Source organism: Melospiza georgiana, chromosome 1, assembly GCF_028018845.1.
Source record: "Melospiza georgiana isolate bMelGeo1 chromosome 1, bMelGeo1.pri, whole genome shotgun sequence".
Classification (NCBI taxonomy): domain Eukaryota; kingdom Metazoa; phylum Chordata; class Aves; order Passeriformes; family Passerellidae; genus Melospiza; species Melospiza georgiana.
Genome location: NC_080430.1, coordinates 141,277,074 through 141,349,162, shown reverse-complemented (window position 1 = coordinate 141,349,162; position 72,089 = coordinate 141,277,074). Strand labels below are relative to the sequence as shown.

At 39.9% G+C, this 72,089-nt stretch overlaps 1 protein-coding gene across 1 annotated transcript; it reads right to left on the bottom strand.

The window, feature by feature from the left end:
• Positions 1-40,423: 40,423 nt before the first annotated feature.
• KCNV1 (potassium voltage-gated channel modifier subfamily V member 1) lies at positions 40,424-51,910 on the bottom strand. The gene is made up of 3 exons (XM_058024512.1): positions 51,082-51,910; positions 48,834-49,360; positions 40,424-41,289 (listed from the first exon to the last, which is right to left on the bottom strand). Exons 1-3 carry the CDS (start codon positions 51,561-51,563, stop codon positions 40,778-40,780), a joined length of 1,521 nt encoding a protein of 506 aa, XP_057880495.1. The 5' UTR covers positions 51,564-51,910; the 3' UTR covers positions 40,424-40,777.
• Between the last annotated feature and the right edge of the window lie 20,179 nt (positions 51,911-72,089).

Here is a 72,089-nt window from a genome sequence, read left to right as displayed (position 1 = left end):
TCACAATTTCACTCCTAGTTCTTTGGAAAAATAACCAGGCAGTTGTTGATTAAGAATTGAATCACATAACGCAATTTTTTCTGCATTTGTAATCTCTCAGTGAGTATAAATCAGGTGGGGTTTTTTGCAAGACAGATGGATAGCAAGACAGATGGATATGATGTCTCTATGGGCTTCACAAAGTAATGCTGTTATAAATATCTTCATATATAAATATCCAGTAGCATAAAAGAGATGGTAGAATTATTGTCACTGATGGAGAATTTAAGGTAGACCAGTATGTATGCAAATGCATACATGTGCACATATGTATACACACAACAGAGTAGATTACATGTATGATACAAGTCAAAATTTCAGATAGCAATTTGTTGTTAATCAGAAATCCTTTGGCAAAGAATTACTAGACCAGAGAAGCTGTGGATTCCCCCTCCCTGGCAGCTTTCGAGGCCAGACTGGATGGGGCTTTGAGCAACCTGGTTTACTAAAAGATGTCCCTATCCATGGTGGGGGGGTTGAACTTGATCATTAAGATCCCTTTCCGCCCAAGACATTTTATGATGCTATGAACCCTACGTTAATAAATGCTTGATGAAGAAATAATGTATTCTTCTCAGCAACAGGATATGTACATTTATTAAATTATGAGCCTCTTCAGAAGTTAATTAGAGATGCAAGTTACTGAAAGCTGATTTTGTTGCAATAGCTAATAATTGTCATAATTTAATGGGCAATTAAAACACATTAATTTACATTTTGAAGGCGCAGAAATAGTTTTTTTTCCTTCTGAATAAGGTTTGTAAATATGGTTTTTAAAATAAATTTCCTTAATGAAACAACAAAATGAATATTCATAGGAGTGCATACTAACTATTAAATATTACTGCAACAAGTAATTGAAATAGCTGTAACTCTGGAAAGACTTATGTTTATGATTAAAGTTAACTTTTATTTTTAAGCCTATTTTTAGATCAAAGATTACAAGGTAAAGATGCAAAAGTTAGAGAAATGTACACTTTTGAATTGCACTTGAAGTTTCATGCCTGTGAAATATTAAGTATGAGCTTTGATTCATATTCACAGAGACATTTGAGAGAGAGATGAAACTTTGAGATTAGTTGTTCCCTTGTCTCTGACTTAAGTCAGCTGCAAAATGGCATGGCCTAGGGAAGCCAGGCTGTTCAGTCTGTTTCAGAAGAGGATGATGCTCTCAGATATGGCATGAAGGCTCTTGGTATGTTGCCTAAAGTTGGTGCTCAGGGACCATTTCAGCTCATCAATTCCTTCAGCGTGCACCCTTCACTGCTGCTGCTTCTGTCCAGAGGCAGCTGTGGGGTGGAACTAGCAGCTTCTCAAAAAGAAAATACCCAGATTGCAGAGCCTGACTGCTGCACATCTCAGGACACAGAACTGCAGGTGATTCAGGGCAGTCACAATGGCTTCCAGAGCTAACTCAGAGGCTTGCTGCTTTCCTTGCAGGCATGTTTTAGTGGTCACCTACATATTCATGCTTCACCTGAACTCCCATTGCTTATCATAGATTCCCAGGTTCATTCATTGCCTTTCCATACTTAGAGAGCCCTCTGGTATTCTGTCACTGTGAAAGCAGTGTTCCAGTTTAGTCCAATTACAAATCAGTTTTCCAATAAGTTTAGGAGCATCAACCTGAAGAAAAGTTCCATCCATGGTGAAGCAGCTAGGATTATAGCAGCCCCAAGCTTCATTGCAATTTGTAATCTCTAATATAAATTATAGAGACTTTCATCATGTACTGAGTCAACCAAGAAAATCTTGTGATTTAAAAATTGGCTGTCCCCTTACTGTCACACAGAAAAAATAGATTTGTGTAATCCTATTACAGGGCTACTCCTATATGGTTCCAGTGTGCTTCTCTGGACTCCTCAATCACAAAGTTAGGTTTGTCTCTTCAACAGCAAATTAGGTATTACTGGGTGCAAGTTCTTTCCCTTATCTCTGAAGGAAAAGGGAAACTGAAAAGAGGTGATTTTTTTTTCTTATTTTTGTGTTTATCAACACTTCTTTTTATTCAAGTATGATTTAGGGACATCCATTATTTTATGACTATAGCTGGTGGAGCACTTTATAAGCAAAATCCTTCAGAGTTGTCATTAGCTAAAGAATCCTTTAATCAGAAATCCAAAGCCTGCTTTGATATAGAGAGTCTGCTCCTCTTGCAGAAAATTTGTCTGTTAATACCATTTCTGTTACTCTTTTAGCAAAGTGCTGAAGGTCAAAAGCAGCATAAAATAGAAAGCATTTTGTAAAAAGTATGGATGCTTTAATAATGAATTGTTAGATGTGACCTGCTCTGGTATGAGGTTGTGAAGCCCTGAAATACCAATTCTGAAAGAAGCACCTTCCCAACATATTCCTTTTGGAGTCCAACCTAAAACACCACAAATCAGCACCTTTCTGACCTGAATTTCCATTTTCAGCAGCAGGAAGTTTCAGAACCAGGAGGTTTCAGAACACTGTTATTTGAGATAATGTACATACCACAGCCTGAAAAGAATTTGATTGATTGCTTTTAATAATATTTGATTACTTTTCAGTTATAAGATATGGCACACCAATACACAATATATTTTTGGCATCAGAGAGATTAAATAGGGGGGAATAAAGGGGTTGTGTCTTCTGTACATGTAAAGGTGGCTTTAAGCTTCAGCAGGGTAAACTAATGAGAAGGAGTAGCATTCCTTTAAAGCAGCTATGTAAAGCCAAAGGGTAGGATGCAGAATGTACAGAATAGCATAAAAATATTTACAATTCTTAAAGTTCTGCTGGAAAAATATTTAAAAAGAAGTCCTCTTTGAATCTATATTTTGGATATTTCTTTTGATGGGACATAATTCACAAGTCTCAGCTAATACTGAGGCTTCAGGCTCTTGTATGCAGATATATGTAGCTTTATTTCCTCAAGAAAGTAATTAGTGATTTGGGGAGCTCTCTGGCCAGAGGGAAGGGGAGGGGACGGGAGGGGAGGAGAGGGGAGGAGAGGAGAGGAGAGGAGAGGAGAGGAGAGGAGAGGAGAGGAGAGGAGAGGAGAGGAGAGGAGAGGAGAGGAGAGGAGAGGAGAGGAGAGGAGAGGAGAGGAGAGGAGAGGAGAGGAGAGGAGAGGAGAGGAGAGGAGAGGAGAGGAGAGGAGAGGAGAGGAGAGGAGAGGAGAGGAGAGCCTTGCTACCAATTTTCTTCTGTCAAAATTACAAGCAAAATGGAAGGAAGCCAAATAGGGTACAGAAAATCTGCAACGTTTTCCTGCTGTCTTTACAGTCTACATCTTTTAATTGCTTTACCATCATCATGAAGAGTCATCATTACTGGGTTACAACTGCTATGCCTCGCATCCATATCTAGTCCAGCGATGTATTATTAAAAAAAAAAAAAAAAAAAAAAAAAAGTGAAAGCACAACTGGATCTATATTTTGTTTACATGTTCCTCAGGATGAGAGATGCAAATCTGAGTCTGAAAGGGGATTTATACTTCATGAGTGCTTATAAATTATAGAGTTTCTTTTCATGTAAAGCCAGGAGAACCTTCTTCTAGAGTTTTCAAGGGAATGGAAACCCCAGACTTTAGACCATCTTTAGGAGAATCAATCTCACCCCAACCTTCAGTCTTCTCTCACTTTGAAAGACGGAGCTTGCCTAATTTGGTAAGCCAGCTTGGGAACGGTGATTCAGAATCCCAGTTTAGGCACTTTGATTCAGTGAATGCAGAGGATTGGGCAACTAAAATGAAGTGCATGGCCCTCGGAGTCTGTGAGGGAGAGGACATGGGCATCTTCTGCAGTTCTCATTGCTGTGGATGAAGGTAGAGGAACTCATGGCCCAAGGCTGCTCTCTAGACTGAGGGGTGTGGGGGAAGGGAAAGCAAAGTCACCACTGGGAAATAAGCAGGTGACTGTGTCTTGTCTGTGACTGTGGAGAGCCTGGTTCAAGCATGGCTTAAAGAAAGAGGCCATGAAGGTATACAGCTGATGGGAAAGTAAAAGGCAGCTGTAAAGCAGCAGTTCCCAGGCTTGATTTTGTAAATAACTAGGTTCTCAGGCACCTTTTCTATAAACAGCAGGATTCTCAGACAGTCTTCTCATAACAGTCCTTGGCTGCTCTGGGAACACATATGAAGGTTTTGAGAACTTTTCATATCACAGTGAGAACACTAATTTTGGTTTCAATAAACAACCACGGGTATTGTAAACAAAAGGAGGTGTTAGAGTTTTCTCTGTAACCTATCGTGAGCTCGGATTTTGCAATATGCATGAAGTTAATTAACACTATTATAAAAAGTGACTGATTTGATCAATAAATCGGAGTCGATGCTGATCAACAACAAGATGGGTCGTCTCCCTTCGCTTTCAACATGTGACACCATCTGTTCAACCTGTAATGACAACCACTGAAGAGGAACAGACATGAATGAGTGTCTGGAGAATACCTGAGCCCACGACATCCTTCCCTGCTCTGTCTCTGCTCCAGGACATCTCCCTTCCAGCCCCTGGGCTCTTTCTCAGCCTGTCAAAATACAAAACTGACAAACACTTCTGGCAACTCCAAATCAATTCTGGTTTCCATAGCCAATCAAAAAAAAAAAAAAAAAAGAAAAATAAGAAAGAAAGACAAATACTGTTGTGATGTTGTCTGCTTTTCCTCACAAAGTAGGAGTGTCCTCACACAGTTTGGAAGTTGGACTCCTCTTGGCTTCCAAGGGATCTTCCTGTCCAAGGTAACAACTTCATCATCCAGACAAAGAAGAAATTGGGGGCTGTGGAGCAGGGTATTGTGCACATTTAGCCTTTTGGAAGCTGTTGGGAAGAAGGCTAGTTCTGGAGCTGGTGATACATACCTTCCCTTTGGGAAGAGGAATGGGCCTGTCTAGAATTTCACTTTCTGCTATGCTTTTTTCTTTCATTCTCACACTGTTTCATGCAATTGCATCAGTAGTCTCTGAGGCAAGGCCACGAAAGAAGGGTACTCTTCTGACCTTGATTTTTAAGAAGAAATTTTTTTTGTTCATCTTAATTCCTTCAAGGTGTTAAGGGCAGGGCAGAATCAAGTTTTTTGGTAGCTCCAATAAAATATCTTTGTCCTTGGCTAAAACTCATCTTTCTGTTCTTTTAATATGTACAAGGAAATCCTAAATCTAATACAAGAAGCAAATCATTGTCTACATGGATAGTCAATGCATGCATCTCTACTTTTTATAATATCCTTGTTCCTATACTGGCTGATGATTTATTAACTATATCAGAGTTATTAAAAATTGAAAGGCTTTGATATGGCTTTTAGCTGGTAGAAATTATACATCATCTATTTCAGATCCTCAGCCATGCTACAAAATTGGTCCGCTATAAGGCCCAGAATTAAATTAAAATGAGGTGTAAATAGTGAATGTTGCCAGGTGACCTTCTGAAATATTTAACACAGCCTGACTTAAAGTTTATTGCTTTAAAGCTGAAATGTGTGTAATTTCACCGAGGCAGCATAGTGTTGAGCTAAAAACCAGGTAACTTTTCAAAAGTAGCCCTGATTTTGCACATAAATTTTGAGTGTGTCAGTTCCCCTCAAGGGGCTGTGTGAATCTTACTGTTTCTTCTTGGCCTGCCCAAGTTAGGTGCTCTGAGGTTTACTTTTGATCTGAGTGTTTCTAATAACTCTACTGTAAGAACTGGCTGGAAACACCACATTCGCTTTTAAATATATCAGATTTTCATGAATTTTAAGGAGAGATTTCTCTGGTTCCCCATCTTTTCTTAGTTTTTCTTACTGATATTTTGTCCCCTGCCTTCCAGTGAAGCCAAAACTTTCTTGCACTAGTTCTAGGGACTCCTATGGAAGGAGAGCTGTAGTGAAACCTTCTCCAGCAACCTTTGGCATTCTTTTTATTACACTAATGTGCATGAAGCTTTTTCATAAAAAAAAGCCCTTATATTGAAAACAAAAATACTACGAAAATTATTTGTACCTTCATTCCAATACATTTATGTGGCCCGAGTGGTGTAAAAATTCTATCAGGTAACTAAGGGTTAGGTATCTATAAAATATGAATATCTATACAAAAGTATAGATATACATACACAAAATTTTCTGGGGTTTCATGAGATTTTTGTTAGCCCTCACCCTAACATCTCTTTCCCTTTTCCCATGCTGCTGCCTGATTTCTGTCAGCAGAGCTGCCAGGGCTGGCAGAGGGATCTGGCTGGAAAAGAGGGATTTTTCAGCCCTGGTTGGGATCTGACTGCCAGGGGACAGTAGAGCACTAGAGCAGCCTGTGATGAGCAGAGAGCAGCTGGTCAGAAAGGCTGACAGTGGGGAACATCTGTCAGGATCATTAGCTTATCAGAGTGACCCCGAGAAAAGTTCGAAAGTCTGTTTTCCCAGCCTGGCGCTTAAAGAAGGAGTCAGGGCTCTTCATTTCTTGGTCTCAAGATTGTTTATTTTATCTTATCAATAAAAAATTTTCTCCTGTCCAGCCAAGGTCTGCTCACCAAGACAGTCAGAGGCACTCTGCCTGCCCACAGGGCGGTATTATATCTTCATACTATAAACTATGTATATAATGTTTACAATTACTTTCCAACACCTATCATCTATGTTAGACAGTGAGCTTCTACTCTAAACCAATCTGTAAGTGCCAACATCACAGCAGAAGATGGAGGCCAAGAAGAAGAAGAAGGAGAAATGCTGGACATGCCCAGATCCCTCCATCTTGCCTCCTGACCCCCCATACCAAAACCCCTAAAATCTACTTTTCCACCCTGTGATAACTTCACTAATATTCTACTTAAACTGTCATGGCTTGCAGATCATTACAACCTTCATACAAGGTTGGTAATTTGCTCCATGGGTCATAATCAAAACCACAGGAATTCTGGGCTCTGTGCCAGGGTCTCTGAGCCCCCTGGCAGGGGTCTTGGCTGCTCAGGACAGCCAGAGGCATGTTCTGGGTCCTGACACATGTGAAACCAGAAGTTCAGCCCTAATCACTGTGTCAGGGTGATGCTTCTTCTCTCTGATTTATAGCCTGGAAAGGCTCTGCTGATCTTAAAGACTGGCATGTATTTAGTGGTTTTTTGATCACAGGTTGCTATTTGAATCTATTTTATGTACCTGAATAATTTTAAATTTTTTTTATTAATTGTCTTTCATTACAGATCTTTTATTTAGTTTTAAGGAAATGTTTAAAAATGTCAGCACAGAGAAGAAAAAATAAAAAAGAAAGAATGGTTAAAGGCTTTGAGCTACTAAATATTTAAATAGGATTTCACTAAAAAAAAAGGTCACGTTTCCATTTTGGTAAAAAGTGCCTGAAAATAAAAGCCAGGTGGTGTGCTGAGAAAGATATTCATACTGAATTTTACTTCTTTCTTTATGACTGAAACACAAATATATCTATAGGTAAGCCAAGTATGAAAAATTGTTATTTTAATGAGAAAGTGAGATAATTTATATGGGAAGACACATGAATCACCGACTGGATCCATCTGGTGGACTCACTGTCATTCCTTCCAAGTATGATAAAGATGTTAAATGTATATGTCCTATTGAATCAATATGAGTAACCAGCTTCATCCTAATACACAAATAAAATATATTAATATTCTTAGATTTACTAAGATCAGAAGCAGGTTTTGCCTATTGGACTGAAGCATCTTTCATATGCAACTATAATGTGAAATCAAACAAACATTAATAAAACTGAAATTTTCAGCAATTTTGAAAATGGGGCCATATTTTCATAAAGATGCCTCATCTCTGATCTCATGTTTACTGCCATGTTCAGTCCATCATAAAAAGGACTCTTTGTTTATAGTTATTAATATGAGGATCCATGAAGTCCCCTATTTTCTTGGGATTCTTCTCTTTTACATATTCACGCTGGTTTAAAAGCAGCTTCATCCAGGCTGGAAAACTGCTAAAGTCAATGGACTTTCTTCATTGCCAGAATTTCCCTGCTCTGTTATTAACAATAAACAGTAGCCACATAAGTTTTCATGGATGTGGAGGACTCTGTCAAAGCAGATTTCAGAGCACACAGATGCAGCTGCAATATGCCCTTGCTAGGGCCAGGTCATCCTTGTGTAAGCACAGGAAAGGGCTGCTGCCAGCACAGATCCATCATTGCAAAGAGCCCCAGAGCTGCAGAGAGCCCAGCTCTGTCCCCTGCTGCTGAGACAGTCTTTAGCTTGAGCCATGCCCTTGACCACTGTGTCTTCTCCTTGCTCAGCTTGTCAAGGCCTGGTATGCCTGGCTCCTCTGCTTTATCCCTGCTGTTCCCTGCACTGAGCTCTGAACCTCTGCTTGGCCATGCTCTGCCTTGTCCCCACAGACTTCACCAGGCTGTTCTGGGCTCCCTGTTTCTGGTGGCCCTAAACTCATGTCCTTCTCATACTCCTGGTGTACAGGACAACAGATGGTTTTCAGTGTCCTAATCAAAACATGGAATTCCTATAGTCAGTAAAATATTTTCAGTAAAATAATTTCCTATATTCACTAAAATACATTTTATCCAACACTGGCCTGGTGCCTAAGTGAAGCTACTGAAGCTAAAAGCAAGCTAAACTTTAGGAGAATGGAAAAGGCACCAGGTAATCAGAGCAGTCTGTTACTGGCTCACACTTGTTCAGATCACCCTGAGACAGAGATGCTGCAGTTATTGCAGAGAGTTCCCACATGCAGAAGCTGGGCATTCTTTGCCAGCCTATAAAGATCCTAATACAAATATTCATATCTGCCCTCCCTTGGGTGTCTCTTGCAGAGTAAGCACTACTGATGGCTTTGTACCCGCACAGGAGTATCTCCAACAGATACCAATCTTTTATCAATTACCTCACTGGAATGTTTTCACATGAATCCTGCAGTGTGAAATACCATTCCCTGTAATTGTGCACTAAGGAGAAACTATTGTTCATCTGTCTTTCCTGAAGCCAGCAGGAGAGCAGTGCTCATTTCAGTGGGATTATGTCAGCTGACCCTGCTGAAAACCTGGTGGGGTGATTATTTCATGTGGCCAGAATAAGCTGGATGTGTAACTGCAGTATTAGAAAGATGTGAAGATGCATACTAATAGTTTAAATGTTTGAAAAGATGATCCCTGAGGATCCTTCAAAGCTGGTATTCTATAATATTATTGGTATTTTATAATAGTGGTAAATTTATCAGTCTTCATATCCCCATATTAATTATAAGGAAATTAATAACTTTTGTGTTTTGCATGTGAAAGGCCTTCTGTGTTAAGGATGATTTATTTTTTCTCTTCAATGCTCCTGGGATTCCTGAACAGCTGTCAGCTGTACCAGAGCAGAAGAACATGCCTATTAACACACTGCCAAGCAGAAGTTGCATCATACACTGCTGCATCTGTTAATTGCATTAGTCAGTATTTACAATTCAAATAATATAAGCATTCAAAATAGTGTTGTTAATATGTGGCAAAATTTTATTTCTTCATTTTTCATTTCAAAATATAAATTTGGTCTAGTTCAATGACTGTAATGTTACCTAAATGGAAAGCACCTACAATACCAATTTAGTTTTATGATTTATTTAAGAAAATAATACCAGTCAAATACAATGCTAATGATACTCTTAAGCAGTTCTTACAGAACAGATGGAATACAGTCATGGGTTAGAGTACTATTTGAATAAACAGCTGCTTATGGCCCAGGTTTACCCTTGTGATCTGTCATTTCTTTTTCGATGAGGCTGGCTATCACAAATGGACTGAAACCTGGTGAAGCTGTAACATATAATATATAACAATGTTATTTATGCTGTTATTTAATCAGTACAGATGCCTGTATATCCATGACAGATGCAGTGATGCCACATGACTACTTTATACTTTTTCTTCACAAACCACATGAATAGAGAAATATTTCTCTAGACTTTGTCCTTAACCTTCATCATTGATGAAGTAAGAGAAAAAACACTGTCCTTCAGTGGACTAGTTGGTGCTTGAAGCTTCAAACTTTGGCTAAATTTGAAGAATGCAATCTTGAAAGTGGCCACATTTCTAAAAGATCGTGGGCAATACATAAAGACATCCTGCTTGCATCCTGCAGCTTAATGTGTTTCCTCTAGTGATTGAATTCTCTTGATGATCAAAAAGTCTGTCTTGGGAGATGGCCAGACTGTGGTTAGTTTTTGTGCTGTGAAACTTAGTTGTTTTATTATTAATAAAACAAGTTATGCTATATGAGAAGAAAAGGATCAATTAAATATTTTCAATTAAACTCTTGGGTTCAAAGATTCTATGCTACTATTAAGCTAAATTGAAGCTTTATACAATCGCAGAACAGTCCAGGTTAGAAGTGAAGTTCAAGGATTATCTGGTCCAACATTTTGAGGGAAAGGGAGCCTCGATGAGATTATCTAGCTTTGTGCCAGCTGCATTTTGAAATTGCATCCAAACAGCATTTCCATCCAGTTCAGTTTTTAAAACCATGGAAGAAGGTTAGTTCTCACTATTCTCACAACCTTATATTAATTTAAATGGAGTCAGGATCACCTCCTGAGAACCAGCACTCCATCATGAGGTGTTTAGCAAGTGGTAATGCCTTCTTTGGGAGGTGACGGAGTCAGTGGCTCTGGGAGTGTCCAAGAGGCATCTGAATGTAGCACTTGGGATTGGTTAAGGGGTGATTATGGTGTCCTGAGTTGATGGTGGGACTTGATGATTTTAAAGCTCTAGTCCAACCTCGATGATTTTGTGATTCTTTTAATTCAACTTTACCATTGGAGGTTCTGATTAATCATGTTTTCATTAAGGAATGTATATCTCGGCTGACAATCTTCTGAATGCCATTGCACACAAATGTAATTGTGATTTCTGAACAGCTCAAACTATAGAAATTGCTTAGGCTTACTCTTGAAAATTCCCTGTGGACAGCACACTAACAATTTATCACTTTGGTAGTTATCTTCCTGTGCACTTGAATAAGAAATTTGTGCTGCCAATTAGTCAGTTTAATAATGTTTGTCAAGATCTACTCATGAGCAATTGTGCAATAAAAACTCTTAATTAAGTTTTATAAAGTTTCAGTGTGAGAATTGGATGAAAATCCTTTTGTTATAGTTCAGAGTAGGGAGAGAACAGAGCAGGACCACAGCCTGACCTTTGTACATTGCAGATAAAGCTGTGCCACCAAGGAAGTACTCAAGAGGATTGTAAATAACAAAAGAGAAGACAGGCTTAGCCCAGAGAGTGGTTAAGAAATGAGGCATTCCCTCCTAAAAAAAGGAAGAAATTTGAGGAAGCCAGACCTCTCTGACTTTGAGCCTCATTAGTGGTTGTAGACATCAAAGATGCTCCACACCTAACTAAATCTGTACAGCTACAGGTGATGGGAGTTTTAACCAGTGCACCAATGGGAATTATACCATGTACTGTGTGATGTTTAATTAAACTTAATATTTCATTTTGCTGTGTAAAATGCTATGCTAGGTGTCTTCAGTTTTTTTTTTGGTTTTTTTTTTTTTTAAGTAACACTGAAAATGTTAAACTGTGTGAAAATATCTGTAATAATGTATGCAGAGGTGCTGTAGATTAAGGGAATTTTCCTTACCTGTTGTTAAACAGGAGAAACAGCACTTTTACCCAGGATTCGTCCAGTGGTTGTTGAGCCTCACCACAGAACATCAGAAATTGGTGAGGCAGAGGTGGAAATATCTTGCTGTTTCTTTCTCTGCTGTGTATGAAGTGGAGACAGATGTTAAAAACTATTTTAGAAGCTGTAGAGATCTGAAGGAGGACTGACTGCCTTACTATAATAGTTTCGCTACTCTCTGCTTCCAATGGTTGAAGTCACTACAGATAAATTAAGGAAATTTAATTTATTGCAGGAATACACAAAGATTTCTAAGGATTCGATATTTATTTGGTTTCAGAAACGGCATAATTTTCAGATTATGCTATCCCTTACACAGCCTGTGAGTGTTGTTTGGAAGATTCTGGAAAGAGGAGAAATATAATTTAAAAAGTTATCTGAAACATTACTGTTTAAATTATTATATTGTATCACCTGTGTGAGTACTGTTACTTTGGTTCCCCAAATTTGGACTTGACATTTCTTTCTCTCCAAATAAATTTCATGGGAAGACTTATAATTTTAGAGTCAAAATTTTATCCTTTCCTTTTTCAGAAAGGCTTAATGAAGGAGAAGCAGCAGTATATGGACATAAATGGAATTGAATCCATTTTAACATGTCTCTCAACTTATGCAATGGACAAAATATTTCCAGCAATCCAAAATTTCCATTATAAATTTCCAGTAACAGTGGAAGAAACATAGTGACCACAAAAATTTGAGGGAAAGAGAAGGGGTAGTGGCTGCTCATTTCCAGGTGGTCCTGAACTGAATACTTTGATTCCTTTTCACCCCTAGAAACAGCTGTCAAAAATTGAACCTTACCCTTATAGTTTGGGAATTAAATTCTCTCCAGAAACTCCAGGTGAGGCAAGAGACTCACTGTGCTGAGAAAAGTCTAATGTAAATATTAAACAGACAGCTGAGAAAGCATATTTAAACGTTTTCTAAAAGCTACTTGACCTTCAGTATCTACTCGATTTATTTTTTTTTTTTATAAAAATATCTAAATGAAGGTTTGAGAGGGTAAGGCCAATGGTACTAATGCTGTTTCTGTGTTCCAGTTTCAGGTAGGAAAAGCTGCTCTGTGAGCTGCAGAGCAAATGTTTAGATCTACTGACTACCTCATGTGTGGTTTACTCTCTGCAGTACTTAATTTTTAGAAGACAGGAGAATGACCATTAAGGTAACCAGTACCCCTTTTAGACACTTGGGTAGAACCCCATTCTTTCCCTAAAGCAACTGGTACCTGTAAAGAGATGTAGCCTAATCTGTAATTCACAAGGGAGGAAAGAATTGGTCTCTCTTATCACCACCATCAAAGTGCTCCAAAGAGGGAAACTCACCTGTTCCTTAGGGTGCCAGGTCTGAAACAGACTCCATCCTGCTAATGTGGCAGGCCTGGAAGCAGGGGCTTCCACCACCAGGCAGAGGAGAGACCCCAGCCCTGTGCAGGCTGGAGCTGGTGCTCAGCAAATCCTCCAGGAAGAAAGAAACTCCCCGCAAACCATCTTGTGAGAACACGGGGCATCAGAAAAATGCAGTTCGTCATTGCTTGCCTCTTCTTGGCAAGGGTTCTCTTGGTGGGTTTTGATTAAAAATCGAGTGAAACTCTGGTTTTGGTACTCCCCACATATATTTTAAATCGAGTTAATCTATTTTTGTGGCAACTGGAAACAACTCATTTTTAGAGCTATGGGATATGAAAGTATGTGAGTCATATTTCTACAGAAATTGCACAGTCCTGTGCAGTTGAATAACTATTATAAAGTCTATTATAATGTGTACGATAAACTATTACAAAATCTAGATGGAATAACTGTCTCCTGAGAATGAAATTTAATTAAGTACTTGGATACAATTTGAACTGGTGGATCTTAAAATGAAATTAAAACTAATTATGAAATACTCATAGAGTTTTGGATAAATTGAAAAGAGAAAATTTAATTGACAAAAAGTAAATCAAGGGAATGTCATGGGAACCCATATTGTTAAATAAAACCAAAGACAATTAGAATCTTCTGAACTAGAAGAGAATTGACATAACATCGACAATGTCATAATTACTGTAAAAACCATAAATGCCTGTAAAGTATTTCAGTAATTGAAACATCCAAGTTTTTTTGAAACTGAAGATATGCTGGGATGGCTTAAGCCAGGTTCTTTAAAGAAATATTGACCTAAATTTTTTTTGCACAGCATTTTTTGAGTTCTGACTTACAATGCCTTAAAGAAAGGGGTGTTCAGGAGGTTTTAGAGAGCTTTGAACCTGCACCATTTCAAAGTGGTGCACCTCAGAAGTGTGCCAAAGCAATTGCCACTCCTCACAGCGTTGATCTTCTATAAGAATTTTGTGTTTATCTGTCTCCTCAAAGTGGAAATATTTTAAAATTCATTCCAGGAACAATAGTGCTTCTCTCTTCAGCTATGCCAAAGCAAAGTGGGTTTGGGCTGCAATCCCAGATAGCCAAGACATTGTAGTGTAAAATGTACTACAGAGCAATGTGTGTCTTAGAGCTAACTCGAGAGGAAGAGTAGATTTCTTAGGATTTAGATGAAATTTCACACCTAAAGTAGTACAAGTAACAAAGGTTTAGTCAGAAAAATCAAACTCACCATTCAGACCATCTTGACACAAACACCAAATGCTTGGCTGTCCAAAAGTTGTCTAGATTAAATCACAGTAATAATTTGTGATTTGATTGTCTAAATATGGTGACCCATCATTAAGATGTTCCACGGTATCCTGTCTAACCTCCTGCAGTATTTGTTGCAAAAGCTCTTGAGTCTCATGTAACTGCTCCTGTCACATCTGCCAGTCCTGTACAGATATCCTAGAGCCACCTTGAACACACAAGAGCAACTCAAATGGCACCAGATCCTTCTTATCAGGCATATAATTCAACACCTGCAAGTCTACTGACACAGCAACATTTTCAAACCTAACACCAGGTGTGTGATATGTGTGCTTTGACCTCTTAATGTATTGACAAATCCCATACAGTCCTGGTGTAGCTCAGCTGGCTATGTGTAGGTGGCCATTGACATCTGAGGACCCACTGGGTACCCAAGATATTAATGAAAAGCTGCAGATATGACACAAGCTCTCTGAGAGGCCACCACATGGTGACAGATAGCAGAGAATGGTCTCAAGAGCCCAGGTGCATCAATGAGTCTTGGTGGTCTTGACTAGCCTCACCTGATACCTCCACCCTCACCATGGGTGCAGAAGCATCATCCAGTGCAGATGTGAAGCTTTGTTCTCTGCCTCAGCTAAACTGGAGTGCTGTTTTCCAGCCCTGCCATAGCTTAGCCCTGCCTGACCTTGCAGCTGAGTCCTGCCCTAGTGAGGTACACTGGACACAGTGTCTGCTCTCTGCAGCTACATCAGATCCTTTTAGCAGTAGGTCACAAATGGCCTAAAAGCCTTTTTCAGGGGAAGCAAAAATATGAATCCAAGGAAAATGTTTCTGTGATGGTTGCTGTAAAAGTGCCTTCTCCCCATCTCTTGGAGTTTTGTCTGTCTGTGTTCAAAGGCACCCCAGAGTCAGGGCAGCTCCATTATCAAGATGCAGACTTTTCAATACAATTCCATAATGAAAAATCTGTGTTGTGAGTTGTTCAAAAGAGTAGGTTGTTTCCAGCTGTCTCTGGAGCACTAGGGAATTTAAATGATAGCATTTTTTCCAGACCTTATATTTGACAATATCCTGTTTTCAATCTTCTCAGAAGGGAATACTAAGATCTGGTTAATTCTATCCAAAATCTTTAAAACACAGTCCATCACATGATACCTGAAATCTTTTTTTGGTATAGCTCAAGAGGACAGTGATACCCCAATACACTTCTGCATCACAGAAACATACCCTCAGGAGCGACACAGGAGACAGTGAATGCTCCTGTTTATTACAAGGAAGAGACAACTATAGACCATCTTACACCACTTTTTTTTCCTCTTTAAATAGTTCTGCAGCAGAGAAAAATGTGGAGGATTATTTACAAGACAGGCTGTTGCAGCCCATTGACTCAGACCCTGTGCTACTGGCAGCTTAGAAAAGATGTGCAGCCAGCACTGAATCATCTGGTTGTGATTCTCTCCATTTGTATCCTGTCCAGCATGTTTTTGAAGCATGTCTTCAGTACAGCTGGCAGCCTGACTTCCACTGGGTGCCCTTTCACAACCACAAAGCTTGTAGAGGAACAAGGCTTTAGGCTCCAAAACTCAGAAATCTGTAGTAAAATCTTCACTAAATAGCACTGCTTCTGTTCCTCAGAGCAAGCCTGGCCTGGCTGCTGAGTGTCCTTGCCCATTTTCTGAGATTCAGTAGCCCACTCTGTGCTCTTTTAATTTTAGGATGCGATTCCTAAATGCTCCCTTCTGGTGTCTCCTGGAAAAGGCTCCTTTTAGCCTGTCCATTTGGTTGTGCTTAGCTCCATTTTTTCCATCTCAGCAAGTATCCTGCCACGTAAAGGAGCACAGGTCTGGGAGCTGGGAACTGGGCATGGGTGAATAGGGACAATAGTTTTTCATGGACACCCTCACAGATGTTCATAATCTGGGTGATTCAGAGTCCTTCCTCCACAGCTGGGCCAGATGCCTGGTGCCATATGAGACTTTTTATCCAGGGGCATTGGCTAGCAGTTGGCTGTGCCTGGCTGCCTCACCAGTACTGCAAGGGCTTCCAGTTTGTGGGGGTGCATGTGGACAAATGGCAGGTCCTTCCACTCCAGTCTTCTTTACCTACTTTTAAGCATTATTCTCTATAGTAGAGAGAGTTCTGTCAGTCCTTGTTTAAATTTCCTTTTAACTTCTGCTGTATAAGAATGAGAGAATGAATGACCACAAGGCCCCAACCTGTTTTGATTCAGTATCAGTCACAATGCTTACCACTGGTGGTGCTGGTGTTTGTTAGAGTATGTGCTAAAGGCTCACCCCTTCCACACAGAGGGGCATGGGGGCAGTGGGGGAGTCCCAGTGTCCCAGTCAGGGATGTGAGTGCAGCCCCAGCCCCCCAGTGCTGTCCCAGGAGCATCAACCCCACAGGTCAGGTGAGACCCAGCATTGTGGCTCCCCAGAAATGGGGCTCTATGGGCCCTGCACAGACTGGTTGGGGGATTCCCTGCCCTGGAGGATGGAATTCATTAGGGGATGCTGGGAGGAGCAATCTGAGGTTGTGCAAGAGGATTTAAGGGGCCAGGGGCCTGTGAACAGCTTGCTGGTCAGCACATTTATCTGGCCATGCCATTAGCCCAGCCAGCTTGGTCTGTCCTGTCATGACATTAAACTCCAATATTCACTCCTTTCCTGGGCGTGTGCTCTCTGTTCTCTGTGCTGTGTGTGTTTGGGGTTTGAGTGCAGCACTCTGGGGTTCAGACCATGGGCCAGAGGCACTTATGTGTCTGTGGTGCCACAGCTGGGGAGATGAGAACATGGCTGTCTGTATCAGCACATGGCTGACAGCAAATACCAGGCTGCTGAGCTACATGATGCATTCCCTTTTGCCCATAACAAGGCTTTGAGAGGGAAACAGTGAGAAACAAATGAACCAGGAGGAAATGCATTAGGTTCCTCGAGTTTGGAGGAGTTTCAGAATTTCACTCAGAGCAGAGAGCAGAGGTAAGCCACTGCAGGGAAGCTGAGCAGAGCAGTCAGCCAGACTTTGTAAACAAAGCTTTCTCATTCATAACTTTTTTAATTGTTCTGATCAAGTTTAAGTCACTGAATCACAATTAAAAAATAAATTTAAAATATGGACAATGTAACAATTGACACCACCAATCCAGTTCTGGCGTAGAGCAGGTGTTGTTTGTACCCCTTCATTTCTTGTGTGTGCTGCCAAGAAAGCTGATTCAGGTTTCCCTTCAAGGAGGGAGGTCTGCCATTGCACATGCTTGAATCAATTTGCGGCTTAAATGCCCTTGGAACTTCTCCTGGGGACCTCCCTAAATCCCTTCAAAGTGGAACTGGTGATTTGAACCTGCAGATTCCCTTCCTGCAGATCTATCAGGTCTCACCTTCTCAAATTCCCCACTGAACACTCAGCTGCCTTCTCACCAGGTCCCAGCCTCCAGGTTCCAGCATGAAGCTCCTCGGGTATTGGGGAGAAAGTGGAGGAGACCCCGTGCAGAGGAAGGGTTTTGCTCTTCATAAAGGAGGAGCTTTGCCAGAGGGAACTTTCTTTAGCAATGACTGTGTCCTGCTCCTGTCCCTTCCCCTGGCAGGCCCACAGGCTTGGGGTGTCAGGCTGGGACCATCTCTGTCCCACATCTGGAGGTGACCTGGGTAACCTGGGTGGGGCAAACATCATCTGTTATAGTAGGAGTCCTAGTAAAATACATGTATTGTATAAGTGGCCTTGCCCCAATCCTAGTTGTTCTAAATGGGCTGCAACTGTGATGTTCTTAATTGGGTGGCAGCTGTGGCTAATGAAGATAACTGGGATAAAAGGGGGTGGGCTGGCTGGTCAGGGAGAGCCTTGGAGGAGCCCTGATGAAGAAGCAGGAGTGATACTGCTGTGAAGAGCTCTGTGTGAGAAAACCACCCTGAAGGCACGGGACTCTAGGAATATGATAACATATAAGAGAATAACCATTGGTGACCCCGATGTGATAGAAGATAGGGCAGCTGAGAGCTGTGGCAGCCTGCGTGCTGGGACTCTAGAAATATAATAACAACAATCTGTGACTGAACTTTTTTTGATTTTTCTTTGTTTGGACCCCATTTTTGTGGGCATCAACCTTATCAATCTGTTTAGAGCTCCAGAGAGTTTTGTATCTATTTTCTGTATTTCCCAGAAGTCCTGAGGCCTGTATTCTTGTGCTTGGCTAGCACCAGTGTGTGCTGTGATAGGTGTGTGGGACACCTGACAGACTGAAATGTGTCTGAAGACTGCAGCTGGCTCCCTCTTGCTTCATACTTCATTCTCAGTTTTCCTATGCAATGAGAGTGCCCTGAAAGTGAAAAACACTCAGCTCTTGATAAGGTGAGTTAGAGGCTGCAGTTAAAAAGGAACTTAAACTTAGCCCTTTAAAATTAGGTTTTAAGCTGAATGCTGATTTTCCACAAACTTGTACAATTGAGAAAACAGGTAGAGACATGGCCAGGTTGAGAGCTTCAGAGCTGTCTTTTACCTTCTTTGCCTAGCAAAATAATGATAAGATGCACATTAAGGTATAACTTATGAGACAATGGGTTGCATGCATTAAGGAAAGAAGCTCAAAGCTGCAGCTGTTTATTTATCTCTGACATTTAGGCAAACAAGTGCACATAATTCATAATAGAAAGAACACATTGCATTCTTATATGAAGAGTTCAATACACAGTTCTGATTTCCTTAAATGCTTTTTATCTATTTGTGGTTTTGACCTCAAGATCAGGTTAATTTTACTCTCCCTTATTTAAATTAAACTGTAAATAGAAGGATAAATTGAATTAAGTATCTCCTTTTCAAACTATCTTTGAACACTTGACGAATATTAATGATTGTGTGTTTTTATGGAAGATACTACAAAGAATTGCACATTTTAAGAACTCAATAGGATCTATTTTAAGAAAAGGAAAATAAACAGCAATGCCCCTCAAAACCCAAAGATTAACATACATCAGGGATACATTCAGATAAAAAGACATGAACTCTTTTCTCATAATTTAGGATATAGGAGTTTGTACCTCTTTTCCATGAACATAAGTAATTATTTCAGTATACTCACCTTTGGGATTATTCTTTTCTCTCTTAAATGGTTTCATCAGCAAATTTGATTATGTCTCCCATCTGGCATTTCTTACATAATGCTATGCCTTTGCTTTAGTGCACTCATTAAGGTAATCATAAATCAAAGTAATTTCTGAAAATAAGCCTTCATGCAACTACTATGTTCCTAAAACTTTATTACTTTATTACTGTTTGTATCGATGGCACTGAAACTGTCAAGACTAAAGGTTCTTCACTGCTTGTTTTTTTCCCTGTTTGTTAAAATGCCCTTGCAACTTTTTATTTCAGGCTTGTTGCTCAGGCTTGTTTAGGAAGAAAAAATAACAAGGTCTCCTAAATGGATTGAAAGGTACTGAAAATGCCCTACAATCCTTTTGAAAGCAAAAAAGGCTTTTAAAATCAAAGAAGTGACTGCATCCAGCTGTGAGATTTTCTACAGTCAGCACCTAGACTAGATAACTATGTCAATAGTTCGGAATTTCTTCAGTGGTTTTATCCAGTTCTATTCCTACAGTTTCATGAACAGCTTCGTCCTTCATCTCATCCAGGTTTCCAGTTGGTAGTTTATTATCTTAAATCTGAAAAATCTGAAATCATCCATATTAGCTTTTCCAGATGAAGTGTCCTGTAAAGGGATTGTGTGCTATATCAGCTGTTGGATAGATGACAAAGGGAAATGCAGAGAAAACAATTCTCTGGAAAAAAGACTCAGTTTTGTCTAATTGGTTTCAAATCTGCCTTTCAAAATATGATTTCACAATTTTCTTTATCAAATATTGCCATACTTTCAGATTTGAGACACCATCTTATTCTCTTCACTCTGTTTCAGTTGACTCATTTTTTTTCTTTCTGCCTTATTTTGCCTGTTTTCCTTTCTCCCATTCTAATTTTCCATATGTCTTTTGTTCTTTCCAGAACAGTAGCTCAATATGTACACTTTAATCTTCCTTATATTCCTCCTCTATTTCCCTTATCCCCTTTCATTGCAGCCACCACTGTTACCATGATCTTTTGCCTCATGTGCTAAATCCCCTAATTTTGGGACACTCCTAATACTGGTTTCTAATTCTTATCAAACACAATGAGTTGCTGTTCTGACCTCTCCCCTGTAACTGTATTAGGGAACTTCATGATTCTCCTTGCTCTAGCCTGGCTGGCAATCTTACTTCTTCTAAGGTAAGTCTTTTGAGACAATTATTCATTTTCTTTAATTTCCAAGTAATTTAGAGACACCTTCTCTGAATACTCAAGAAAGCCAACAAGTTTTTATTTTAGGGATAAAATTTGCCTCTAAAATCTGTGACATTAATAAAACCAGAGAGATATTATGCTAATGCTCCAAAGTCTACTTCAGAGATTTTTATTTGAGTCAACTTTTATTTTTGCTCTATGAATTCCTCAGCTGCAGCTTTGTGATTTGAGACCCATACTTCATGAAAAAACCCATTAATAAGAAATCCTCTAGCCTCTTAGTGAGATTAATTTTCCTTTGTACCTTTGAATGGTACATTAATGTCACAAAACACTGAAACAGCAATTCCTCCACTTGTAGAAATACCTCCTTTCAAAAAATTCATCCCTCTGCCAAATAAGCAACTAAGTCAAAGGCAATTACTGTTAGCCCTCAACAACAATATATTAATGGATGCCATCTTAAATGCATGTAGGAGAGTTTAATCATTGAAAGTTTAATCTTTTTAATGAGATTTGGGCATCAGAACCCATGAAGCTGAGAATATCCACAGACATAAGTCATTAATCACTCTGGAGACATCAAATTGAATATATATTGGACAAAAGAATGTTACCAAGAAATTTACACTGATGAAAGCTTTTGCACATAAGTTATTTACTTATGAGACAATGCTATCTCACTCATTTAGATGAGTAATTGTAAGCAGTTTCTCTGTGAAATGCTGTTATGGTTGATGTATTTCAAAGACAGAAAAGAATAATATATTTTAATATTTCTTCTTTGTGTGGTACTATCTCATTTTCCTGTACCTCTCATTAGCATTTCTATCTATTGAGTTTGATTTAATACTCTAATCTATGAAGTCCTATTAAAAACAGTCTACATCACAAGTATGTATTGACATAAAAAAGGGGGTTCTTGTTAGGTTATGTTGCTCATATTGCTAGAACAACTTTGGCTGTCAGAAGGAGACATTTCTTTGGCTAACTTTTGCCTCAGATTATATGGTCAAATGACCTTGTGACAATATTTATCAGCTTTTAATAATCCACTGTTTTATGAATGGAGGAAGAAAACAGACCACCACAAAGTGATGAAAGCTATATTCAAAAGGTTTTCTTTCAGTCAGCTTTTAATTTAGGACTTTTTCAGAGCAACTAGCAGCAATACTATGTTTAAAAGAACTACTTGCAATGCATAATTTCAATTGCTTCTTAATAAATTGAATGTATTTGAAGAAAGTCAAATTTGTTTCAGCATGCTGAAGATCAGGCCTATTCAGCATTTAGAGAAGTGAAATTTTCTTGAAGCTTCCAATTCAGCAGAGATGCTCCACAGGTCTGTCTGCATTCTTATTTAAGAGTGGTCACTGTACTCCCTTCAAGGCAAATTCTTAAATTAAGCAACTGTTTCAATCCTGCAAAATGTCAGGACCTCATATGTGTGGGCTAGGAGAGTTGGAATCCCTGGGAAAACTGCACAGAGAGTCACTATTCCTCATTGTGCCCCCTTGATTTGTGAAAACCAAACTCCAGGCTTGGCAGGGTCCTCATCACTTGTGGAGTTTGGTGCCTGGGCAAACATGTCTCTTCATCAGCTACATCCTGGTAAAGGTCCTAAAGCCTTTTTAGTTCATCAAAGGACCATCTCTTTTGCCAGTGACTTGCAAGCCAGAATATCAAATGAATCTCACTGAAAGGCTTTAACAAGGGAGGACCACATGCACAACTATAGCTTCAGCCAGAAACTGCCTTCCTCTTAAATCACTGGTGGACAGCCACCTGGGTGATAGGCAGCATCGCTGCAACACTCACACTTTTTGAGACCTTTGATTTATAGAGACATTTTACCCTGCCAAGGGCTTCTGCTCTGCCACTGCTACCCAAGTGACAAAATCAATGTTGTCAGATGACCAAATTTTACATAACAAACTCCCACACCTTAAGAATATTAGAGTGACCATTCTAGGATAGACCTAAGGTCTCAGAGTAACCAAGGGAATGTCTTGTGAAGAATATGTTACACAACAAGGCAATTGTACACACTATTTTCTCTGCGTACTTCCCCAGCCTCTGTTTTTCAGTCTATGTTACATTTATATATTTAGCAATGTTTAATGGTTTTATCTTTAACTAACCTGTCGAGACATGTCAAATCCATCCTGCTAGAAGAAGCTTAAATGGTATTGTCTAGTGACAGACCTAGATAAGAAATTAGATTTATATTAAGCCCTTTGGCCCCTTCCAGTGTGTGGCTGGACTGATTTACTCTCTATTTTTCCAGGACTACTCAGTTCAGCTGCATCTTTTTAACCAGGTCACAGCTGCATCCATGGTCAGTATGTAAGAACGCTGGTACAGATTCAATCACTATAAAATGACCATAGAAATTGGTACAGAAGCACCAAATAGAAATATTATCTGGATACTGAATATCTTATGTTGTATGGGCCTTGATGCCTTTATTTGAGGCTGGTAGTCTGTTATCTTTTCCTCTGTCTGGACTCGTGCTGCAGTGAGGGTGAACAGTACAAAGACAAGGCAGATCATGAGTCCATGCTACCCACACTGCTTTTCTCTCATGTCAGGTGATGAAGAACAGCAATAGTGCAGTTCAGTGCAGTCTGAATGTATCAGAATGACTGACCCTTTCTGGGTGACAACATGCTCCCACATGCATTTCTGCAAGTAATTTCCCACCTATTTCTTAGTCCCAATACTTCCAGGCTCTGAGTAGTTGAGCAAGGATTGTGTGCAGAGGATGGGAGTTCTTGTGCCTCGCTTCTCAGAGGCAGACAGCAGGCAGTGGCTCACTGAGAGCTGGCCCTGATAGTTGTGGGAAGGTGTTGCCCTGGATCTGTTGTGAAATGTTTTTCTGTCCTCTTTTGAGTGACCACCGTGTGGCACCTGCTGGCCTGTAGCCACAGTTCCATGAGGGTCCCCAGTGCAGGGACCTGCAGACAGCCCTGTGCTCTGGACAGTGCCGAGTCTCTGTGAACAGGGGCAGCGGTCAAAAACATTTTGGTTTTCTGAACTCAGAACTGAATATTCACAATATTCAGTATTGTGGAATTAAACTTCTATGAAACTCTAATCTCCCATGGACTTCACCAAATTTTCCTCTTATGCAAAGAATCATAGCAGTCCATGACTGTAAGGACCATGCAGTCAGAAGGCAGCCCATACTCACCCTTTTTATAAACACCACCTGCTTCCCTCTGTAAAGGACTCTCTCATAAATCTGATTGGAGAAGATATCTTTTGATTTGGAGAAGATTCCCACTGTTGATACCCAGCAGCAGGAAAACACAGACTCCAGAAAGTGCTTTTTTTTCTGGACCATGAAGATTTAACTAAGTTTTTGTTGGATGTGATAAGAAAACTGAAACCTAACAGGCAGTTTATAGTGCTTTAGAGCCCTTAAAGTCCTTAGTGTATTAAGTGTGTGCAATATTGCATAAAGCGTGACAATTTTATATATTAAGTTTTAAATGACATTTTTCTTATTACTATTTCACAATTTTTAATCGATGAGAATAGCTCCTCATCACTGCTGAATCACTGCTAGTAACTTAGTGCCATTTCCCACTGTTTTGCACTCACAAAAAGTGAAAAAGCAAGATTTTTCTGTAGCCTCTAAGTATACATGTTCTCTAATCTTCACTGTTTGCCACCAATTGCAGTTTTCTGCTTGTGATGTGAGAATAAGAGCTGCATTCTCAGTTAAAGAAAACAATGTAAGAGTTCAGTAGTGTAGGCAAATAAGAAAGAATTTTCTTTTCCCCTAAAACTGTTCTCATTTTAAGAATGTCTTGCTGAAAAACATGATAATTAGATAAATCCTCTTCCCTGTTTTAAACAACTTTAAACATAATTTGAAGGCCATTGCCAAGAAATTCCAACTCACTCAACATGCATGTTTAAAGAAACTTTATGTAGTAAAGCAGAAAGTGAAATCCATCTACTCATCTGTTGTATGAGTAATCAATGCCATCTCTAACATGCTATTCACCACAAAATGTTGTTGCAAACATATCAATTGCCAGCCTCTGGCTCATTATTCAGTGTGGTGTGGTTTAGTGACTCTGGAGAGGCAAATGGTTCCCTTCATGCAGCATGCATCAGTGTTCCATAACATCTCGGATTTCTTTTTACTGATATATTTAGTTCAGAAAGAAATTTTATACTCTTTATAATTACCATTTTCGTGGGATCCTATCTGATCACAACATAAGTACATTCATCCCTAAGATACATTTCTGCGGTGTTAAAAAACCCAGAGGAAGGACACTACATTTATATTTTTGAATGTGTACTGAGAACATTTGTCTCCACCGTGAAATTTGTTTTTTTCAAATTAGTGTTTAAGAAGTAATTATTTTGGTATAGTTACTAAAAACAAGAAAACAAATAATTGAAAAAACTAAATTGGGGTATACTTGTGTAGTTAATTAGCCACTTGGCAGCCATCAGAAAACATCAATTTTATTTCTGTAAACAATGACTAGTATTTTAGGAGGCATCTGAGCATCCTAGTGATGAAATGGATGAACAGATACTAAAGCATAAATGTGTTTTCTGAAGTGTAACAAAATGCAAAGTTTCAGAGAAACAGAATAATCAGTTGGTTAGTTACAATACACTGCCCTTCAATTTCCATTATTGAATTAGACAAATACATTATTTCTTTTATATGTTTTATACATCTCTCAGGTCTATTTGCAATTAAATATTCTAGATATTTCAACAAGTGTTTGAGAGAAACCTCTCTACTTTTCCTCCCATCTACTTTGTATAGTCCTGTTTTTAAAATCAATGTCAAATACTTCATCACTTGCATAGCTGGATTTAGTACCTGAATTCAGCTTTATAAGTGAACTAGTACTCAAATCAATATCTAAATCAGGGACGGAATTCCTGGTACAGACATATGCACGTGAGAACACTCAGTGTGTAAGTAACTGCTGTGTTATAGAGATGTCCTTAACATTACTTATTTAATTAATTCTGAGTCGACTGAAAGAATCCGTTAAAGGAAGAGGAAATAAATTCTTAATAGTTTGGCATAAACTATGTGAGATATGTACATTTGCAGCACAATCAACTAATCTTCAGGGATATTTTTTGATTTTAATAAAAAGAGACTCATTAAAGTTGCTTGAAGTTTTATAGTGAAAATTGCCAGTATAGTTATACAGTCATAAAAGTGAAGCTGGGGACTGCTTTTGTGCTTTCCTTCTTTCAACTTATTTAAGAGGTAAACAAAGATTTCTCTCTGGTTTGACAGCCAATCTCCATGTCCAAGCTTCAGTATTGTGAAAACAATGTGTTTTAATATTCTGGTCATTATGAGCAGCTTAATTTCTGAGTAAAAATCCATGCATACTTAAGAAATTTTGAAAATTTAAAAAAAATGTCAAGAATGCAAATTAACAAAATTAAATCAAACCAAATATATCACAATTACCTATTAATTGTTAGTGAGCGGGTCCAGAGCACGAAAACTCAGTATTCTACTCCCAGAAACTCTTTTCTGTTTTTTACACATACCATGATTGTAAGTTCCAATGCTTATTGAATAATTTATTAATCTCTTACTGTCAATATACACCTTGTATCAGAACAAATGTTACCTTAAAGCAAACTAGTCTTATTTTGCTTTTAGTTTATATAGGTATGCTAATCAACACCATTGGACTTCTGTCAAAGTTAGAATGAAACAGGTAAATTAGTTTTCTTGAAGACACTTCAGGTTACCTTACAGTGGAGTAAGGAATTATGTCTCTCTAATGTGCCATTCAAAAGCACAACAGATGCTCACGCAGACCACAGTTCTCCTCTTCAGTATTAAAGAAGCCTTATGAAGGCAATTCTAAAGCACATGTTGGATAACTGGCTTATAACACAAAAATTTTTCCTCAATACAGCAAAGAGAAGCAGTACAAAAAATATAGAAGGGATTTTGAAACAACAGCCATTGTTTTTGAGTGGTGAGCAGCAGCTAACTGGAAGGAATGAAATTCATTCTCATTTCTTTGTCTCTTAAGACATATACGTGATATTTGTCAGATTCTTGGTTCTTACCATGAAGTAGGTAGTCCAGAGACTTTATCAAATGTATTTCTTTGTGTGATGCTTCATTAAGCTCCTGATGCAAGTAAAACCATATTCTGTATTGAAAGCAATTTTTCTAGGAGTGCCATCATTTAGAACAGTGAACACAGGAAGGTTTGAGAGAAAGCTTCTGACTGGTGGGGCCTCAGAAAGCAGAACAGTGCTGGGTGCTGAGGGATAGGTCTGGGACTGTGCAGGTGTGTGAAATCAGTATCCCTCCTAAATTTAAAATATCAAGGTTTCACAACATTTATTTTTGTTTTGCATTGAAACATGAGTGAGCTGGCTGAAAGGAATGGAGGACAGTAATATAACCATGATACTAGCCTCATGTTTTCCCTAGAACTTTGATAATCAGGGATGAAGACTACCAGACCAGCATTCCTTTAAAGCTAGAGAGATCCTAACATCCAAGGAGACTGAGGAGCATCACAGAGGGAAGGAGAAGTAATCCATAATCTTTCTTGCTTTGAGAAGAGTGAAGACACTGGAATCCTTTTATAGGGGGAAAAAAAATGCTTTGAAGGCGGAACTTCAGTGAAGGAGTCAAAGGAGGGAAAAGGCTGTGGAGAGAGAGAGAGTGTCTGGCTTTAAGAGAAGATCCTACATAGAATAGACTGATCAATTTATCAGCTCCTAAGAAGAAATGCCCCTGAGGAGGAATCATCTCCATAGTATGGCATTTTGTGAAGAGTAATGACACAGAGTATCTTATATGAATACTTAATACAGCGCATACAAGACAAAATAGCTGTTGTCTGAAATGGTTAAAGTGTTCTGTCGAGAAAAACATTGAAAAATAAATCTGATCCATTGGAGCCTATTATAACACCCATATCCTCACAGAACAGAACAGATTTGCACTCTCACTGCCATCTGGAATGGAATTATGTTAGCAGTCTCTAAAAAATACAAATTAACTATTTCCTGCATTTCTATAGTGCGATGCTTCCTTTTTCTGATCATGTCTCCTGTTTGGTTAATCATGACAACTTTAAAGTCATTGCATGAATATCACGTTGCTTACTGTTCAGATCAGAGAGAGTAGTAATGTCTGTGGAAGAGATACATGAAAAGTGAAAGGTAATTCAATATGAGTCTCTCTCCCATTAAATCAATGGCCTTTACTAAGACATAACTGTAACAGATGCTGCTTAACCTAGCTATATTATATAGTCTTACAACTAAAATGAACATCAGGTATGCATGATCAGTCTTTTACAGGTGTTTAAAATAACATACTTAACATGCAAATTAGGAAAAACCCAGAAAAAATTTAAGAATATATTTTTTTATTGAAAGAAGAGAGCCCTCAGCAGATCATGTATTTGCTCAAATTTGTTATTACAATTATTGTTCTCTTTTAAAGCAGACCTGCATTTGATGTGCAAATTAAAAACCTGAGTTTTTCCTCCTTCTTGGCTATTTGCTATTTACAAGAAGTTGTGGAGTAGTTTTGCATAAATAAACTTCAGACTGAAGGCTGTTTGTGAAATGCTTATCACTTCAATGATTCAGTAATTGTGATTCATGTTTTGTAGCTAATCACTCAAAGCACCTGGCATTATTCCCCCACTGTAGAGCAAGACATGAAATGAGGAATGCATAATTTGCTTTCTAAATTGATGGAAGAAATAGAACTAAAATTTATGAAAACATCAAGTTTTGTAAACTTTTAAAGATTGTCTGATGCTTGATATATTCATAAGAAACCAGTGAGGCTGAAGAAATAAGATCATAAATATTTAACCATTGATCCCTAAAAAATCCAGAGACATGTTTTGCTCTAGATAGTCTTAAAATCTGCATTGATGAATTCTCCTTATTCCTTAAACTTTGCAGATTTTGATCTGGTCTATCCCATCGATATCTCCATCTGGAAGACACGAGCTACATGGAACTAGAGTTAAAAAGACATCCTGTAAAACATCCAAAATAATTATGCTCAGAATAATTCCACCAAAAATAATGCATTTAATTCTTGGAATTACTTGTAGTGAGGAAGTACTCAGAGAGCTGAAGAAGAATTTTTAATTCAGTGAGAAAACAAGAAAACAAATGAATTATTATTTCCAGTTCAATAAATCTTCTCAGAAAGAACCATAGCTCTCCAGCTGCAGCCCGAATAGATTGATTCAAAGCAGTTCTAACTGGCTTCAGAGTGAAGAGTTTCTCTTAAATCTGTGTGTTGAATGGTTAGACAATAAACTTGTTGGTGCCAAAAAAAGGCTGCAAAGGCATGATTCAACTCTCCATGACTTTGGGTTCTAAGATGTAAGTCTTTAAATCAGAGCTAGTCAATCTAAAGGTCTCTTCAGCCAATGGAGAATAATAGACAACTTGATTTTAGAAGTTCTATTTTAGGTGAAATCGCTGCAAATAGTCATTAAGATGAGCTGTGTCAGTGTAAGGTTTTTTACACTGTGCTTTTCTAGGGTTAGGATTTGATTAGACTCTCACTACTGGCTATAATACTGCTCACCCATCCTGAGAGTTCTGATGGGAGTTTTAAGGCAGTAGATTAGACTCTCACCTTTTCAGGCTTTTCCATCAGTACTATACAGCTGCCTCAGGCACACCAATGCCCTATAGGAGTTGATGCCAAAATAACCCTTTGTTCTAAGTTATTAAGAAAAGATGGGGATATTATTCCCAAGTAATATGTAGTTATCTTACTCTATGAAGTTATCTTACTCTATGAAGTTCATCTCCTCAGATTTATAGAGTTTTCAGATTGCAGATGAATGAAATATTTCTGTAAAGCACTATGGGTTTTGTAGAATTCTCTAGATGTCTTTAATGAGGAACTTAAAATACTGATTCCATTCTGTAGACACCATAATTAAATGTTAGTTTTGTCTTATTTCAGAAGGAACAGGGCCCATGTGGGTTAATAAATGTGTTGCCATTATGCTGGCAGGTATGCGCTGCTAACTGCAGAAATAACATGTCAGTTTCTAACCAGATGACCTGGTGGAGCACTGCAGTTTAACCTCTTTCTCACATCTTATGTCAGTCAAAGATTAATGTACTTACACTCCAGAGCAAAACATCCAAATAGCATTTCAATCAGAGAGCCTGCAATGGCAAGAAAAAAATACAGTCTGGCAAAGCTTTTGTTTCTAATCTCAAACCAAGTACTGGCATGCTAGCCACGATCACCAGCATTGTTTACAGCCTTGGTTGCTGTGATGATGGCATCACATGAGTACTGAATGCGATGGGCACTGAATCGTTCCGGCAGCACAAGTGGTTTCCAGCAGCCTCTAATTGCTTGTTTACAAAATACTCAGTAGTTTTCTGAGCACACAGCCCAACAAAATAGGAATGGACTTATAGAAAGTCTCCAGCATTGCCTTTCTGGGTACAGGAGAGAAACTGATTCCAAGTTAGAGAAAAGGGGAAGGGAAGGGAAGGGAAGGGAAGGGAAGGGAAGGGAAGGGAAGGGAAGGGAAGGGAAGGGAAGGGAAGGGAAGGGAAGGGAAGGGAAGGGAAGGGAAGGGAAGGGAAGGGAAGGGAAGGGAAGGGAAGGGAAGGGAAGGGAGAAAGGAGGAAGGAGAAAGGAAAGAAAAGAGGAGGGAGGGAGGGAAGGAAAAACATCAGCTCAGTCAGGTGGTCACTGGCATCTCTGCAGCCTACCCACAGCTGCACTGGTGGAGTTGTCTCTCCACTGCCAGGCCCCAGAGCAGCCCTGCTTATGAAAGGGCCCTCTACAAGTTGCAGATCTGCTGCCCCTCTTCTTGAGCCATGGTTTGGTCTGACTCCAAAAACATCAGAAGTGTCAATACACTCATTGAAGCAGAAACTGAGGTCCAGCAGCAGTGGTACCTTGCCCAGTATCCTATCACTTTGTCAGATCTGAAACCACTTGCTGGCTCTGAAACCCCTCTGCAGCATCTAGAAGGGATATAAACCTTGCTGCTAGACATCCTGCTAGGCAGTGTAATCCATGGATTGAGGCCAGTTGCAGCAGTTGCTGCTGGTCTTCCAAAGACATTTTGAGCACCAATGCTGGCCATTGCTAACCTCCTCCTTGGAAAGACAGGATTATGCCTGTCATTTTTATATAGCTTGAATAAGCACGGGAGAGGCACTTTGCATGCTACGATCCCTGGCCTTAAATTGGTTTCTGGAGGTGGGGAATGGAACCAATAAATAAAACTAATTGCCACTCTTGTGGTGTCCCTGTCCTTTCTGTCTGGGCTACACTGCATTAAACTCATGTCAGAAACAATGCGCTGGTTCACCAACATAATACTTTGTTTTCTTATACTCTCATTCCCTTATTATAATGCTGGGAACTTCATTGAAGATACCAACACTTCTCAGGTATCTAAAGCAAACCTACCACTTGGCTTTTTCCCTGGTGTAAAATTTGCCCCAAAGCAAAAAAATATTCTTTCTACAGGGTTCTTCAGGAGCCTTTCAGTGCCTGTTTTATGTGCACTGAAGTGGGAATGGAGTGAACCTGACAGAGGTTTAACATGCCTCTGCAGAGCTTCTCAGTGTTCAGCATGTTTTGTGTCTTAAACAAATGCTTCAGATCCTCTTATTCAGGAAAGGGGAAAACCAGACTTTTTGAAGTGTGAAGGATTATTAACTATTCAGTTTTCAAAAGGAAAGCATACATTCAGCTATAGAGCTATTTCTCTCACTGAAAGCCAGATCTTGTCCAGATGTATCAAAATTTTCAAGTTTACACACCTATCATGGCAAACTAGAATCTGACATGATCAAATGTCTAAGGCTTGTCCGGAGTATAGAATGAACTGAAACTCAAAAAAAGTTAGCAGCTTGCATGGGAGTTGTTGTATGCTGGATAATTGGAAACATTTAGCATCTGAACCTGGATTTCACATTCTGGACTTGTCTGATCTCTTCCAAAGTTTCTGACTTTTTTGTCTTCCTTAGCCTACTCTCAAATTACGCTTCAGTCTTTTAAGATTTTATTTTTTCTTTCAATTATTTTTACCATTACCCAATTATAATGTATTTTCATCTTGCCTGCCTTACTGAGGTTCTTAAATGTCTTTGCTAAAATCTTCCTTTTCATGAGCAGATTATATTTTACCTTGCTAATTGGACACCTCTGCATGGGAAGGTGAGGAAATGAAGCTGTCTGGGAAAAGAAAGCACATTTCACTGTCTAGAATTGAATTTTCAAATAATGCTTTATCTCTAAACACATTCAAATTCTAGCATGTTTGTTCCTGGGCTGTATTAGTGGCATTGAATGAACCTCCCAGCTAAGGTAGGCTAGTGTGCCCTCTTCCACAGTTTTGGGGGCCTAGCTGGGAAAAATGAGGAATAGGCAAGCTGGAGACAAAGCTCTAATGTGCAGAGCAGCTCCTTCTGCCTGCGTGACCTGTGGGATTCCATTTCACTGGTCTTATTTAATAACCACTTGTTTTTATTTTGCAGGCTGGATTTGGATTGCAGGATACCATGTCAAAAACTGAGGCTTTCTGCTGTCCACAGAGCATCTTCTGCTTCTGAAAAAGGCACTTGTGTGACTTTCCTGTTATTACACCTGCACTGTGTTCTCCTGCCTATTACTCGTATTACTGCACCACAGACAACATCATTCCAGTGTGGTTCTCCGAAGGAACATATTTTCCTGGCAGAGGTAGCTCTGATCTGAGATGTGAAAATGCAGATGAGAAAAGCACATTTGATCTTCAGAAACTGAAAAGATAATATGAACGGAAGCCTACCATGAATAAGTAAAACTGTCTCTACCCAGCTGGAAACAGACCTGCAGTTTGTGATGATGTTTGTGATAGGAAATGTAAGCAATGGTTATTGAAATACTGAAGTGTCATTGGAAAGTAACGTTCATAATACAGAAAGATACTGTATAAATTACACCCATCAATTTTGCATTAAATATTTTGATTACCCTAGTTTTGAATTCTAAGTACATTAAATAATTGATAGAGAAATGCACTAGCTCTGAACCAGACTGAAATCCTGGTTATAGGTGAGCACAAGAGCTTTTCCTTTCCCTTTTTCTAAATTTTGGCTTGTGTATTGTCACATCTGCTGGACAGCTGATGGGAGCATTTGCAGCATAATGCAGCCTCTGCGTTGTAGTGCTGGCCAGTGGCATTTTGTTAGCTCAGCCTGCCAGTAATTCCATTGTGATGCTTGGCACAGCAAACTGGATTAATCTCCATATTGAAAGAGTGAGTCTGCATAACAGAGGCCATAATTTGAATGTTGGTTTTGGTCCCTTTTGTGGCTGAACCACATAGGCAACTTTCACACAACAAAGTCTCTTATAGGAGAGTGTTGGCTGGGAAGTGGGCCAAATTCATCTTCTTGTAATTCCATGACATCAGTACACTTGCCAAGGGGAACATGTCACATTATTCCAACAATTAATCCTTATGAAGGCTTTAGGACAAGCTTTTCTCCTTTACATTCGCAGTTTGAATACAGGGTTTGTTTTTGTGCAACACAATTGGGTGGAGGGGTCTTTAGGACAAGGCTGTGTTTTGACTTAGTGCAATGCTTGCACAATGAGATCGGGCCTCTCGGGTGGCTTTGTGGTACAAATTTTATGAACTGTCTAAACTCAGGGGACAGGTATTTACTCAGAATGTATTCCTTTATTTATTACTGAAGTCTAGTTTCCCAGTGATATAAATAGCTGTGTTAATGAGGGGTCAGTTTTGACAAGCTATAAGCATACAGCTTCCAGTAATTTGGAAAACTGTGGCTTCCTGTGTTCCTAATCAAGGCCATCCTTTCATCTGGGAAAAAACCACCATACTCACTTCTTTTGACCTGGATTTTGTTTCCAGCATAGGAAAGCAGAACACAGGTCTGTGAGGTAGGTTTGTCTACATTTTGACAGTAAAAGGCTGTGATTGGCAATTCTTCCACCTGTTTTTTGGCAATTCCTGCCAGGAAGAGAAGATGGGAAAGTTAAATGAGAACTGACAGCAGAAATGAAAAATAGCAGAAACTGTAAATAGATTAAATCTGATCTTATTATTTTAACTTGGAATTCTTACAAAAAGATGGGGGTTTTTTATGTTGATTGACAGAAAAACAATGCACATATGAAGGCATGTGCTTACACATGGTTCAGGGCAGAGCTGTGTATAATATACAGGGCTGAATGGTAGGATGAGGTATGATTTATTAGTACATGATCTAATTTGTGGTATGGACCTATGATGCATGTTATTTAATGAGCTGAAAAGAATTTCTTCCTCTGCAGTATGTTATTCTTTTCTTATGAGAAGATATGAAGATTAAAACACACAAGGTCAGTCACAAAAAGACACTGGTAAATCTCAGCTGAAGAATGTCAAATTCTTATTTTAAATTAAAACTAATTTAAATTTATTTTCTCTTTTCTGTTCTACCTTCATTATTTTTCTTCTCGTATTTTCAGCATTAATAATGGCTTATATCTGTCTGTTCATGGTTTCAGTAGTAATAACTTTTATCACTGCAGCATCTAACACACATCAGAATAGAATAGAATAGAATAGAATAGAATAGAATAGAATAGAATAGAATAGAATAGAATAGAATAGAATAGAATCACTCACTACGGAGTAAGAGCATGGAGCCTGAAACTCTGGCAGTTTCCAAAGGCTGTGATGATGTTGCTGGTTTAGAACAAAAAAAGCTAAGAGTTTATGGATGTTGCTTCACTGGAGAGCAGTTCTTAAACAAAGACATGTTCATCTTGGAATGCTTTTCCATAATTTGACATCTGAATTTCATAATATATTTCATACCTCAAGCTGAGAGTTACAATTCAGAAATCTGTAAGGAGTGAATTCATTAGTTAACTTTTAACTACGTCCAAGCCAGTTGCGTTTTTTTTTTGTGTTGAAAAATGTGTTTAGGACAAGTCAATTCACTGTGCTTGCTTTCATGGCAATTGCAAGAGGGTGTTCTGAACTGCTTTTCAAGTTCTACTGAGAAACATGTTCATGCATTAGGTAGTGAAGAGTCATGCACATTTGTGCCATTTCCCAGCATCTATCTCTGCTGCAGAGTTGCAAATAGAACTGTCTTTGTGAGTAAGCCATAGGAAATGAAATTAAATGAATTGCAGGACCACACAGTAATACTACGTGACTTACAAGCACTTTTCATTTTATTGAAAGCTGTACAGAATTGAGGATATTTAGAGAAAATCTTACATCTGCATGGTCTTTCTTTTCTTGAGAAGGAAGAGGATTTAATTTGCAGAAGCTGTTACAAAGGCCTTTCACATAATCTTAGATGAAAACAACTGTTGGGTCTTCTTATAAGACCCAACCTAACTTCAGGCTGTTCTAGATTCTCTTGTATGTGGTAAATCCATCTCACCAGCTGTTTCTTGGGGGCCTGAGAAAGACTGGGAACAACTGAGGTTTACATTGAGGTTGGGCCTGTTTTTATGCCATTAGGTGGGATTCCTTTCTTATCCTCACTCCAGCTAAAGGGGCTCCTGGTGTCTGTAGAGCAGAAAAGCAACATAAATAAAACATGTAATAGTACCCCAAATACCTTTAAATAGACTTTGTCGTAAGTTTAGAATTTTTTTTTCATGTATAAATCCTATAATAGGACAGCAGACAAAACCCCCCTGCACAAAATTTGCCTCCCATTTTTCTGTGGGAAGGGATGTGTCTGCTCACTTTCAACAATGCAAGTGAGAGGCACAGGTAAAATGGACTGTGCTCCTCCTGCTGACAGTGCCATTCTCTAGCAGAATGCCAGCCCTATACATCAGGGTCATATTTTTTTCAGAAAATATTCTATTTCATATAAAAAAACCACAACAACAAGTAATTATAACTAAATTGTTCAGATTAATGTTTAATTAAAACCCATTTTATAAAGGAATGACTTTAGTTATTGACTGATCATTAGGCCAAGCTCACTAGTTACCAAATTTAAATGCATCCAAACTGCTATAAACAGACTCTGTGGCAGCTGTGCTTTTGTCTGGAGATGTACTTCTAGTATTTGTGTTTATACAAAAGGAAAAACTGCAATTATTACAGGACTCATTAAAACTCTCTCAAAAGAAAACCCCTTATTGACAAGAGGTTGTAATTGAATAAGGCCTTTCAGTCTTACAGACATAATTAACTGCAGCCTTCCTCTTTGGTGAATGACCTTTCCAAGCCCCCAGAGCCCTGAAGACCCCTGTCTGCAGTCAGAGGTGTGACTGCAGCCTGCTCTGCCATTTCTGCAGTGAGGCAGTGAGGGAGAGCACAGACAGCTGTGTCTGGAGACATCAGCAACAGCTGCTCCAGCACAGTTTGGGTGGTGAGCATCTCTACAGAGATGTGTCCTGCTAAAGCTGTGTTTGAGCATGGATACTTCAATGGAGCTTTGAGAAGACAATGCTGTAGCAAATAAGAAAAACATGTCACTCATCAATCATAACAAGAAGAAAACACTTAGCTATGTCAGAAAAATTACTTTACAAAACTCTTAACTTTCTCCTTTGCTTTTTGCTCCTTTTTTTTCTCACCCATATTTGCCATGTGCAATACCACAAGCTCAGATTTGACCAGCAAAATTCCTCTCTGAAGGAAAAATTGCTCAATTTACATAGTTAATATCAAATCAAGTTTGAAGTGGTTTATTAACTTACTAACAACACATTAATTAAAGTGATCATTGAAGTATGTATTCAAGATCAAAATCACGACAAGAAGTAATATGTAAAATACTAGCAGACATGAATTTCTAAACACCTTTCTAAAACACCCCAGAATTGATAAATCCCTCCCTCTCAGTGACCAGCACACGTGCCCCTCCTGGACTCAAGGGTTTCCCAATGTGCTGATCTCTGCAACCTGGCCCTCCACTTTGTTGCTGGAGCACCCCCAGTAACCTGTCCCTGTTTTCTTGTGCTGGAGTGCCCAGCACTGGACACATCACCCAGATCTGTCTCATCAGGCTGAGGAGCAGGACTATCTCCCTTGAGCTCCTGGCAATTCCCTGCCTAATGTGACCCAGGATCCATGCTGCCTTTCTTCAAAGTAAAAATGACAACAATTATAGTGATGTTTAAAAAATTTTGGTGGGTTTGGACTACACTGGCCCAAAGGAAAAGCTGTCCCTAAGCGCCTATAAAAAAAGTGAAAGATTTTTCAGACTGTTTGTCTACATTGAAGTTTTTGCCCCTAAAAGAAGGCTGAAGAGGAACTTTTTGCAAGCAAAATTTAGTGACAGGACTAGGGGGAATGGCTTCAAACTGAAAGAGGTTGGTTTAGATTTAATTTTAGGAAGAAATTCTTCACAATGAGGGTAGTAAGATTACCCAGTGTTGGAAGATATGAATTAAACTGTCAAGGAGGACTGTAAATCAATCAAGTGACCTTGCAGCCTGAGTCAACAGCAGGCCAGTGACTCACTAGCATGCAAGTTTAAAGGTGCCTCTGTCTTCTTTATGAACTTTTGCCTGGGTGCTACTTTTAGGGTCCCCCTGAAAGCAAGGGAACAGGAATAAATAGACTCCTTGCATTCTAACAGTGACTTTGTGGCTGTCCCACCTGCCTGCTTGTGTCGACACACACACCTAGAGAAACTGTGGATGTCCCATCCCTGGAAGTGTTCAAGGCCAGACTGGATGGGACTTTGAGCAACCTGGTCAAGTGGAAGATGTCCCTGTCTACACCAAGGGGGTTGGAGCCAGATGAACTTTAAGATCCTTTACTACTCTAACTGTTCTATATATTTCTATGATTTTCACTATTACTAATTCTTGTATTAGGGAACAAAGATAATTGCAGGGCTTCTTTCTATGTGCTGCAGCTACAATCCTTGATGTCAGTTTGTGAAAATACTTGGTATTTAGAGCTAAAATACTCAATTTTCAGCCAATGTTACCAGTCATGTCTGCCAAGTCTGCTGCAGGATGGCAGAACAGAAGTGAGGACAAAAGGTAGCTTCTTGTCTTTAGTGTGATATTCTAAAGATAGCAAAGTTACATTCTTAATTTGGTGCCTCAGTGGTGGCTGAGCTATTTCCCAAATCTGTGGTAGCACATACATGGTGTACCTTCATTTTTTTAGAGTTGTGATGTCCTGTACTTTGTGTTTCTCAGTATGAATGCTCTGGTCCTTCTGTCTGTAAGAGCTGAAAGCAGAACTGGCCTTCCTCTGTAAAAAGGTTTGCTAGTCTCAGCCCATAACGTGAAAGATGGATGTTCTGTGTAAACAACATGATTGACAATCACTGCTTGGGAGACTGATTTTAAAATCAAGAGGCCTGAAAACAGAGGCCAAAGCAATTGCTTGAAAAAGCCTGAGCATGTTTCTCCCATGGGCATTTCTAGGAAATCATCTCCAGAGATGGTCAAAGGAGTGAATCAACAAATACATCCCAGAATATTTCTCTCATTCTTTCAAGTCCGTCATAAAAAGCACAGGATGCGATAAAGCAGCCTTTCCCTAAAGAGAATCAATCAGTCAGCTATCTGACTGCATCTCCTTTCTCAAATACAGATCAGATGCTGTACAAGACAGCACAAAAGACATTACAAAACAGCCTTCCCACAATGAAAGCTTCTTCCTAATTCTCTATAATTAGAATGACTTTTGAATGAGAAACAGACTGTACAATTTGAGCAGCCTGAGAGACTTCCTGCTCCAAAGAGCTGTGAAATAATAACCTAGAGTGGGCTGCACCAGACCTTCCCCTGCAGAATTAATTTTGTCTCCTGGACATCACTGGGAGTTTTGTGGTGGATTCACAGAGTATCTGGGGACAGGAGAATACTGTGATAATACAGTTGCTCTCTGTTTACCACAGAATAACCCACCCTAATAATTTTCACACCTAGGCAATCTCTGGTGGTATCCAGTGTTTATCTTCCTTCTGACCCTGGTGACAGTTTTGTGTGCTGCATTGGTCCCAAATCAAAATGCTCACTGATGCCAATGACAAATCAGAAGTATCATGCAAAATCCTGCTCAGTTTGTGTTAGGGAAGATGAAACAGGAAAGCCTTATAAATATGATTGTCTGGCAAAAGATTTTGAGAATATAGAAACTATAAGCGAGATTGAAATGAAAGCAAGCTTTGAGATCCCTTAGTTACTGAACAACGGGAAAACAAGAGTGTGACCAGCTGAAAGTAATCCCCTTTTGATGAAACAACACCCTCTGCTTGCAGGCAGGTCCAAGAGTCCAAGCAGACCCTGCCAGCTTGGCAGAAGGGGTCCAAAGAGTAGTTTTTAGAGTTTAAAATGTAGCACAGTATGGTAATGTAGTGATTTTTATAGGCTGTATAGAAATGTTATAAGATTTGTATATTGTACTAAATTAGTTAGTGAGAATCAGAATATTCAACACAGAAGATGATTTATTGTATTGTAATGAGAACTTCGCTCTCTTACCCCTTTTACTCTCTTACCCCTTTTACTCTCTTATGCTCTTTCTCTCTTACCCTCTCATCCTCTCTACCCCTCTCTTCTCTCAGGCCTGCTCTGAGCTGCAGCTGGCAGCTCCCAGCAGGGCCCTGCACCCAGGCCCTTTGCAATAAACCACAAGTTCCACGACCTGGCTGCAGAGATCTCTCATCTCCATCTGTCCCGATCGTGCAACCCCTCATCACTCCTACAGACTGCCCCGTCCTACAAGTTTGCACCAAGGTGCCTTGAAAATCTTGGTTGCTGTATTATGTTTACACCATTATTTACAGGGAATAACAGAAAAACACACTTGTATTTCAAAACAAGTATTATTCAATGTTCATTAAAATTGGGTGATTTCACCCATTCATATATGCTCAAATGCAGTTTAAGCCTTCGATATACATAAATAGATAAAACTTAATAACACACAGTTAATAGATGTATCTTTCTAGTATTTATATTGCCCAAAAGAAATGTGAAATGTGAGAGCTTTGTGAATTTTTAAATTTAACCTAGTAGCTGAGTTATATGCATTCTATGGGACTGTCATAGTCTAGATGAGTGGAATTATATTAAAGAAAAGATTTATTTGCTAAGAGTGGTATTGGGCCACTGGAGAGGTGGGTGGTGAGAAATTAGACCAAAAATACCTTGGATTATTTTAGGTTTTTACCTCGATGACTACATAAAGTAAGCATTCAGTCCAAAAAGTGCTCATTTTTCCTTTGAAAAAAAATATTTTAATGAAGCATTTTTCTAATAATGTATCAGTGAAGATAACTAACTTTTAACAATTCTGGTTCACTTGGAATACCTACAATTTTAATGGGAGACAGAGAAATCACTAGCTTGTTATCTTTTACAATTTCTGCTTTTCCTGTTATCCAGTGGTGACTTTACTTGAGCACAAAAACCGCTTAACTACAAAAATAAGTTATGGGAATCAAAACACATAGAGAAGACATAGTTTAAACTAAGTTTGTAAATTATTTCTGTATTGCAAAGGTTGTATTAGCTCCTGCAACTTCTGAAGCAACTAGAGATGGTTGTTCTTTATTACGGCACTTATTTAATGACTGTTTCATACTTTGCTATAGATCTCTCATCTCCTTGATACTTCCACCTATCTCCCAATATCCATTATGTATCTGGTAGCCCTTTGCTTCTCTGCAAATGAGGAAATTCCAAACCCACCCCCTCCTCCCTCCCCCCAACCCTCATGCTACCCCAGAATGACTGAAGATGGAGATAAGAAAGGGGATCAAGATTAAACTAGTTATAGGTATGTCATCCTAAATTTAATCAATATTTCACTTCCTTAGACTTGCCTTTTCAGTTTTCCTTAATGACTTTGACTTTTGTTCTTCAAGTGCAAATACAAAAACTAGATGTTTAAAATTCAAAACACTGTAGCAATTTTCACCAAGACTTTATTCTGATACATTAGTAGGGATTTACATTAGACAAATGCTTGCATCATTGTTTTACTTTTATGGATCTGTTATTTCCTATCTCACCTACCACGATCCAGTCCTGAAAGCAGGTTTTAGAGTTCCTTGAGAGATTCCATGTTATGAATTCTGCCTTTTGTATACAACAGATATTTCAGTCTGTCCAAGTAAGTAAAACTCCACCTGGAAAAGTAAATACACTGTGTGGCAAATAATAAAAAAAGAGATATTTAATACTAAATTTCTGAAGTAGTCTATGTGCTACACAAGGTTAAATAACTTGAAAGCCAAAACCAAAAATCATCACACCCCAAGTCAAAACCAAAATTCATCTGCACCACTGCTCCTTGTACTTGCTCTCTCTCTGCTTTTTAACCGCAACATGTCCATGACACTGCGTGCGTATATGTCTCGCAAATTCACGTTGATATTTGAATCGCTGGATGAGTTCTTCATGAGTTTCTTTAAAGCTTCACGCTGCCGAAGAGCAGCTTCTTTTATCTTCAGAGTAAAATAACAGGCAGAAAAACGGTCATTTATTATAGCTATTGGCAAAGCCAAAACCAGTATTCCTGACAGTATACACATAAAGGCTACTACCTTACCAATGGTAGTGTCTGGTCTAATGTCACCATAACCAACCGTTGTCATGGAAGTTGTTGCCCACCACCAAGCACCAGGTACACTTGTGAAAGTTGTGCCTGGCACACCTTGTTCAACAAAGTACTCCACAGTGGAAAATATAGAGATTCCTACAGAGAGGAAAAGAAGCAGAAGGCCAACCTCCTCATAGCACTGAGCAATAGTCATCCCAAGGGACCGCAAGCCTGAAAGATAAGAAATGCTGTCAGTGGGTTGATTCATGTAGCTGTCATTATATCTTTGCAAAAAATTTCTTACTTAAAGGCTGACTGCTTTATATTTTCTTTGAATGCGGGTGACCATGTCTTGACAATCACACATTCAGTAAGATTAGAGAAGACCTCCAAGGACATTGAATCCAACCTTTAACTCAAGACCATCTTGTTGACTAAACCATATCACGAAGTGACACATCCAGTTGTTTCAACATTTCCAGGACTGTGACTCTATCGCCTCCCTGGGCAGCCCATTTCAAAGCTTAACCAACCCTTCCATGAAGAAATTCTTCTTGATGTCCAACCTGAACCTCCACAGTACAGCCTGAAGCTGTTTTCTCTTTTCTTATTGCTTGATGCTTGGGAGGAGAGGCTGACCCCACCTGGCTACACCCTCCTTTCAGGTAGGAGGTAGAGAGCAATAAGGTTCCCCCTGAGCCTCCTTTTCTCCAGGCTGAACAACCCCAGTTCCCTCAGCCACTCCTCATATGATTTAGTCTCTTGATCCTCACCAGTTTCATTGCCCTTCTCTGGACATGCTCCAGCACCTCCATGTCTTTCTTGTCGTGAGGGGTCCAGAACTGGATACAGGATTTGAGGCTTCCCAGTGCTCTGTACTGGGTGATAAATAGTTCCCTAGTCCATCTGGCCACACTACCCAGGCCATGATGCCTGGACCCTTGTGGACACTTGGGCACAGCTGGCTCATCACACCCAGATCCTTTTCAGACACTCTTCCCTCAGCCTGTTGCACTGCAACAGGGGCTGTTGTGATGCAAGTGCAGAACCCAGCACTTGGCTTTAATGAACATCATACTGTTGGTCTCAGCCCATCTATCCAGCCTGTCCAGATCCTTTTGCAGAACCCTCCTATATCCTCCAGCAGATCAACTCCTCCACCCAACTTAGTGTCATCCACAAACTGACCCAATTCCCTCATTCAGATCATCAAAAAAGATATTACACAGGACTAGTCTCAATACTGAGCCTTGGGGACTCCACTAGTCACTGGCCACCAACTGGATGTGGCATCATACACTAACACTCCCTGGGGCAAGTCCTCCAGCCAGTTTTTACCCCAGCAAAGAATGCATCTGTTCAGCCATGAGCCTCCAGTTTCTCCAGTAGAATGCTGTGGGAGACAGTGTCAAAGATTTTATTGCCATTCAGGTAGACAACATTCATAACCTTTCCCTCATCCACTAGGCAGGCGATGTAGTCATAAAAGATCAGGATGATCAAGCCTTGGCTCAATTGTCCTTTCCTAAGCCCAGAGCTGGGCCTGATCCCCTGGTTGTCCTGTACATGCCATGTGATCACACTCAAGATCGTCGGCTCCATAATCTTCCCCAGCACCAAGATGAGGGCTGTAGTTCCCTGGATTCTCCTTCTGACCCTTCTTGTTGGTGGGCATTACATTTGCTAGCTTCCAGCTACCTAGCACCTCCCTGGTTAATGAAGGCATAAATGATGGCCAGCATGGTGACAAGCCATCCTGCCAGCTCCCTCACCACCCTAGGATGAATCCCATGTGGCCCCATAGACCTGTGAGTGTCTAAGTGGCACAGCAGGGGACTAACTACATCCTCTTGCATTGCAGGGGTCTATTCTGCTTCCCATCCCTGTCTACCAGCTCAGGGCCTGGCTGCCATGAGGATATCCACTCTCTCTGTTAAACAATGAGGCAAGGAAGATATTAAGTACCCCAGCCTTCTCCTCATCCTTGGTGATAATATTATCCCCCTTCCACAACCAATAAAAGACAGAGATTTTCCTTGGCCCTCCTTTTGTTGGTAATGTATTTATAAACCCATTTTTTACTACCTTTCACATTGGTGGCCGGATTGAGTTCTAGCTGAGCTTTTGCTTTTCTGATTTTCTCTCTACATGACCTAATGAAATCCCTGTACTCTTCCCAAGTTCCTTTCCTTCTTCCAAAAGTTATCAACTCTCTTATCTTCTCTGAATTCTGGCAGAAACTCCCTGTTCATCCAGGCTGCTCTTCTTCCTCCTTGGCTTGCCCTAAGGCACATTGGTACTGCCTGCTCCTGAGCCTTTAATACTTCTTTCTAAAAGTATGTCCAGCCATTCTGGAGCCCTCTCTTTTAAGGCCTGTTTCCCAAGGGACTCTCTGAACCAGTGTCCTGAACCGGCCAAGTCCTGCCTGCTGGAAATGTGAGAGGTTTTGTTGACCTCTTTCCTCACCTCACCATGAATTGAAAACACTCTTATTTCATGGTCACCATGCTCATAATGGCCTCTGACCACCACATCTCCCCGCTGGTCTGATGAGGCGCTGACCCTGGTAGGCTAAAAAGAGGTGCTGCTCTAAGCAGAAGCTGAGCAAAAGTGATTTACAGAAATAGATCACAGTGTTAGAGACTGAACACCTGACATCATTCGTATTTTCTTAATACAGACCATAAGAATTCTTATTACTTATCATCTGAACTATGCACACATATGATTTAGACAAACTAAACTATCTTGATTTATGAATTGGCTATAAGAGAAGATCTAGCACCAGTTTAAACTACTTAAAAACACACTAAAAACACCTGCTTTATATTTGGAGACTAAATGTGCCAAGCCTCTGTTTTCCAGCCAATGTCATATTTTTCTCTTGGATCTAGGATCCCTTAGTTACCAAATTTGTGTTGCTGTGTGAGTACTGAGATCCCAGTTCAGTTCACTCAATAACTTTTTCTTTGAGGACTGTTTTCAATCCTTTTGTAATTGTCACAGACTCTCTTTGACCCTTCTTCCTTCCTCCCAAGCTACCTTGCACTGTAGACATCAAAACGAAAAGGTTTTCCAGTAAAAGCTGCACTTGTGCCAAACTCAAGGTAGAAAAGCAAGCAGCAAAGCATATCTTCTCAATGCAAGCATGAATCCTGTTAATTGACTATGTTCTGCATCAGTCCTTTTGCCCATGAGCTTGTGACCACTCTCCATAACCCCCTATATTCCTGTTAGAGCCACTGCTTCAAGGCTAGACTGCCCCACAAAAGCAAGCAGGAAAGTTAATCCAAAAATAGTGCAATGGATAAATATTGCACACACAAAGAAAGAAGGAAGATAACAGGGTACCAATTCAGCTGAGATACATAGGAGACTGAAATTATCTTTTGAATTACTTTGGATTAGTTTTTAATGCTGTTCTTTAAAAAATGTGAGATGCTTTCTCTAATAAATGAGAAAAACATAATGCTTATGAATTACCCTTCATAGGTATATTTCTCACTAAAATGGTGTTTGCAAAACAGCTTACTGAGGCTCTGCCTCTGCTTGCAGACTTCATGTGCTCGTTATTGTTATAGGCAATTTGATTGTCTGACAGTCTCAAACTACAAGATGTTAACATTTCTTGCTTTTGGCTTCCTTTTCCCCTGCAGGTTAAATGGATTTTAGAAGTTTTATGTACAGCAAACACTGGAATTACACACTAGAGTTTGGAGGCAATGTTGGAGTTTTCTTCCAATGCTGTCTGCTACAAACTCCAGTAAAGAACTTACCCATACTGAGATCTTATATTACTATAACTATGATCTGTAGAATGTTTATTACAATGATCTAAAATCTTTAACACAAAGGGAATAAGATATATCAGTGCAATCTTTTCTCTGTAAATATGACTGCCTTCATATTTTGGGAACACTAATATCAGCAGAGCAAAAGTTCTGTAGATAATTGCAGAGACTCAGATCAAATTCTCATTTCCAAGGAACCCTATGAGCCCTTGACCTGTGAAACTTCCTATTGAACAAGGCAGAAGAGTAACTGTTAAATCTTTGTATCACAATGATGACATTCTAATTTTTTCTATGGTTAGTTATTCTAACTGTTCAGGGTCTGATATTTTCTTTTTATTATTTTTAGTTCTAGTATACTCATCTAAAATTAAGATATAATTCTTCATGTCTTTAGATGAAGTCAGGAAACATTACTAGGCAAATGCATGAATCAGAGAAGTTACTGGACTCCACGACTCATTCTAAAGGGAATCAGTTGGTGTAGTGACATGGATAAAGTATACTACTGTATTACTTTGTACCTTTTAAAAATGTCTCTGAGGCCTGGCACATGGCCAAACTAGGGTTGTTCCAGCACAGACACCTCAGCAAGTCTTACAGCTTCTCATGAGGACTCCTTGCCAGGAGCTGTGACAGCTTGGTTACTCATGCTTGGAAGGTGCTAAGGTGCTTTAACAGAGTTGGTGTGAGGCTGGCAAGCAGCCTCAGCTCTGCTAAGAGGAAGAGGAAGCATTTCTGCCATGCAGGTCAAGTTCTATCTCTTTTTTGTCCAAAGTGACTTGGCAATACAAGCTGATAATCAGAAGCTTCAGTTTACACAGCGCTTAAACAACTGTAACGTTTTAACACAAAAAGTGTTGAAGTTTCAACTTTACATGACTCTAGAGGAACAACAGCCTTAAATATGCTATGGTCTTCTCTCAAAGACATGCTCATTGCCTTTGCAAGTAAGATGCTCATACCCTACTTCTCCTCAAGAAGTCCCTCTGTATGTGCTTACCAGAGGAGACCAGCAAAGTCCCTGGAAACGGGTCCTGGGGCAAGGCAAGAGCTGAGGAGCATCTGAGAACATGACAAATGCAGCTTCAGTTCTCTTCTTGAAGTTACTAAAATACATAATTTTGATATGTTGGAGAAGTAGTCTTGCCCTCTAGCTACATATTTTATGGACAGAGGTACTACTGATTTCTCAGTGGTTCCTTGATGAAGTACAGTACTTAGCATAAGTAGCTGCACACTCACACCAGTCTAGCCTGAGTGTTTCTAAGATCACATCCCTCAAGTGAGCTGGCTTCAGCTTCTAAAGGGGCAGAAATTACTTTTTTCATTTCTTATTTTCATTCTTGTTCTTGTCCCACAGAAAGGGTTAAGTTGCTATTTCTTGAAAGAGAAGAAAAGAACTGATGTTTTTTCGCCTCACTCATTCCTGCCCCTGACAGCAGGGCCAGGCTGCTGTTGTGATCCCAGCTTTGCTATGGCTCCACAAAGTACCACAGAGATGTTCTCCTTGTGGCTGTGAACATCCCTCCTTGGTGAAAGAGAAGCTGCTGGCTTCAGACACAAATCTTCTGCTCTTGTATTCATCTTGCCACATGAAACAACTGAGCAGTGCCTGAAGCTTTGTCAGGTCTGAGAGTGTAGGAAGTTGGAGAGAAGCCTCACTGGAAGGCACCTGTCAGATCCAAGGCAAGAGAGCAAGAAGAGCTTCGAGAGCTGCCCTGAACACGGAGGTTTATCAGTACTGCCTAGGGATGGGCAAGGAGAATGGTCTCTATGCATGATAAATATGGGGCTCATCTTGTATTAGGAGCTCTGGTAAAGGATGTATTTAGAAGCACATTAACACACTTCTTTGGACAGGAGATCAAAACAGTGAGTTTCTACATTTAAGTCATACAGATTGGCTTTAACACTCTGGAACTAAGCAGGCAGCAACTGACCTACCAAAGAAGCAACACAATGATTGTAACACTGCTCCAAGTGGCTTAAATTGATACATGTGTTGCTTCTTGTACCTTGAAACTGGCATTTTGATTCCAGTAAAAAGAAGACAGCACACCTCCAGACCACGATACTATGTTTTTATGAAATTAATTCACTTTTACCTGACATGGTACTATTAAATTCAATATCACTCAATATTGTGATGTAAACTGTGGTAAATATGGAATAATTAATTTAAGAATATATAAACCTAAGTGTTTAGACCACCCTTGAAAGTATGTCTGCCTGAAGTTAGCAGTTATACAAATATCTGAAACATCTGATTTCAAGCTGATAGAGCCACAGAACTGAGTGACAGGATGAACACATTCACTCAGTATGAGTAAATTGCAATAAACTGGAAACTTAACTTGAATTAACATACTTTTGTATGACCATTTTGTTAGTCAGCACAAAAGTGCCCTGAAGAGATAAAATATTTTTCTTATTTTCAAAACACAGTTAGAGAGGATGGCATTCACATTACAACTACCATCAAATGTGGGTAAAAGCATTGCAAAAAACCTCTACCAAACCCTGCAAAACTTGTAATGAAGCAAAATTGCCAGACTGAATCATTACAAACTTTCTCTCAACTGCTTTCTAAGGGACTGTTATGCATCAGTATAGGCATAATCTAGTGCAGAGAGTCAGATTAAGATGTTTCCCAAACCACTATGACTATGCTTATGAGTAGTAACAAAGCTACTCCCTGGCACTGGCAGGCAGGTTCGCTACCTTTAAGTGATAACGAGAATAAGACACACTCTGCTGCTGTGAGCACACTGTAACTCCTGCAGAATTTGGGCCAGTTTACAGAGAGGGCTCTCCAAAAATATGGACAGGCATCAAACCATTCCTGCTTCATGGCTGGAAATTCTGAAAAGGCACATTGGGTGCTTTTCAAGAACGATCATCACTGTCTTCAGAACAGCTAATATTGCAGGGCAGAGATCATGATTTACTATTAGGATTTAATTTTTCAAAGCTACTAGTGTTGGCTGAACATTTCTTCTGTAAAATTCAGCACCATATTCTCCACTGATTTAGGTGGGTACATAATCAAATAATTTTGAAAATGCCAAGACAGTTTTTATTCTTTCATATAGCCAGGCATGCACATGCCACAAAGAAGTAATAAAATCAGGGGAAATGCAAGAGGAAATTCAACTTTTTCCAATGATTTCCAGTTTTCTCTGATAAATTCCCACTGTGTTAACTTTTATGCCTTCCTTTCACCAGAGAGAGCAAACAAGATGGTTCACAGAAATGCATTTCACCTTACACCCACCCCTGCTTGCTGTTCAATCACCTGTCAGGAGTGCCAGGGCACCAAGGGCCCCAGACCAGTTGGTGAACGCTGGCTGAACCTGGCACTGCCGCTCTGCCCTGCACCCAGCTCCCCCTGCCTAAGCAGCCCCTGATGGGCTCCTCATACCACTGGAGTACCAGAGGGTTCCATGGGGCCAGAGAGCCCCTCAACACATCACCTCCAAAGGTTTTAAACAGTTTTCTTGACACATTCTCCACTGTAGTTGTTTTCAGGACCTATGACATGGACAAAATCATGATGTCATTCTTTACATATGATTTTAAACAAAAAAAATTGTGACAGCTGTCATTAGTGGACCTTGAAACATACAAAAAGTAAAAAGTCTGGGCTGATGATCTCTGCTTCTTCCCTAATAAAACCAACAGATATCTATGTTTTAAAATTTATCACACTATGAATGACTGGTGGATGATTTACAGCATGCAACACTGAGGTCTGTTTATGTAAATGTTCAATGCAAACAATATGCAAGGCTTTATGAAGAACTAAAAATTTTTGGAGAAGGCCCTTATCACTCAATTACAATGTTCAGAAGTAAGATCTTCAAGAGCCATTACTGCTAACGGATTGTGTAATGCAATGCACACACAAAATGGAGGACTGTGCCCAGGACAACTATTGCAGGCAGTGAAATTGAGAAGTATCACAGCCATGGCCAAATATACCTGTTGAATGTCTTCCCAGCTTCAGCATCCGCAGGGCTCTGAGAAGTCTCAGCACTTGGACAATGCGCCCCACGTTCTCCAGCTCCTGGGAGCTCTCACCACCACACAGGCTCTCTACCAGCAGGGTGATGTAGAAAGGCAGAATAGCAAGGAGGTCTATGATGTTTGCCACACTCCTCAGGAAGCGGCACCGATCTCGGGCACACAGGAGCCTCAGGACAAACTCCGCTGTGAACCACGCAATGCACAGGTACTCTAGGGCATCCAGCAGGGCTGGGGCCAGCCAGCTGAGCTCTACTGAAATCAAGGCCATGTTGGCAATTGACACAACAACAAAAACCATGGACAAGGTGCCAAACGTCCTGGCTGCTGCAGAGGAGCCAGGCTTTTCCAAAAGTTCCCAAAGTTTCTGTCTGACATTGGGACAGAGGCTACCAGAAAAGTCCTCTTCTTCATCTTGGGCATCCAGTTCTTCTGCATCTTTCTTGATGTCTAAGGCTTCACTCAGCTCCTTCCTCCTGAAGTACCTGCCCAGGAACACCCCCCAAGAGATTTTGAATGCCAATAGGCAGATGCTTGTCTTATCATTTACTATGCAAGTCAGAAGAATACACATTAAAGTTTACTTTATGTGAGCTCAGAAAACCTTAATATCAAGCATATGGCTTTTATTGTTGAGCCCCTGCAGCATGTTTCTGCTGAATGATATACTTCTATTACCCCATTTCACATCAGTGACACATTCTATATGCAGAATAATTTTACTGAGAGCGATTTATTTACAGGGATCATGTTGACCACAGTAGGATCTGCGGCATGACTGACACGAGTTCTTAGAAGCAATGCTGGCACAACCAGATCCTCTGCTTTTAAACAGTTCTCAATTTGTTTAATTGTATGCCATTTTTATTTTTATTACACTGTATACTTTTCAATAGTAAAACTGAAGGCATAATTAAAGCCACACAGTTCAGGGGTGAACTTCTGATCAATACACACTAGGATGACAAGGTATCTTTCTTTAGATATATGGGCTCTCACACAAAGTCGACAAATATTTGTACAGAGTAAAACTTACAGACTGTAAATATATAGTGTTTTGTCAGAGTAAGAGTATATTTAAAGTGGAATTTTGTCAATCATAAACACTCAAAGTACACTAAAAAAATATTTTTCTTTCATATCTTTACTTTTGACTGCTGCCAAGTTCAAGCCTTAGACAAAGGTGTTGTACAATTTTGTCTTCAATACAGTTAGTCCTGCATATGTCCAAAAGGTCTGTAGCTCTGTGTATCACTAAAGTAGTAGGAGCATTCAGTTACACCTACCAGAAAAGGAAGAAAGGTTTGAAAACCAATCTTCTCAGCTGAAGAACTAAACCATACTAGGGTAGGATACCTCTAATATCTTTTTGGGATGGTATTACTTCTTTCTTATAATTTTGACATAACTGCTATAGCTAAGTAGCAGTTACCCTCTTTAGAAAATTCATTTCTTCAATACTAAAAAACCAAAACCAGTAACATTGAATATGGTGGGAAATTAACTGCAAATAGAATTAACAGAAACATCCTGGGGGTGGTTCAGTCAAAGCCCACCTCGTTCCCAAACTGCCTGGTATAATTTGTCTCCAGCGAGCCGTGTTCCCGCTGCTGCTGCCCCCTCCCTGTAAGCTGCTACATCCACGTGCGATGGCTTCCTTTCAAGGCTCCTCCTGGAGCCATGCCACCCACACTCAGCCTGGCAGGTGACCAGCCCCCCTTCTGCCTCTCCAGCTTGGATTTGGAAATCCTTCAAAATTAAAGTGCAGGTGGGCAGGATCCAAACCCTCCCAGCACTGTGTCTGACTCCACATCCAATCCCTCTATGATAACCTTAAACTGAATGGTTGAAGGGGCATCTCTCCTTTCACAACCCTCTTCATCTCTGGCATTGCCCTTTTCAACATTTTGAGCTTCCAGGGCCAGTTTGAAGCCACTACAGGACATCCCAGACCCTGTTCCTGTTCCTGTCTCACTATCTTGACCTCACCAGCAACCTTTCCCACAGCAAGGGGTAACTGTGACCTCACCCAACACATCTCCCGTTTCTGACACCCATCCACTGCACTCGGGGCTCAACTCACACAACTTTTCCTGCTACCTCACCTATCCCCATTGCTGGATCTCTCATCTGAATGCAAGTCGATGTGGAACTCATCTAGCCCACAATCCACAAGATGAGGAAGCCTCATCTTCCCACAACTCACCGGTCTCTGCAGCAGGAATCAATGCTGAGCTCATCCAAACCCCAGTACTGGATCTCTTGCAGGAAAGAGAGTGCACACAGCTGCTCCATCACATGCAGCCTCCCTGTCTGGTAGTAATTCAGGATGTAGTGAAACGCCTGTGAGCTCCGGTCAAAGAAATACTCATTCTCCACAAGGTTGGCATCATCACAAAGCTCAAGGAGGCCAGAAGCCACGTCCCGGGCAGCAGAGACCACTACTGCCAGTTTGCCAAGACGGGTGTCAGGGTAGCAAGACAAAGTTTGCTGGGACATCACAAAGCGGCTGCCTCCTACATTGATAGTAAAGCAGTCCAGAGAGGGAATGACCTTCTGGAGCAGGGGCCCCTGCTCTTCCTCACTAGAGAAAACACTGGACTCCAGCGAACCCAGGGATGTGCTACTCCCCGGTTCCTCCAAGGATGCTTGGGAAGAAAGAGACATGCAGCAGGGAGGCGACTTCATCCTGTAGCTGCCACCAGCAGCCCACACTCTCCAGGATCAAAACCACAACACGGCTGCAGAGAAGGCTGCCCCGCCAGGCTCGGAATGTTGCCTCTGGCCACCGTCCCAGGGACACGGCGCCGTCCCCGCTGCCTCGGGCGGTGCCTGGAGCTGGGCGGAGGTCAGGCGGTGCCGCTCAGCCCAGCGCCGCCCGCACTCGCGAGGATGCCGGAGGAGCCGCGGTACCTGAGGCGGCGTCACCTCGTGCTGTCCGCGCCGGCACCGTCCGCCCGCGACGGCCCCTCCGCTTCAGCGCTCATCGCCAGCCGCCGGGTCGGGGCAGGGGAAACCCGCCGGCAGGGCACGGCACGGAACGCCGCCTTCAGCGGCCACTGCGGGCAGCGCCCCGACAGTAGCCCTGGGGCCGCTGGCCAGCCCGTCCCCTCCCGCCCCGCGCTCGCACTTGGGACGGGGCTGCTGCGGCCGGAGCGAGCCCCGCGCCGGGGCGGCCGCCGCCAACAGAGCGCCTGGGCAGGGCTGCCGCCCCCGGCCCGCCCGGCCGCTCCCCGCCCCCGGCCCGCCTCACCTGCCCGCCGCCCGGCTGTGCCGCCCCCGGCCGGCTGCCTCCGCTCGCTCCCCGGCTCCGGAGCTGCGGGCAGCGCCAGCGCCGCTCCATGGCGGGGCCTGTGCTGAGGGGGCAGGCGCCAGCGGGGGCCGCGGGCTGGGCCGGGCGGGGCCGCGGGGCCGAGCCCGCCCCGCCCGGAGCCGCGGTCCCGGAGCCGCAGGTGCGGGGGCCGTGCCGTGTGTCCCCACCCGGGGCTGCCTCCGCGACAGCCCAGAGCTTGCAAACTTCGCCGAGGCAGCTGGCAGGGCGGTTCGCAAGCCGGCCCTCCGCGGGGTGTGTAGCCCCACACGTGTCGCTAAGCCGGGAACGTGTCCTCGCTCAGACTGCTCCCTCGGCTCGAGCCTGAAGTCACTCGCATAAAGTCACTCTAAGTCGATGGGCGTGAGAGAGCCTGTTTTAACCGAGCTGCACCTAGCCTGTTTTCAAAAATACTCTGGAGTATCTTCGTTACCTGTGCTGACTTTGTAGGTCCTCAGTTCAACAATGCAAAAATTTTGTTCACCCTCCTCATTATATTTCCCTTTCTCCTGTGAAGCAGTTATTTCTAACAAAAACTTGCTTTGGAAATTCGTGCTTTCTGCTGCCTCTGACTCCTCGCGAGGGTGGGCAGCTGCCGATATTGCAGTGGCATCTCCCAGGAGGGGAAACTGTGGAGCGTGCAAAATGTGGCGTGTGTGACATGCCACCAGCATCGTGTGATATTCCCCCAGCTTTTTATCCCACATTGCTTGTTGCATACAGCTGTGTCCAGTTATGCACATTTCTAAGATTTACTTCAGTGAGATCTCATAAGAGTTTCATCTTTTGGGTACTGGTAATCCATATTTCAAATGAAGCTGAGCTGAACATTTACCATATTGCAGAATTGCAACACCCACAGCAACCTCTCTACTCAGCACTTGCTGGCATAGAAATCTGTTTAAGTGACTGTTGGCAAAAAAATACACAGATCAGAAAGAATCCAGTGGAGAATAGCAAGGGTGCGGTTTGGAAGGCATGGCCCAGGAAGAAAACACAGAGTGGGATAGCTACAGTGGAGGGGAGGGAGCATTGTGATAGTCTTCAGACATGTAAAAGGCTGCTCACAAAGGTAACGATGATATACTCTGTTCTCCTTGGATAAATTGGACATGTGTAGAAGTAATGGAGTTGAAAAACAGGAAGGATATTTAGCGTAGCCATTACAAAGGCTTTGATGAAGCAGTGGAAAAGGCAGATTTGTGTCTGTTGCAGGTCATCAATGAGCTGGCTGGACAAGGATCTGTCAGGAATAGTAAATGTGTGGTGCTGCTTTTCCTGAGGTAGGCTGGAAGGGTTAGATGAACTTGTGATACCCCTTCCAGCTCTCTAATGCTGTATTTGAAGTGTGTCATAAAGAAAAACACTTCTTTTCATAGACGTTTCCCTTTTTATTGTATAAAAAATCAAATTTAAATATAATTAAAATGAATAAGCACAAACCTATGAATTAATTTTCCTTTGAAACTATCAACAACTGCTGTTATGCAGCAGGCTTTCAGGAATCACTCATTTTTAATCCAGGGTTGCCACTCAGGAGTGCAGTCCCTCTGACAGATAGCACTTAAGCCAGCACTTAATAAAAAATAATTAAAAAGTAATTAAAACCACCAGTCAGACCAATTTAACAGCATCAATGAGAAGTACCTCAGAACAGCAAGATGCCTTGCTGACTGTAATAGACCCCTAATTGTTTAGTCAATAAACTACCCACTCAACCTCTTCTCAGTAGTCATTCTTTCCATCAGGCAGAAAGACTTTTTCAGGAATATTTTCTCCATTAGAGGGGAGATCTGAAAACACTCTCCTCCCATCATGACAATTCAAGGGATTACTTCAGATTCACTGGTGTTTCTAAGAACCTGGCTACCAGTTTTGACTTTGTCTAGTCAAAGTCAAAACTGTCTCAAATGCCCAGCCTCATTAAAACAGTAGATAATTTGTTTTTAAAATACTCTGATACATAATTTCCAGTGCATGCATGAGACCTTGAGAAATCAGGTTCATTTTTCTGTTTACTTATGTCCTTTATGGAATAATGACGGTATACAGATATATTTATTTCACTTCAAACTTAATTTTTGTCTGATTATCAACTGTTCAGATCAGAGTGTTTTCTTCAAAACAGTAGAGGAAAGCCATATGTTAAGGATATGCTTTCCTTTAGTTTTTTGCATTCTTCTATGTACTTCTCACTGCAGGAAAGTGACATCACCAACAAAATTCCATAGTGTCCACAGCTTCCATACTGTAAACTCACATAATAGACAGGAGCTATGTGTATGACATAGCACCTTACTTCTAAGTACTGTTTCTCTACTAGTTGTAAATTTAGATCTTTATCTAAAAAGGGACTTATAGAAAACTTCTGAAAATTATTTTCAAATGTAACAATAAATTAGAGTTAGAACATTTCAAAGAAAGGCTCAAAACCAGAGGATTTATTTTTCTACTACTAGAGACAGAAGAAACACACTTTTAGTGGTGCATATTTCATTTTCAGGGAAACTCTTAAAAGATCTGCTATTCATCATTCCTGCTCATTTATTTGTACATGAGAAACTAAAGTAACAACTTCCATAATTTTATCATTCCCTTGGCAAACCCTCTTGAGCAACCATATTCATATACCCCTTGAGTAGTAGCAAAGGCTGCTATAAGAGGACAAGGAGTCATTTGGTCTTAATCATGCTGCCAGTGAAATGCTGCAGCTGAAGTGAACCACAGACATTTCCAAGGTGGTTTGGCCCATGGAATGAGTAGTGTTGGACAGAACCATGTCTGCCTGGTTCAGATCTGGGGTTCAGACCAAAGGAACCATACTGCTTTGTCATGTCAGAATATCTCAAAAAACTGAATGCTAATGACATCTGTCTGAACTGCTGTCTTTACCAATGCTTCTGCTGATATTTCCCTGATGTGATATCACTGACAGAAAAAACAGATTTCATTATTTCAAGGCATGGTACAAAAAAATATATATGGAATGCTGAAATATGAGTTGCAACCCAGTATGTCTGTTGTGGGAGTTGAAAAATTTACTTCAGCAAAAGAGCCAGCTGTTATAAAAACCTCTTATAATGTGTTTTCCTGATTTTATCTACGCATGCTGAAAACTATGAATTTATGGTGACTGTGTAGTCACTTTTTTTCAGCTGGTATATTGTGATATACAAAAAAAAGCCAGGATGTGCAGGTCCAAATATTTATCATTATGTTTTCAAATAGGCTCGATTTTCTTTGTACAGAAGTAGTGCTTCACATCAACTGATTCTTAATTACTGTAATTTCTGACATACTGGATTTCCAAATTTTTTTAATATTTTGATCTCATATATTAGTCTGTTTTGGAACTTAAAATCTAAATAGTTCCTTTGGTCCTTATGTAGTAGAACAGAGGGAAAGCATTAGGAAGAAGTATGATAGGTAGGGTATTTCTAGGCAAACTCCCTCCAGGAACACGTTCATAGTTTTCAGTAGCACAGGAATTTGATAAGCAGGGGGCTGCATGGAGCCTAACATGTTTAATAATTTTTCATGGTGCTGTAAATTCTTCTTTGAATTAATTTGTGTTTCAATGCTGATAATGCTTTGTTCAAGGTTCTCCACAATTTAACTGTGCACAGGGTGAAAAATAATACTGAAGTGTGTTTAACTGTTCTCTGTTCTGGTGTTGTGATTGCTGAATAATGGTGTCCTGCTCATGTTCCTAGTACCATTTATGATTTTGCTGACATCTGCCATACAATAGTCTCTGGAGAAGTGGTTAGTTATAATAATATAAATTTAGTTTTTATATGGATCCAAGCTTTGTGAGTAATAAATCATATCAAGAGTTAAAATTAATGAATGTTAGCAGTATCACTGTTTGTCTGCGACAAATTTTGTATAAGACTCAGTGAATTCGACTGCATTTAGCATGAGACATAATCTGTATCATAAACTGGATTTCCTTCAGGTAGATCAAGAGTCATTCCTGCAAACGACAGTGGTATTGGCTACATCCTCTGTTGAATATTTCCCATTGGTTAGTGTAAAGCAGTGCTCTTCAGGACCAGTTGTTGTTCTTTTACAACCTAGGTGTCTGAAGCCTGACTTTCTTTCATATAGTCTAAGAGCTGCTGAACCGTCACTCTTGCAATAACAGGTGAGAAAAGATTAAACTTAGAAATTCTCTAGACAACTCTCTGCTGTTTCCTTTGGCAAGTGGAATAAGAGCTTATTAAGAGAGCTTTATTCCCCCCAGGGATATTCTGCTTTTCTTGTGGAAATGCTCCAGCTGAAACCAGCCAGATCTCACTTCCTTTGAGCTTGCTGCACAGAACAGACAGATCAGAAGACGACACACGGTTTGGTTCACATTGTGTGAAAACAGTTTAAGAGAGTATGGAATCAGGGCTATGTTAAGAAAGCTGTTTTCGGTATCTCTGAACACTACCCACTTTCAGACCCTATTTATTTTCTTGCCTTTTACAATGTGGTAGGAAGTAAAAAAAGCATAGCTGGGGAGGTAGTTCTGTAAAGCAACTTACACATATGAGCAGTTCTTTTTTCAAAGTAAGGGCCAGTTTTATACCCACCAACTACATAGGAAGGAAAGTTGCTGATATTTTCTGATGAAACTGTAATGGAAATGGGCACTGATACATAAAACTGAGTTTGGTAAACACTGTATCTAATGCTAGGCTGGATGTTACTTTCACTTTTACTAGATTGGTGAAGGAGATTAATAACGATTTTCAAATTTTAATTTTATCTGCATTATTCCAAATCCCCAAAGTCCTCTGAGATGAATAAAAAATATGCAATTAGAATTGACTGTTGACCTACCTAATGCATTTTTTAGGAGCTGTTACTCCATCCTCTTATCACTGAACAGGCATATCCCAGCAATGCCAAGGAAGATTACATATATGTATCAAGAGGAAAAATACTTCCCTTTAAACAGGCTCATGCTTTTACTCTGGAAAAATGCTCCAATGATTTACTATGCAAAATAATGCTTTGTTCAAAATAAATTTTTAAATAGAACAAGGAGAGTGAAGTCATTCAGCACAGGATGAAATTTTAATCAATCAATCTGAGATTTAAATTGATATTATCCAAAACAGAATAAACATTAAATGCATGCAACAATCCCTGTATTGTTCTTGATACTGTCCCTGCCTAAAATTACTTATTTTTTTCAGCAGCTAAGCTCACTGCTCCATCAGCCAACTAGCAAAGCTTTCAGTCTTCTCCTTAAGTAAACTTGAAATTACTTAACCTTACAGCTGAAATCTTCTAATTAGGAAATGTCAGTTCCTTTCTGCTACCAGTCCAGGTAAATTATGCAGCTCTTAAATCAATTTTGCATTCATTCTTTCCTGTGGTCTGTTCCAATGATTACATTTTACTGTTTGTGTTTCTTCATTAGTTTCTCCTGTGCTAATTTACTGCACAGACTTGTTTGCCTTCAAGACCACTCACACCTTATTACCTGAGTTATTTTTATACTGAGTTGCAAGTGCTTACCTCAGCCCACCCTAGGCTGCTGGGCTCCCATCATCAGTGCAAGAACCTGGCTGGGCCACCTGCTGGGAATTTCAAACCAACATCAATTCTCACTGCTCCTCTTCACAGACACTTGCTACATTCCTATGTATAGCTTGGTATTGGAATATGAATCCAAATATTACCAGGTAGATTGTGCCTGGGCCAGTCTGACCCTTGCTGCTAGGCCAAAGGCAGCAACTGTGGTATTCACCCCAGAGATACCTTTAACTTGCTGGAGATTGCAGCTGGGCACTGAAACAAGCCCAGGCTTGGTAGGAACTCCATTTACCTTAGGAGAGAAGGCTTCAGGCGATGGTGAGGAGGAAAAGGAGACGGATTCTGCCGGAGGGTTTATATCCAGAGCTTCATTCCATGGTCACAGAGGTCTGAATCTTGGTTACAGCTCCAACAGAATCACGAGCACATGGCCTGATTGACCTTTTAAGCTCCCGGGGGAGGGGGAGGGAAGGGACAGGTGAGCACCAACCAGGTGGGAGGGGCAGGGTCTCAGGGGAAGATGACACCCACACAGGCCAATGACCTCTGGGCATAGGGGCACCTTTTGAACTTGACCAACCACACAACGACCTTCCTGGAATGTCCTTCCTGGACTCACTCAGCAAGCAGGCGAGGGGGAAGGGAGAGAGATATAGGCACACCTGGGAAGGGACCCGGAAGTTTAAAACAGGCTATTATAACACACTGCAACAGCTTGGTATTGTTAATGTTAACAAAACATCCACACATCCATTTTTAAGTGGAATTCTTTTGAGGATTCTCAAAAGTGAAGGCTTTTGGAGGAATTTCAGTTAACTAGTTACTTTCTGATTATCACTTTAGTAGAGATGGAAGTCAATGATCTTTTAAAATTTAAACTTCTCTCAGGCAATAAACTCTACCCTTCAAAGAAACTGGCTTCTAAATCTGTGAATATTCATTGTATTATGTACCAGATCATGATCTTCAGTAGCATGCTGGATAACAACTTTATGTTTCCCATTTATAAGAGAGTATGACAGCCAACAGCGAGGATATCTTCTTTAAGAGTGATATGATCAATTCCAGCCTATAAAAATATTACTTACTGTGGCAGGATGCTCTGCCCGGGAATGTGGTCAAGCTACTTGGACAATGCCCTACTTGAAGGCCTCTCAGTATTAGATTGAGAGGGGCTGTCATGTGCTGATTTTGGTGTTGAATTATGCTAAAACCAGTCTGCTCACCAACCCCAAAATGAACATCTTGGTAATGATGCACCCGGAGCCATGTGGCTGGCAGTCAGCTGCTTCACACTCGATGGGTCCAGTCCCCTTTCATATGCTTAGATAACATATTCCTCCTTGGAGTGTGTGGAGATTCCTCCCTTGGGTAGGGATTGTCTGCCCAGGATACTCAAGGCTCAGTGAAAGAGATATGACCATGAGCACTGGTATGGTGCATTACATCAGTCTCTACTTAATAATTTTGCTAGCTTTAATATAGTTGCTTTAATATAATTGCTCTGATATAGTGCACTATCATATCCAATACAATACCTGTTAGTTTTAGCTTTTAGACTGTACAGCAAGTAATTCTAATTAAGATTTTTGCCTTGCCATATGGCATAATAAATAATTAATTTTATCTAAATAAATCTGCTTCACCTTCATTAATCCTGTGGGACAAGGTTACTTAAAGTGTTGTTAAAGTCTGGGGCTAAGATTGAGAAGGAGTTTAGAAAGCCAGGAGTTTCTGCACCTCATGACTCAGCAGAAGGGCTCCTCTAATAAACTTTGTCTGAAGCTCCCATCGCTGCCTGTGACACTTATAAATTAGTAGCAATCTCTAAGCAATTGGTTTTAGGCAAAAATAGGCTTTATTTAGGAATTTGTATAACAGAATCAAGTTATCAACCTAAGGCAACTTTAAAATATTGAGTCACTCATAAAAATTTTTTATTATAATAACTTATGTCACGGTGGGTGGCGTTCAGAGTGCCACGACCTTCCCGAAGAAGCATCTTGAAAAGGACAACTTGGCAACACAGGCATGTTTGTGCTAATGCTGGGTGCTTTTATCTCTTCAATGTTCTGGTGATGCAGAAGGAGAGACAGGGGGTCTTCGCGTGGGGCTCCAAGGAGAGCCTTTCTTCAGTTTCTTCCTCAAAGGGATCCAGACCCAAAGGTGTCTTCAGGCAGGGAAAGCAGGGATTATATGTGGATTTTGAGGGGCAGGGCAGAACACCAGGGCCAATAGGATGAGGGCACAGGGGTGGAGTGAGGGGCAAGGGCCAATGGGATTCATTGAATCTGCATGTCCCAGCAAGGCCGGGAGAAGCTTTTTTCCTAGCCCTGACAAGGGTGGTTATCACTTGAAGGTTTTCCTTCCAGGGAGTGTTGTGGATTTTTTCTCTGTTGGCCCACCAGCCTCCACATCTGTACTAATGGAAAAACACCCAATCCATCTGTCTGTGTAATTAACAATTAAATTTGCACCACTGAACAGGCTGAATAGGTCAGTGTCTGAAAACAAACAGAAAAACTAGTACAGGCATGTCTTCATACAGAGGAGAACATCATCATGAAATAACTTGAGATAATTTCATTCAGCACAAAAGATAAACGTGTTCAGGCACCTTCATCTCTGCTGACTTTGACTGGTGTTTCTTTGCTCCACAATCCTGCAGTTCACATTTTGTGTATTGGATAATTTCCTTTCAGCTAATAATGCAAAACCCAATACTTGGCCTAGTGTATAAGATGACTGTTCACCATCTTTTCAGTCATCCAAATGATCTTAAAAGCCTTAAATTTACAAAATTAATTTTGGTAAATTGATCTCACATATATCCTTTAGCTAGATTAATTATTTTTGTAAGAGGAATTGTGGTTAAGTGGTGATTATGTGTAAATTGACTTCCTGTGTGACTGAGTACATAATTGACCAAATTTGCCTGCCTATGAGAAGCAGAGATTTCTTTGCCCTGCCAGCCTCCTTTAGCCTCTTCAGTCAAAGAGGAGAAATAGAAGATTCAAAAAAGCAATTAATTATTTGTTGTACACACATCTGCTTTAGGATGGGATGAATCACACCTCACCAAGGTCCATTTGTCTCCCCTGATGGAAAGGGAAGGCTAGACAACAGTTCAGATAAATTATTAACACTGTAGATGTCTATGGTTTATCAGATGAATCTGACCCCAGAGTTTTTTAATATTCTTATTATTTTTTGGTGAAAAAAATGCTCTACTACTTATGTAAGTACAGTTATTAGTTCTTACCAAGAAAGGCATTTATTATATTTTATTATTTATAATTATCTATTTATTAACAAGTATCATATACTTTTTTAGATAAATTTAGAAAGCATTTACCATTTAGAAAATGCTTTGTATTTTTGACATAACATAATTTGTTCTGCATGTCACAAATAATTTTAGAAATGCAGCATTTGATTAGTCCTCACAACATTACTGTGAAATAGGTATGATTATGATTAATTGCAGTTAATTGCTGCCATGTGCAATTAAGCTGTACTTCCCCAGAACACTTCATGCTTCCAGGTGACTGAACATTTAGGGGTATCTAAAGGAATGCATGAAAAAGTGCTGAACTTTGTGCAGGAGATATTCCTTTCTGCTTCTGGGTGCATGGAAGGGAAAGTGTGTTCATTGACTTCTCAGCTCATGCACTGGAGTTTATTTGTACTGTACGGAGGCTCTGTGTCCTCTGGAGAGCTTTTGGAATGCAATTTGGAGAAAATTTCCATGGATAGAAACAGTCCTTATTCCTAAATTTCAGCCTGTCACATTTGCATAAGTAGTATCTCATTAATTAGTCAGACTAAATTTCCCAGGCTTTTCAACTACTCCAACAATGTGATCTGAGCACTCACTGGAACAGTTTTTATGTCATGCACACTTGACTGTGGGTGGAGGAACTAATGATGTTTTGTAACTATCGTGGTTTAATCCCAGCTAGTAGCCAAGTCCCACTAAGCCACTGGCTCGCTTCCCCACCAGCAGGATCAGGGAGAGAATTGGAAGAGTAAAAGATGGAAAACTCAGATATTGTGATACAGACAGTTTAATGGGGAAAGCAAAAGCCACTCACACAAGCAAAGCAAAAGAAGGAATTAATTAATGCCCCCTTCCCAGGGGCAGACAGGTGCTCAGCCATCTCCAGGAGACCAGGACTCCATCTCAGTTATGATGAGTTGAGAAGGAAAACCCCTTCACTACAAACATTCCCCCCTTACTCTTTATTCTCCCAGCTTTATATACTGAACATGTCACATGTTGCAGAATATCCCTTTGGTCAGTCTGGGTCACCTGTCCTGGCTGTGTCTCCTCCTCACCTCCTGTGCACCCACAACTTCCTCGCCAGTTTGTCAGTACAAAAATCAGAATAGGCCTTGGCTCTGTGTAAGCCTTGCTCAGCAATAACAAAAACATCTCTATATTATCACCCTGTGTTCAACACAAATCTAAAACACAGCCCCACACCAGAAGTGAAGAAAGTTAACTCCACCCCAGCCAGAGCCAACACAATTTGTTTTTAAAGGAGAAGACTGGATTCTAAATGATCCAGTCACTTCTTACTACATCTGCACAGTAATAAGTAATCATGGTAATTTCTGTTCAATAGCTGAAACCCACCTTCTTTATTGTAGGCTTTACTGTGAGGATAAATCATCTGACAGGAAATTCCCACACAGCATTAGAAACTTCTTGATTTCGTTGTGTGTGTTTAAGAAGAAAAACAATAAAGTATAAGCAAACATGTGAAAGTAATCACCTCAAACATGCATAAAACTAGATATGTTAGTTGATTCCCCTCACTCATGATATTTTTATTACAGTTGTTTAGTGTAAATATCTTTGTTATTCTCTTATTGAACAGGCAGTGTTTTTATAGATGTCAGTAGGTGTATGTTTATGGGTATGAGCCTGTCAAAAAAATCTGTTTAATGTCTCTGAGTTTTGTATGTCTTTCATTGTTGTCTGACAGATTTTCCTAGGGGTGATGATGGGTGTGCTGATCGATTTAATTCCTTTTCTTAGGCTTCATGAGACTTTGTATAGCTTGGATCAAGCCTATAGTATTCACAAATAGGAAAGAATTCATAATTTATCAGACTGCAGGAAGTCTCCTTATGTAGTGCTAATAATGAATTCACAGACAGACTAATTCAAAGTTCTAAGTGGCTAAATACTCAGGTTTTGTGTTCCACAGTTTTTGAAGGAATTTTGCATCACTGACTAATTCTTCTCTACTTAAGAGAGGAAATCCTCTCTACTTCCCCATGTCTTTTGCTTCTGATTAATAATGTATATTATAGCAGTAATAACCTCAATAAAACACAAATAACCTTGAGTAAGCATAAAATTGCATAAATAAGTAAGCATAAATACAGTCATATTGACAAATGAAAAGGAATTAGAATCCAGAAGAATGAGAGTGTTGTATTATAACATCCAAATTGTCTCTTCTGTAACCATTTTTGTGTTGTACCAAGACTTTGCCTAAATGGAGTGGTAGAAAGCCTCAAAGGTCCATGGCCATGTTTTCCCATTCTCTGTCCCATACAACTGCTTTGTTTCTGTAATTTCTTCCTTTCCACTCTAGTTTGATTTCCATTGGCCTTAATCATGCTGCTGTGCTTGATGGTTCTCAACTTCTGACTCAGTGGAATAGTTCCTCACAAAAGCATTGCCATCTAAGAACGCTGTAAAACTTGTCACCAAGAAGAAAATGTGTAACTTTAACACGCAAATAAACTGAGTTATTTCAGGAAGAACCCATGAAGTCAAGCACAAATGTATACTTTTCTTTAATTGAACATCTATAATCCTAATAAAAGAGACTGCGTTTTTGATAAACATTTGGGATGTGATTTTGCAAAAAAATCGATTTTGTTTTGTCTTTGAAAGCATAGTTAAATTTATGTGCCTTTGTTAGTGTTTTACTTGATCATTTATAGTATATTCCTACTATATATATAGTAGGAATAATTTTTTGCTTAATGAGTAAAAATGTTTTAAAAGTAAATGGGAGAAATATGGAAAAAGCCTACTAAACTATGAATTTTCTGTGAATTCACAGATACTATGAATTTTCATTCTCTGTACATTATCATTGCTTTCCACAAAACAACTTCAGTGATCTTTACTAAATTTTGTTTGCTTTTAATTCTACTTATAAAACTCAAAAGTTGTTCTACTCTAATTCATTAATTTTACCTAGATATCTCTAATTTTTGGAACAAGTATTGTCTTTCAAGTTTAATTTTTATTTTCACCTGAATTCTCCTCAGCATGAAAAATTTAAAACCACCCAGTGGCTGCAGCCTGTGTCAATTTTGTGTCCCCTTCCCAGTGTCAGCTTTCACATCCTTACCTTGCCTTACCTTCCTTTCACAGAATCACAGCATTGCTAAGGTTGGAAGAGACCTCTGCAGATTGTCCAGTCCCACTGCCACGCCAAGGCAAGGTCACCTAGAGCAGGTTGCACAGAACATGTTCAGGTGGGTTTGGAATGTCTCCACTGAGGGAGACTCCCTGGACAGCCAGTTCCAGTGCTCTGCCACCATCAGCATAAAGAAGTTCTTACTCTTGTTAGACTGAAACTTCTTGTGTTTTATTTTATGGCCATTGCTCCTCATTCTGCTGCTAGGCACCACAAAAGAGTCTGGTGCCACCCTCTTGACACCTGCCTTTGAGATGTTTGTATGTATTAATCAGATCCCCTCAGTCTTCTCCAGGCACCATCCTTCCTAAATTTTTATCCTGAGATTATCAGGTTTAATAACATTAACTCCTTCTTGCTGAGGTTTTATGACTTCCAGAGTAATTCCAGTGACTCAGGGTTCAATTTGTTCATCAAAACTGACTGCTTTGAGCTACTTCAGCAACATGACTGCCTGCCCTTTTATGCTTCTCTCTGTGTGAGGGAAATATCTGCTTCTTAATTGCTTCACAACAATTACCTTTTCATGGCTCCAGCTAAGTTCTGTAGTTAAGTTCTAGCTGCTAGGCTGGAGGGTCTAGACTGGATGTCATTAATTAAGTCTAAGACAATTCAGTTTTTAAAATGTGGTTCATAGCAATTTTTGTCTCTGGCTGTGGCTAATGATATTTATATTACTTTTAAAAAGTGTGCCTCCCTTCCTGTTTTCTAAATCAGCTTTCAAATTGTCAAGATGAATGTTTGTGTTCTGGATAGACAGGAGAAGGATCATTTTAAAATTATTCTTCCCTGTTGTTTTCCTCCAGCTAACACATTCAGCTCAACTGCATCTTCCCATAGTGTTACTTGCCTGCATCTCAGGCTACCCAACATGTACACACAGGCTTCTTTCTGCTTGGCCTCCACTTGTTTCCTTGGGGCAGTACAGATATTTTACATGTTTGGCCTCACATCTGCTAGTTCTAAGCAGATATGTCAGGTACCCTTAGAAATATCAGATGGCACTTGCCCTTAAAAAAGTGGGTCAAGCTGAAAATATTTGTTAAAAGAATTTAAATACCTTACAGTGAATGAGTAAAATGTCATATATAGGAAATAAAGCCTCAAAAAAGTCTCATCTAAAGCTAATTTTATTTTACCCTACCCAAAGGATTTCCTTGAAATAAAATTATTACTTTGACTGAAATAATTCCTTTCCAGCTCTTTTTGGTCTTTTTTATTTCTCTTGTAAGTTATCATCTTCACTTAGTGAATGAATAATGAATTATTAAAATACAGTACACCAGAAGACTTAAAAGAAAATACTTATTTTTCCTGGCCTATATCTTCTGTTTATCATCCTAAAGATCTCAGTGATTCTTGATTGCACTAAAGAAGTATGTAAAATGTGCTGGTGGAAATAAAATCGCAAAGGCTGTCTCTCATATATTGCAAGATTAGTAGTTTTAGTACTGTGGTGTGGTTCAGAATACCAGCACTACAATAGTACACACTTTGGAGCACAGAAGAGAGAAAGAACATTCCTGTACTTTCCAAAGCTGTCAAAAAGAAAAATGTGCTAACATATTAAATACACCACCTAACTAGACAGCTATGCTGTAGTCAGCACTGAAATTTAATTGGGAGACAAAGTTGTACGAGCAAGTTTAAAGGTACTGGGCCAGATTATTGGTTGGAATAAATGGGATCAAGATGGAATAAAGTAGGATAAACTTCTTTGTTTTGAGGCATTACTTTTATGCATTTGGGAAGTTGGCTTGCTGACTTACCTGAACAAAAGGTCTTACTTGTATGGGGATAGAATATAAGAAAATAAAGGTAGTATAGAAAGTAATCTTACCCCTAAGAAGTTGCAGCTGGGTTAATTATTAGAGATTAGGAACAGGCCTGACTTTAAACAGGCCACAGCTGTAGCCAATGAGAAGAGTGCTAGAAAAGAGTGTGTTGGTTGGTTTAAAGGGGGAGTGGAGTCTGTTGGATACTGTGAGAGGAAGGAGGAGTCAGTATTTAGAGGAGTTGATTATGAGAAGCATTGAGGAGGTATGAAACTCTTACAGTAAGGAGGCGATAATATGGAACCTTTGCAATATAATGACAACACACTGATAGCAAATTTTCTACTCTTCCACCAACAGTTTGTATGCTCTTGGATGATTTTAAGACATAATGTGCTTAAATTTAAATTGTACAATTGATTTCTTTTTACTTTGGTTCTATCTTATATGGTAGCAGAATAGCTTAGAATGTCAATCTCCTGAAACTACATGAACTGGTTTTTAAGGGGACCTGGCTTTACAGATTGAAGTACTTGGGTTATTTGCTTTCTTGGGTTTTCTATGTAGTCCTTAACTTCCTACTTCTGAGAGGAGTTTTGGTACAAAAAACAAATTTTGAAAGCACTAGAAAGAGAGCTGATCCTCAGTAAAATGACTCGGAGAACAGGTCTCAGCAGCATTGGTGATATTTGGCCTTCCCCTGGGAGATCCAATGAGGATCTGCTTGTGCACCACTTGTGCAATGGTGCATGCATGGCTAATGGCATGTTCAGTCCACATCAAAAGGGAGTTTTGCCTCTATGGCTTTTTCCACAGGCAGCATATTCATATGGGATCTTGAATGGCCCAGAAGTGAAGTAACAGACAAGAATTTCACATCCTCACACCCTCACATCTGGCTTGAACAGCATCTCCATAGATTTCTTACAGCAGATGGGGACAGGGACAACACATTAAAAACAGAGAGAGCCTGGGGAAATTAATCTAATTGAACCCCTTGAAAAGTGCACAAAAATTTCCGTACTGTTATATGGAAGCCGCTTCTATTTGGTAATTTCCTTTAGCAAATTCTGATTAGAAAAGACTTGGGATGACAGAATCGCAGTGATTGAAGTTGGAAGACACCTCTGGAAGTCATGTGGTGCAACCCGCCTGCTCAGCTTCTGTTTGTTGCTCTTCATTCCGTGTTCTGGATGCCAGCAGAATCAGGATAGTGAACACACAGATGCTGCTGAAGAGACCTAGATCTATTTTGGAGACATCTAGCAATGGTGGAGGAATGTCACACATTTTATTTGCTGCACAGGGACCTAGATTAAAGCTGGGGTTGGATCTGGCCTTCTCTTTTGTAATGTGATGCCTGTGATATAACTGTAAGATATTATGCCAAAAAAGCCAAAATGTCACAAACCTGGCTTTTCAGTTACAAGGCAAATACATAATAATAGCATAATTTTAATAGCAGATTAAAATGTTTCTGTAAGACTCTTGCAGTGTTTAAAATCTTGAATTTTTGTTTTAATAATCTATATTTTTCCAGTGCAGGCCAAAAATAATGTTTGTATTTGTATGAAATTTGTTTGTAGTTGTATCAAATTTTCCTCTTGGATGAAATTCTCTCTCACTGTATTATGGATAATTACCCATGTATGACAAATCTCTACTTCAAGTAGTATGATTCCTTTTAAAATCTTACATTATTTTTCTGTTTTCTGTCTTAGCTGTGTAATTTCCATCATATTAGTCAATAATCTCATTTTTTAATTGCAATACAAAATAAAATATATCTTGTAGATATCAAATATGGACCATGTGGTTTGGGGCCTGTTCCAGGGGTGATAACACATGAGACTTCTACAGAGAACTGTTTGGCTGTAGGTATTGATTCTTCAGGATACCCAGACTGCTCCTGCTCCTCCTTCATGAAATGTTTGAGTGCTTCCAGACATTTGGTAAATCTTTCAGTAAAAAGCTTTTGCTTTCAAGAAACAGTCAAAGTTGATTTTTCTTTGTCATTACAGCTTTCCTACATTGTACTGTATGTGAAAAGAGAGGAAATTTCAATCTTGTGTCTCATTAGGTAAGCAGTTTTGGAATAAATAGTTATGTATTATGTATTATGCTTCAGCTTATTTCTTCTGGGAATGTAGAACTGCAAGGATGGCTAAACAGAAAAAAAGGGGATCATTGCAAGTGTTTTGGCAAATGTAATAGCTCAAATCAAAGGATTAAAAACATTGCAAGACTCAAATGGTTGATCAGAAATGAAGAAGAATATTTAGGAAATGATATTTAATTATAATGTGCAAATTTCCTTGTCACTCACTTTTCAGTGCCATTATTTAGGAATAAAATCTGGTTCAGACTGAACAGGAAATGATTGCACAAGTTTTGATGTGACAGTGCCACCTGCTGTTAAATTATGCAATTTGAAAAAAAATTTCAGTTGTTTAGATGAAAATTCCCACTATCAAAAGACATACAGGAGAGTTTAGGAGCTTTGGTGTTGAGCTCGTAGCTTTGTGCTGAGCTGGTAGTTTTAGGTTGTGTTTGGTACTATATTAAAATTACGCTTTTTTTTGTATGTAGCTAAATTGAGGGAATGGAGTAACTTCATTGGAAGGGACCCACACATACTCATTCCTCTGAGAGATGAGTGATAATTTCCTTCTCTTCATGGCCTGTAGAACGAGGAGTCCATGGGCAGAATTAGTGGAAGCTGCACATTCCCCCCCTGATTCCAGCCCTCAGCCTGGTGCATGTGCTCTCTGAGTGCCCACAGCACTTGGCAAAGCCTGCAGAAGCCTGACTGCAGCTCACGTGGAGCTCAGCAGCCTTCACACCGTGGCTTGCTTCATGCAGCAGTTCTGATGGACCAAGAGCAGACCTGTTGGTAGTCAGGATGCCAGGATAAAGCTTAGGCATATGTAGAACATTGGCATCTCTATAAAGCAAAATTCTTTGAAAAGAAAGAATTTAGATTAAAGCATGTGCAGCATCACTTGAACATCTTCTTTTCAACCTTCTCTGACTGTCTTCTACACATTATGAATAGAAGAGTGGAGAGACACCAAAGCAGCACAATATATTTGTGCTGTGGATGCACCTTGGATTTCCAATGAGCTATTCAATATTATTTTCTATTTCTATTTTTTTTTTTTTTTTGGTATGGGCTTTGACCTCTTTGCTGGGATCAGGTTTTTGCAAGAAAACATTAGAGGATGTTATTCTCAAGTAGTGATAGGTAATTCTGAATCCAATAATGAAAATATAAAGGTAAGATTGTTTTTCACTTGGAGCATTAGTTTATTTTATCTAGACTAATTTTCATTTATTACTGCTTACTTTCATGAGTTTCTTTTTCTATTTCCCCATCCCTGCCCACTGTACTTATGCAGTTAGAGCCCTGAATAAACTAGAGGGATTAGAAAACCAAATCACTCAAGCATTTTCATTTTCTAGATCATACTTGAGCATGTTTAAGTACAAAGCTTCACACAGACATCTAGAGAATCCTGTTGTTTGCCTCCTTCTACTGAAGAAAAAAAAAAGTAGCTCATTCTTACTTTTGCCTTACTTTTGTTTCATACCTCTAAAGGAGATCTTTATCCCTGTGGAGACTTTCCTCTTACTTCACAAGAGCTTACTGCCTGTAATAGGATTTGGTGGACAACCCTGCTGAGTGCTTTCTGAGGAGCCTGGAGGATTACACCAGTTAGATTTTTCTACCATTTATTTGTGAGGTATGGCTTCTCTTTACAAAGCTGTGTTGATTCTTCCACAAGATATTTTTATCCAAATATCAACTTTTTAATTCTATGGTTTATTATACTTTCTAATAATTTACGTGGTGCAATTTCAGATTTAATTCACTGGGGTTACCAGAGTAATTTTAAAATTTTTTCATCCTGTTTACTCCTTTCTATGCTTGATACTGAGACAGTTTTAACTGCATGGTTACATGTGGCATGAATTGATTTCCTTTAGAACTTGTGGGGAATGATATTGCTTGTCTTTGGCTGTGTTCTCAGCCTAGCTGCTATATTTACTGCATCCAAAAATATAGTCTCAGAATTGTGTGTGAAGTTATGTCTCATAATTATATACTTGAGCAATCCTACATATCCTACCTCCTGGATTTGCAACTTTTTAGGCCTATCAGAGCATGTCACAGCAATGCATCTGATGCTGTCTTGGTCAGGCAGTGATACTGCAGTAATATTTCTGCCTGTGACAGAAATTTTGTGTTATGAGCTGATATGGCAAATTGATTTTTCTGCTTTGACTCTAAGTATTCTTTTATAAACTACTTCTCTTTTACTAGAAAAACATCTGTATGTCCTTTGTATGTCTTGAAATAGCAAAATCTCTGCAGTATCGACATGTGCCGATACAGAGATTTTTGGAATCAGTGGATATTAGTGATAAGTATTTCTGAATATTCTAAAGGCCCTTATCTGCATTTTCAGACACCTACATAGATTAATTTCAAATTTAAAATGTTAGAAAGGAATTTTCTTTCCTAATAAAATTTTTGTAGTCATAACCAAATCTACTGTTATTGAAACCATACTTATGGACGCCAGCGTATTTTCTTAATGTATGACCAGTTGAATAGCTCTAGAAATAATTAAGGGATCAATGATACACATTGAGGAAACTCCAGAGAGCTTCATGTATTAAGTTTACCTGATATTTTTTCCTCAGCTGTGGGCTGGTCCATGCACAAATTGGCTGATTTCCTTCCTTTCCACTGTCTGTGCTTTCAAACTAAGGTAGTTGTTTTCTTACCATTTAATGTCTACATTCCTCTATTTCTAGGATTTTGTTGACAAAATTTCTTGCCAACAGTCATTTGTTTATCAGTATGAAAAGTCTTCAAAATGCCTCATGCTTATTACTGTCATACCTATGTCACTACAGTGCTGAACAATCTCAGACTAATGGAGTTTGTGCATACCTACCTTAGCCTTAGTCCTCACAGATTTTGTACTACTGAAGTTTCATTAAGCATTTTAATTCTCCTTGAGAGCTATAGATGAATTTGGGTAAAATTCATACACAAGAGTACACAGAGCACCTGAGATTTCAGTTTAAAATAGCTCCATTTATATGCATTCTATTTACAGCATATAGCAGGAGTTTCTAGACCATAACATGTCTTGATTGGAGTTGATGTTTTCTTTCTAGGTTTCCAGAATATTAGGTGCTAATGACACTGACAAAAATGGAAATTAATTTTCTAGTCATTTATTCCTTTTGCTCAGGTGTGCCTGTTGGAGCAAGTCTGGAGGAGGGCCATGAAGATCATCAGAGGGCTGGAGCAATTCTCCTGTGAAGACAGGATGGAGAGTTGAAGAAGAACAGGCTCCAGGGATGCCTTGAAGCAGCCTTCTGGTGCTTGGAGTGGGCCTATAAGAAAACTGGAAAGCATCTTTTTCCAAGGGCCTGTAGTGACAGGACAAGGGCAATGGCTTTAAACTGAAAGAGGGCCCATTAAGATATTAACAAGAAATTCTTGAAGGTGGTGAGGTGTTGGAATTCATAAGGTTAGAGGATTTTTAAGAAATGGTTAAAAAAAGTATGTAGGCCTTAGACTGGAGTTTGGTTAGCATTGCAGAAAAGTTTCCCATGAAAGCAGAAAAGCTTCCCAAGCAGTAGATGTGACAAACAACAATAGGCCTCTGTAGAATTGGCTTTAAGATGGCAACAAGGTTATTTAATGTATATCTTTAGAGGTTAGCATGAATAGAACTTTGTTCTTTGTCTCTTATGAACCAGTCTTTGTTTTAGCTACGATTACGTATGTTTTATAAGATTGGATAGAATGCTTGTCAATACGTGTTTTCTGTGTGTGATTGGCTGAAATCTAGACTGAAATGATTTTATGTATTTCTGTATCAGCTCTCCCGGAGAAGACATTTTGGTGTACATCAGTGAGCTGTCATGTCTCCATTTTGTATTTTGAGACTGATGTGCTAGAAATAAAAGCAAAAATCTCTTCACTAGTCTGGTTACAATGTTATCCATATTTGGATATTTTGCTGCGGCCTAGTGAGTTCCTTTTTTAAGACGTGAGTTCCTGACACAATTAGACTTATATCTACCGTTCCCCCGCAGTGAGGTACTGGAACAGGTTGCTCAGGGA

Excerpts from the sequence above, each read along its gene's own strand:
- KCNV1 (XM_058024512.1), bottom strand. The coding sequence starts at position 51,563 with ATGAAGTCGCCTCCCTGCTGCATGTCTCTTTCTTCCCAAGCATCCTTG. Across the intron at positions 49,361-51,081 it reads GATTCCTGCTGCAGAGACCG|GTACTTCAGGAGGAAGGAGC; the intron begins GTGAGTTGTGGG and ends GTTCCTGGGCAG. Across the intron at positions 41,290-48,833 it reads GCTGGGAAGACATTCAACAG|GCTTGCGGTCCCTTGGGATG; the intron begins GTATATTTGGCC and ends CTTATCTTTCAG.